Source organism: Pomacea canaliculata, linkage group LG6 (genome assembly GCF_003073045.1).
Source record: "Pomacea canaliculata isolate SZHN2017 linkage group LG6, ASM307304v1, whole genome shotgun sequence".
Classification (NCBI taxonomy): Eukaryota; Metazoa; Mollusca; class Gastropoda; order Architaenioglossa; family Ampullariidae; genus Pomacea; species Pomacea canaliculata.
Window position 1 is genome coordinate 8540103 of NC_037595.1, and position 60948 is coordinate 8601050.

General features: G+C 38.6%; 1 protein-coding gene, 1 long non-coding RNA gene and 1 pseudogene across 3 annotated transcripts; all 3 read right to left on the reverse strand.

Annotated features, from left to right (window-relative positions):
- Positions 1 to 11491: 11491 nt before the first annotated feature.
- On the reverse strand, positions 11492 to 13032 carry LOC112566029 (sialate O-acetylesterase-like). The gene is made up of 3 exons (XM_025241955.1): positions 12414 to 13032; positions 12062 to 12199; positions 11492 to 11554 (listed from the first exon to the last, which is right to left on the reverse strand). The coding sequence occupies exons 1-3, from the start codon at positions 12687 to 12689 to the stop codon at positions 11492 to 11494; spliced, it is 477 nt and encodes a 158-aa protein (XP_025097740.1). The 5' UTR covers positions 12690 to 13032.
- Positions 13033 to 25293: 12261 nt separating this feature from the next.
- On the reverse strand, positions 25294 to 29910 carry LOC112566337. Of its 2 annotated transcripts, none has more exons than XR_003099566.1 (3): positions 28338 to 29910; positions 25931 to 28112; positions 25294 to 25392 (listed from the first exon to the last, which is right to left on the reverse strand). It is a non-coding gene; the product is annotated as an uncharacterized LOC112566337 (long non-coding RNA). The 2 variants fall into 2 exon arrangements; XR_003099565.1 differs by lacking the exon at positions 25294 to 25392 and having other exon boundaries at positions 25619 to 26644; positions 26849 to 28112.
- Positions 29911 to 51900: 21990 nt separating this feature from the next.
- On the reverse strand, positions 51901 to 60552 carry LOC112565764 (annotated as a pseudogene).
- Between the last annotated feature and the right edge of the window lie 396 nt (positions 60553 to 60948).

Consider the following 60948-nt stretch of genomic DNA (forward strand, 5'->3'; position numbering starts at 1 on the left):
TAGATTCAAACAGAGTATACAAGTTAGCTGTTAACCATTGTCTTAATATATAAATTCGGTCAGAATTAAGTGGCCATGTCAAGATATTTGTTGCATGTTACATAGTGTAGGAAAAAAACTTGTTCTTGTTTTTCCCCTCCTACCCAGTTCCTCTTGTGGGAGCTCCGATGGCGCAGTGGTTAGCACCTGTCACCAATACAGTGTGGTTTGGCTGTCCTGAGTTCAGCTCTCGTCTTGGGCATGTTGTTCATTTCTCAGCATATGTCATCTGTTTACAGGGCTGGCTACAATATAGCCTTAGTTGCTGGTCAGCATAAAACATCAGTCCTCACCCTCAACCTCTGGGCTTCCAGGGTCCCTAGTTTCGTTTTATAATTTTACTTGTTTATAATGAACCAGAAGTACATTATAAATTTAGAGTGCAAAAACTTTAAATTTGAGAACAAAATGATATTTTAAATATAATCGAATAATAGCATAGAAGCAAGATGAGTAAAGATATCTGGGGAAGATTTTTGTTACTTTACTGTGCCTTTCACATTTTTCATCGTCTTAAGTTTTAAAAAATTAAAATGGTTACAGTAGCTGTAATTGTATGAATGCACAAGAAATGCATGTTGTCTTCACAGTGGGTGTACTGAAAAAAATTCAAAGTTTTTACATTTCCTACCCTCACTGGCATCTGCATTCATCTTCCTGTTATATGGAAATATGAAGAGAGGATTGCTAAGTACTTCAGTGCCAGGCTTCCATCATGTTTTGTCATTATATGTGTAACTCTTCTAATATATTTGTACTGACATTTACCAAGTGCATCATGGCTTGTGTACATAAAGTACTTTTGTTGGAGATAGTAAAACAAAGACTTCCAGCTACTCCCTATTTATATGGCTGGAAAATAAGTGACAAATTAAAGTAGTTTAACAATATTCATCTGCGAAAAGAAAAATGGATGTAAATGATAAAAGACTTTGCCGGTCAGCATAGTTTGTCAGTCATTGTGGTAACTAATTTCCAGGCTGCAGGTATGGATCCTGCTGTACTCATATTGTAAAATCCCAGGCTAGAAGGTTTTACAGACACCGTATGTGTTATAGGGCGCACAAGTTCTTGGGAACTTAATTGTTAATAGAGTTTTAATTGTAGGTCATTTTTAATGACGCTCAAGATCAAGGCTATGCTGACATCATTTCTCCACTTTTTACTTGTTTAGTAGATCTTGATATTGCAGAAGTTGCAGTTGATTGATGTTGTCAGGCATGCTTAAAGTTTGCAAAAAGCACCCTGATGGGACACCAGGAAGAAGTGCTATGACTTTGATATGTTCTGAAGAAGTGTGTTGAAACCACCCTCATCCTCATCTCCCATGCTAGATTGAATGAACAGCCAACAGTGCCTAAGCACAGCTGGCAAAGTTTGAGAAATTTGAAACCCCAGTCAGCTTGATCAGCTTTGTAAAAGCTTCAGAAGTTGTGCTACAATTTTGATTTTTGACTCAGCTGATTGGAAAGCAATGGCCATTTTGTTCTTTCAGAAAAAAGCTAGTCAGCCTTTGAAGTTCTCAGTACTTAATCTCTTACACTGATCAAGCTGCAGATCATATACTTTGATGTGTCATTGTTTTGGGGTTATTGCAAGTCTTTTTTTTTTCATTTTGCAATAAAATGCCCTTCGGAAATTTAAAAAGGTAGATTACACTTTAAGCATCAGACTTAGAATTTAGAAAAGAAATTTAGTTTCCACTTGACAATTCCTAATTGTCACAATATGTGTAATCTCTTTCTAGAAGTAGTAGAAAGAAATACGCAATTCTACAAACATGTTTATAGCACAGACCTAGAGAGACGGTTAGTTTTTATCGTTCTCTTGTATAGGGGGATTTTGTTAGTTCATCATGTTTTTTGTTGTGTTTTTGACCGCGGCAAGGGGAAATATGGATTAGCCAGGAGAGATGAGTTAGTTTGTTTCCAAGAAATCCGGCAAAGGGTACTTATAGACTTTAAAAAAGTGCGCAGTTTGGTTGCAAGATTGCTCCCATAGGAAAATGCAACCAGAGCAGTGGAGGACGAATTTCAGCTGTTGGAGATAGATCGTATAAAGTGGATCATGGTTGGAATGTACTGACAAGGCTTTCGTAAGGGAGGAGTATGGCTGTGGGGTGAAATTATGATTTTAACCAGGCCCTAACAACAGTTGGATGGAGGGACTATAGCAACAACATGTAGCGCAAAACGGGCGCTGTGTGTTGGTGAATTTGGAAGGCTATGTATATGCACTGTTTGTACCCTGTTCTATATACATCTATTATTCTGTAGGTCTTTGCGAGTAATTTAATATATTCTTCTTGATTATGTTGGGTTTGTGTTTAGAGTCATTATTAGATGGATTTTGTTGGGTTGTTTTTTTGTTTGTTTTTGACTTTAAAAAAAGCTTGCTGGCTTTCGATTCTAACACTGCTACTGTCTATGTTTGTGTTGAAGTATGGTGCTATATGTTTTGTAAACATTATTAGGATGGCTTCTTTCTATTCTATGTACTTTAGTCTCTCTCCCTTTCCATTTTATAACCACTGATGCTTTTCTTAATTCTGTGTACATGATTTTACTTTTAATCCTTAGCAAGACCTTGTACATGTTACACTTATAACTGTCAGATCTCACCTAAAAGTATAATTGAATTTGTAGAGAGCATTTCTCCATGTGAAGGTGAGATTATAACAGTTAACATAGCTCTTCAGTTTTCAGAAAGGTTTGCTTTTACGGCTGGTGCTAAATATGATTGTTAAACTAGACCCAAGCTTAGGGATTAGTTTGTATTCATGCATAGTTTCTGTGCATAAAATGATTATGAATTTTTATAAATAGGAATTAAAAAAAATAAAAATTAGATCATGTCAAAAATAGTGTATTATGTGCCAACTTGTTACGCTAAAAGTCATTGTGGTTCATGGTGTAGAATAATATTAGTAGTCCAATCATTTACTAGCATACGGTCAAACTTGTCCCAGAATTAGGCTGTGCTGTCATATCTTCTTTGTGTGATACCTCTGTTCTTATACTCATGTTTGTTATCTTTACTAATCTACATTAACTACACATCGTCAAGGATATATGCATTTCTCAATGTCACTTCTGTATGTTTAGGTCAGTAATTTTGTTTTTTTTTGTATACTTGAATATCTGTATGCATAAGCTATTCAGTCCTAAAGCATTAATATGTATTTACACCCCAAAATTGATCATCGCTGACAGAAATTATTGTGGGTATTCAATTTGGTTATGATTTCTTTTCGTCAGCATTTTGTTGTACCCATGTACCTTGCATTAAGTATTTATTCAGCCTGAATCGTATTAGGTCCTTCAAACGTTAATTGGCTTGACAGAACACATCTCTTGCCTTAAGGCGAAAAAAAAAGCTTGCCTTCTAGTCAACAACCAGAAGTTTGAATAAAAACATTTTTATATCCTAAAGCAGATTATACATTATAAACTAGCTAATAAATATTTTCTTCATCCATTTTCTGTCTTGCAGGTGTGCATATGCAACAAATAAGAAGCGAAGAAAATCATTTGCAGTAGTTGATGGTTTGTTTTTATCATAAATCTTAAAATGATTTTTTTAACATCATGCAATTTTTTGAAATTTAACCTTGTTGTTACTTGGGTGATAATTAGGTATAGCTTTACTCGCTCAGAAGGTGAGAGATGTGTTCATTTGTTGAGGCACGGAAAATTGTAGGCAAAAATGCAGATAATGCAAAGAAAAATAAACATCACTTATGTACATGCCAATTTGCAGGTCTGGAAGAGTACAGCCTTTCTCACTGTATCACAGATTATGCATGTAATCATAAAACATTACTAAAAGACCTTCTTCAAATGTTCATCATTTAGTGATGAAATGGCATGCAGAAATATCAAAGATGATTTAATAAATAAGTGGTAAATAAGAATAAGAATGTAGTAAGAGTAAATTTTGTAGGATATATATGCTGACTGCTGAAAAGTCTGAGCACTCGAGCAACCTGTATTACGGAGAAAGAACAACACAGGCATAATAATAGTCTGAAAACAAAGAGAGTTTATTGAGTTTTCTAAGGTGAATGCATCAGATTGCAGCTGTGATTTGTGGATGTAGATCAGTAGGAATATTAGTGGTAGCACAACCAACATGAAGTTGTTCATTGATGGCGCACAATATAACTATCACTGGAGGTTGGCATCAACTAACAGTGGCAGTGAAGAAAATAGATGTAGGAGGCAGGACTGTAGTATAGAGAGTCAGAAAATCAACTTGCACTTCTTGACGTCATGTAGATCCAGAATGTAAAATCTAGTGGGTGGGTGAGGTGGCGAAGAAACCAAAAGAGGACCATACCTAAGCAGCAAGAGTGATGAAACTGCATGGGTAGTGGTGATTCAAAATCAAGTCAAAGGAAAATTCAGGGGTCAAATACATAGTTAAGACATTTGAGACAGACGATGAAGAAAAAAAGGGCTCAGGTTCAGAGAGACGGCAGGACAATGCGGTGAAAACAACTACCCGAGTACAGCTCACCACACCATAAAACCAAAACAGTAGAAGAGATGAAATGCAACAGAACTGGTATCAGCAGTCTTTGTTCTGGAATGAGCATATGCTAGGTTCAGAAAACTTCGAGCTCTTATATCGGGAATAGCACACATTTTATCAGTAGTTAGACTTGACCATAAATACTCATGTGGTATGAAATGGTGGAGTTAACACTAGACAGCAGCCATGACGGCAAGAAAAGTGGTCAAGATGGTGCCAACAAAACAATAATCATTTTTTCGTCCCAGCAGAAGAACAGCAAACAAATGTTCACTAATGATAATGTGGCTTTTTGTTGGGGCAACAACGCAAGATTGATTTTAATAGACTTTGTAGACTGAATTCATATCCTTTCTTCACTCAATGTACTATAGACTTTTACATATAGATTCATTTCTGTACACAATTCAATGCACGCATTCACACAATTCAGTGTGTGGCACTATGCATACACTTTTTCACTTCTGCACTAGCACATATCAAACTTAATAGCTATGTGTGGCCTGTGGTCATTAGCCGATTCAATTAATTTCTGGGTCATGAGTAAAGAAAGGTTGTCCCAACAGGGAAAAAATAATAATTAAAGACCTTAATAGTTTTCTGAAAAACAGCAGTGGATATGCACCAGAATATGGTTATATGAATGTATTTATTCTGAAAGATAGACGTTTAAAAAGTGAAAAAGGTTCAGGGTGTGAAACCTTTCCAGTGTGAATTAATTGTAGTGCTAACTAACCACTGGTCTGGTCACTCATCCATGAGATGGTTAAGTTTCATTGTTTAAATGAATCCATTGGTCTCACTTTTCCTTTCTCTTTAAAGTAGTCATCTGTAAATATAATAAGACACATCATTATAGAAAAGAGTCTACTGATGTTATGCAGTAACAAGCTGACATCTAATTATTGGGACTCTTGGTTTAGCTATGACATAGAGAGCAAGATAAGTTTTGGAGTTTTAGAAACTGATCGCTGTACTAAGAGGTAATTCAAATGATACCACAAAGTCCTTTATAACTGCTTGCCTTTTGCTTGTTTTGGAGAGTAACATTGCCATTTTATTATCATGCATATTATTATGTCTATGCTCATATTTTTACCTTGCTAACAGTTGCATTTTTAGGGAGATGATAAGTTTTATTCAATAGTTATGGATGTTATGACTGGCTCTAAGTATAATAAGTGGCAGAGATCGTTCTGGAAGGAAATGACAGATCACATGGAGCGACTTGGGAATATAGGGTGAATAAATGGACTGGAATTTTTTTTCATTCTAAACTTCCTCCCACAGGCCAGTAATTCTGGTAATTAGTGTGGGTAGATGAATCCTTGCTCCAATTTGCTTGCATTGTTTTTGTGATGAAGCACTTAAGTAATTTTTAATAAAATAAATGTGAATCCCTACTGCAAATTGCTAGAAATCCAATCAAAGCGAACCTATTTATCTGTCTCATTGACTTGAACCATCACCCATGCAAGCCTACAAAACAATGGAATTCTTCATTCTTATTTCTTTATGGACAGACTTCTTTTTTTTTTCGTGATGGTTAGATAAATCTTGCTTAAAATCTGTAAGCAATAGTCATTTTTGTTTAATAGTTTTAACAAAAGCTTACGAGGCATATGGCAAAAACAGGCTACACTTTGAAAATGGCCTGGAGAGAGAACAGTCTCTGTGTTGATTAGTGCAGTCTAAGCTTTTAGACTCTAATAAAATCCCCATGCCCACACGATAATTGATTAGTATTTGTACTGTGTATTATGAAGGTGAAGGAGGAGAGGATTGGGGGGAAGTGTAGATACAGAGCTGAATCTCGCACCCTTCACATGACTAGTGTTCTTCACATTCAACTATAGAGTTTGTCACCGCTCTAAGCTAGCAGGCTATGGAACCCCCTACATGTACATTCCTTTTTTAAATTGCCCTCATATGGAGAGCACCGATTGTTAATATATTTATTCAGAATTCAATACTAAAATACTAGTTTTTTTCAAAGTTGAAGAATCTCACCCAGCTTCTCTCACAGCTTCTTACACATACACCTGTGGGAAATGTTTTCTGTATATGGTTGCCACCGCTGTGTAGAAGAAGAGACAAAGTTTTCACCAGAATCAGTCTTTTTTGCCCTGTATAACGGAATACTGCCACATTATCTACTAGGGACATCAATGACACATCAACTCAAGAGTATTGCTTACCACGTTAATAGAAGTGTTTCTGTCAAATTGTCTGAAATACACGTAACCATTTTCCTGATGGCAATGATTCTTCATGCAACATTCAGAAAGTTTATGAGGTATTTGCATCCATGATTAAATAATATTAATAGCAAAATACAATTCTTGCAAGAAAAAGTTTGATTTTCAGAAACAGAATACAGCCTCTCCAGTAAATGAATGCACAAAGCACTGGTGGGATGAACGCATGTTAATGTGAACTCTGTTATCAGTAACTTTTCTTTATTGTACTTATTTCCTCATTCTGTTATATATGTGTTTGTGAGTGTGTTATTTCATCACCCACTTAAGTGAACATGCGCGTGATGGTTTTATTTTTATTCACAGCTACTTCATCAAAACTTTCTCATTTATTGAGAATTTTCCTAAAGGGTAAATGATATAATATATTCTTAGATGTTTACAAAATATCACACTTACAACTTTGCATAAATAGAATTTTGTCAGCGCGACACATTTGTACTGTTTATCATCAAAGTACAGGCCTTCCTCCGTGTCTGTGGTGGATTTTTGAAAGCATCCTGAAGCATCTGTATCTGATCTTGATATGGCTGTAAGCATATAGGACACACACACACACACACACAAAACATTCCTAATTCAGTTATCATCGTTATTTTTAATTAAACAAGCACAGAGCAATTTTTTGGAAGGAGAATTGTCTTAAGCATGTATAAGCAGGTAGCAAAAATTGACCACCCAGAGGCCAATCAAATCTTGCACACATAATGCACTTACATTGAAACCGACCGATGAAGCTCGAACCATGTTGTCCTTGCGCCGGATAATAGCACACTGCTGGCATTCTCTGTGGCTATTAGGGCATCATGGAGTAGATTTTGAAGCTGAGACATTTTGATGGAATCCTGAAAGTATGAAATGTCCACTGAGATAATGCCATCCACACATAGCTGGACCAATACAGTTTAGACTCACAAAAAATAACTATGATACTGACATAGTTGATTGTAAACAGCAAAAGGGCAATAAAATATGTTCATTTTTTTAAGCATTTGCTCATCAGTTTTAGTTTTTTTTATGACTGTTGATTCCAGCAGAAGACACATCTATTTCTAGTTGAGAAAAAAACATTTTTTGTTGTTGTGGTGAATACACTTTTTATCATAATACCTTATGACCATTAGAAAAAGTGAAAATCATGAGAAATAACAAAGTGATGTGTCATTTCAAAGCCATTTCATGTCCATCAGCCACTATGAAAATGGGATTGTCACAGTGCAAACACATACTTTTTTGCTAGCATTATCTTATATAATGAAAAAACTGTCAGTGGCATGGCAATAAAATCTTACCGGTATTCCAGGCTGAAGTTTTAAGACATCACACTTTATCAAGATGCCAGTTCCATGTCTAAATACTTTGTATGTCACACCAATAACAAAATATCACTCACAAAACGAGTGTAAATAAAGATAAAAGAAATGATGAGCAACAAATGTGATTCACACCACCTCTGAAAGAAAGGGATGCATATAGTGTGTTACACACTAACACATTCCACAAGGGCATAAATAAATTTTCAAGAAAGAAATGCTAAGAGAAAGTTTCTCAGACACTATGCTGCTCCAGTTTTGTGGCTGTTATGCACCTGGGCTTGAGCATTTGGAACTGCCACACTCTCTAGGATAACATTCCTTTCACCTCTCCAGCCAAATCTCCCATTGCCTTGACCGAAATGAGACTATTTGATCCTGAGACAAGCAATGTGATAAGTGACAATAATTGACTCTAAGCTTCTGAATGGCACCTTGGGTAACTGGTCCAGGCCTCTTTCTTGATGGACATTTATCAAAAGTTAAGTGGGTGCTGCCAAGATCTTCAAGAGTTGCCAGGCAAAAGAAATTTTTTTTTCCCATTGCATGGCTCCTGCCCATTTTCAAGAAGTGAGTTACAGAAGAGGAAAGTATGATTTCTATTAAAAAAAAATTATGACTTCTTTTCTCACAAATATATTTCAATTATATTACACCATGGAAAAACCCCCAACCGTAAGATCCTGTTTTCATCTGTAGATGGTAAAGAAATACTTAATCACTGACAGTCTCATTGCCATTCTATTTTCCCTTGCTTCTGGAAATGGCTTATAAAAATTAACATTTATCACAATCTATTATACTGCATCTTAATACTGAATAATTAATGCTGTTGTATGAAAAAAAGATTTCTACCTTTGAACATTGAGGAGACAACTCTGTTTCCATTCAATATATCAAAATCTATTAGCTATTACTGAATTCATCTCTCGACAAATGTTGTTGCCAGCCCTGAATTGACAGGTGCTTTACATATTATAGTTCTCTCTCTTACTGTGACTGCAATCTAAACAGTTATTTGAGTAGTGTAATATATTGGATACTCAGACTTAAAAAGAATACAAAGTGATAGTACATATCCAATATAAAACTTCATAAAGATGTCAAATTTTCACACACTTGAGTTTAAAATTGACTGGGAAATAAACTAAATAAAAATTAATGCTCACTGCTCTTACTGACAACTCCAAAGATTTGCCATCTGTGTTTCTGTGCACCTAAAATCTGCCAGTGTTATTTTACTTATCAAGGTGTATTATTATTGCAGCTAGCTGACTAAAACCCTTGTATAGAGCTTAGAAACTGGTTCTTGCATTGAATTGTCATTTATGTACAGTGCTTGGTCATGTGAGGTCTGTTTCTTTAGATTGAGTATTCAGCATTTAGGGTATAAAACCATTTATTTTATCTCTCACATTAGTTAACTTTCCTGTTTCCTGCAAGGATCAATGCAGATGCATTTTCTTTTCAGAATAAGTGCACACACTGTTAAATGAACAGGAACTTTACCCTCTTAAAATGGTTTTTATGGTATTTTTTTTTTGTCTTGTGTTACTACAGATCTTTTTCCTTAACAGAGGTAAATAATTTTCCAAATGCATTTTGAATCAAGCCCACAATGCTAATTAAGTGAGCTTATGGTGTCTTGAACCATCACACTCATTTTATTTCTGTTGCAAAACATGTTATGTCTTCCGCCTTGATTGTTTCTATGTGCATGCATACATGGATATGTGTGTGGGTGAGAGAGAGACAGAAGAGAAAAGAAGGGAGAGAGAAATTTGCATATAATTAAAGGATGAGTGAGGGGTGAAGGATATATATATCTTTTAGTGTGTTGTGTGTGGCATGCATAATATAAATCTTTTGGCACATATATACATACACACATGTTAAAATGCTTTCGAAACAAATAAAGTCAGTAGCAATTTGTAGTGTGCAAGTTAAAGAAGCAGTATGAAGTTATTCTACTTTAAATAAAAGAATATATATATTAGCTAATAAAACACCACCACAGTTTAATATTTTTATCATTTATACTGTTATTTACTCGGCTGTATGCACTAAGCAAACTTCAATATAATGTTTTTATGTTACAATAAATAATAGTTATCATCATTCTTTTTCTATACTTGATTGCGAGTGCCTGAACTCGCACGTGTTAAACTCTATATATAAGTACAGTTTTATTTTAGGATGGCCAACGATGCCGACACTTTTTAATAAACTTGAAAAAGAAGCTGAAATTAGGATTATAGTTTGGGTTAGGGTTTGTGATGAGTTTATGGTTTAGGTTAGGTTTAGGGCTATGTGTTTTGTGTTTTGTTTTGTTTTTGTTTTTCTCGTTTCGTAGTAGATGCCTATAGACATCATGGCGTCCATAACAACCAAGATCACTGCATCGCGGACCATCCTAAAGTAAAGTAGTTAAATAAAGTAAAAGTTTTAAATTAACTTGAACATACTTTTTTCCCGTAATTTTTTTTATGTCTGACACTGTAACAGAACAACAGTTATCTCCAAAGGAAACACAAACTGGCACAATTAATGTTCCTCAGTTAGAACATTAGTAGCTGAACAAGAATTAGTTCCCTTGTCGCAATACTAGCGGGTGTAGCAAGATAGGACCTCTCCTCAAGAATCGAACTCCCAGCGAGGTATGCAGACGCTGGGATTTCTAGTGTTGCTGAATGGATTAGCAGACAATTTCGTGGTATTTTTTTTTTTATCAAAACCAAAAATAAAGCATGAGTTGTATGTGTTTAGCTTTTTTCATGTTATTTTTATTTAAATTTGACTTGTAGTTACTCTTTAGCAGACGATCAAACACCCACTCGCGTAGTGATATCAAAGAAAAATAGTCCCACTATACACATCTCTTTGCAAGCTGTAATTATTTGAAACTAAAAGTTTTACGTGGTTTCTCTACTGTTAAATTTAATTTTGTAGTATGCACAGATCATTGGTTCTCGCTGAGAGCTCGGTTCTGTCCTTACAACACCTTGCTGGGAGTTCGTTTCGTAGTAAAGCAGCTAGGACGGTTAGCACAAAATGGAGTTTAAAAAGTTACGTCCAGGACACTCAGGACAAGATCAAGAGAAAAGCATGGGAGTGGTGTGACATTACTGGTGTCATTTTACATATATAATAATAAAGTATAAATTATTATGGATATAATACAAAACTTAAATGCTATGTTCGTACTACCGATAAATTTAAACATCGTTTGTAAACTGAGAGTGAGAAGAAGGTACAAAAAAAGGGACCAAACTCTTACTGTTCCGGTTGTGAATGGTGTACAGCGGGACAGGCGTGAACAGCTTCAGGGGAGACCAGCCCCAAGTTGCTTCAACGAGGCCGATTAGATACTTCAGGTGAGGCTGCAGGTACTCCGCGAACAGCCAGCACTGTCTATCCCCAAAAAGTTATCAGTTACTTGCACTATTATACACTTTGCATCAACTTCTGTGAATCATTACCACATATATCCTCCTCGTAGTCAATTGATGAAAACTTTAAAGATGTAATAAATCATTACATGAAGTTCACGTGACATAGTAACCTTTGCACAAATATCTATCTACATATCATTCTTTCTTATTCGACGTGACAACAGAGAAAATATGTGGCATACAGAAAAAATGAAATTAAATTAATTAATATTTAGTTCTTTAAAACAAGTCTGAGAGGACCATGGGGGTATGAACGAGAGGTGGATCAGTAGCGTTCGAGTTACCTCCTTTTAATACAGAAATCCCGCTAGACCAGTCGATATCCTAGGGTTAGGCCTGCTCCCACAACAGTTCCCTCCATCCAACTCTTGTGGTCTATTAGCTAATAAAGAATTGTCATTGTCATTATAGTTAACCCTATCTTTGCTCTGCTTGTGACTATTGCACCAAGTGGCGTGTTACATACGGGGGGTTGGGAGACTCCATGGCAGGGCGACCTGCAGGGTGTCCAGAGGTGTGTTCGATTTCTGGTACAGAGCTTTGAAGAAGCGAATCGACGTGAACTGAGTGGCTTTCTGAATTTCAGCGTTGGAGTTTTCATCACCTGATATACATTGTAACAGCGCCGGGAGAATTAAAAATGACTTACACTACAGGATGTTCTCATCTGTAGCATTCTGCAAGTTATCTGCAGCTTTAAAGTAAGAAATGTCTTGGATACATCAACAAAAATCTGTGTGTTTCTTGATGTATTCTACTCCTCATGGACTCTTCATTACAGAGAAACTTTAACAATCAAGTGATGTTTAGAAACTAACCTGCATCATTTGAGACTCCATGTTGCTCTGCCCAGAGCACAGCCACACGTCACCGAAGAGCACGTCGTTGAGAGTGACCTGTCCCTCGCTGGAGCTGACCCTGATGACGAAAGGTCCGGCTTCTGTCACAGCGGGCAGCTTCACCTTCCACTTGCCGCCGTGAACATGACCTGTGACCGGTGACCCATGACCCATGATCTGGGCAGTGACGGTGTCGCCCTCTCTAGTCGCTGTTCCAGTGAGGACAGCTCGCTGGGGACCCGGCTGCAGGACCATGTGGTCGCCATAGTAATTGGACACATGCAAGGCGGCCTCACCTGATGCAAAGAAAAACGGCGGCTGTGTGATTGTCTCTGTCCTTTCTCATCATCGCAACACACGCATTGGGATCTGCATGCTAGAAAAAAGCTGATGCATTCGAGAAAAGTTACAAGTTACCAGTAAGTTGTTACCAGTAATTGTGACTTTCAAGTCAGTCGTCACGATCGCACTACGTCATTGCCAAGCTGACGCATGTCGATTCGTCCTCTAGGCTCGAAAACAACCGCTTCCCTGGCGCGCTTCTAGAGTTCGAGCAGAGTAACGCCAGAGAGAGTGTTCCGACCGTTACTTATATTTGCTGTTGACCAATTTCGTTTTTTTTTCTTCACTGATCGACACTAACATAACTAGGTACGGCTGTATGAAGTTTTTTTTGCATGTTTTTTCAGTCTTTCGCCTTTCTTTATTATAGCGTGTGTATGTATGTACGCGCGATATTGCATCGCTTACAACGCTGAGTTTATAGTGTGTGAGGAGTTCATTGTATTTCGTAGATGTGGTAATCGAAGGAAAAACTATTGTGTTAGTGAACGTATATTTTTTTTCATAGTTAGGATTTATTATTTGTGTGTGTGTGTGTGTGTGTGTGTGTGTGTGTGTGTGTGTGTGTGTGTGTGTGTGTGTGTGTGTGTGTGTGTGTGTGTGTGTGTGTTTGTTCAGTGAACACGGGCAGACTCCTACAGGCGAATCATTCTTTATTGGAGCGAAAGAACGCGCAATTCTCCGACCCGCTGGTGTGCTGGAAAGAGTATAAAACAAGAGGCACTAGCGGCGTTGTGATATAGGTGTACCTGGAGTCTGCATGACGTTTGCATTTTGGGTTCAAAGGGGTAATTTTATACTGCTTGTTCATTGTTTTATATATATCTATTCAGAGATTGGATGTTGCATCAGCCTGGTTAATATTGTTTTGCTCAGTCTATTGATACAGTTTAAAAGTATTGTTCTTTTTTTTTTTTTTTTTTTAAAGCTTTGGGATATTGTCAGTGTCTTTCACATAGACCTTGCTTTGGGTTTATTGTGGTTACAGACTGGAACATACAGCCATATGACAACACCCAACATCTAAATGCTCTGTGGTCTCAGTGAACAGACTGATTTTTTCATGTAAAATTTGAACAGTATTGCGTGGTAAAACAGTGCATGTCATTATTCATGATGTATTTTATAACTTGGAAAAGAAATTGCCTTTTCAGATGAATATTTGGTTATCAAACAAGCAGTTCTTAACAGCTATCTTGAAATCCAAATCTTGAAACAACAGATGTTTCTTGTTTGAATTATAGAATAATAGAGATCAAGGAATTCATAGGTTTGGAAAAGTGATAAACAACCTTTTATACCCACAGGTGAATGCTCTAACCACCAGAATATTGGCATCATCACGTGAGCACCATAATGGCCAACATATTGATGCTCTGCAAAGAGTACAAAAGAAGACAGACCTCAAACTGCAGCAGTAGAAGGCGGTATCCAAGGAGTGTCTAACGAAGGTAATGCAGACAATTTTATATTATGGCTTTATTTTCTTTTGTTTTTGGTTTGCCTATTCCATTTTGTTGTGAATTCCCTTTCACAATCTGATGTCGCAGATAGTGTTGCCTATGACGTGGAATATTTTTGACAGATGTTGTCGTGAAAGCGTGGGGTAGGGCTGTAGTGTGGGTTTGCACATCTGTTTTACCATGGACGTAGATAGGTGGACGGATGGCAGACGATTTTTTTCTTCTTCAAAGTGCCTTGAACAAATCTTGGCTGTCAATGGATTGAAACTTTTGTCTGAACGGTTTATAGCATGAATGAGAGCCGTTCGCCACTTGTCTTGATCTGTCGATATTCCGATAAAAGCTTAAACCGAAAGATTTGATACTCGCACAGTGGCACTCTACCATGCAGCAGCATGAACCACCGCGTGCGCGTTTCTTTATTGTTGTTTCTCTTGCAGACTTTGCTGACATAGTCATTGAAGTTATTCGCTAAACCGTGGTAAGCTTAACTGGAAGATTTTAGCACCCGAGCGTCGTTCTAGCATCTTATTGTTTACCTCTTACTCTTCTTTGTCCTGTACATGTTTTAGATCGTGACTATAAGGCTTAGACAATTTTCACATAGCGGAAGATATCCCCATTAAAGCAAAAATTTAGTTATTAATAATCGCGTCATTCATGAAATGTTCAGTAGATCACTTCAGAAGTGATTAAATATGATTGATTAAATTAAATTGATTAAGTTGATTAAATATTCTTCTTATTGATTTAAAAAACTCGTTGCATATGAATAGGCCTAGATCAACATCAGTGCTTTCAGTTCACACACCCCTACGCCAACACAGATGATTTACAATGTGTCGTATGCTGTAAACCAGTATTATAGATTTAAATTCAAGAATAGAAAATAGCTAAATTGATGTTCCAATTTCTCTTTGATTTGTTATTGTTGTGTTGTAGTGTATCAGCTCATACAATTTTATATTTTAGGTTTCACTATTACCAGTCATATGATATTGAAGCTCACACACCCCTCAATCATCATCCTGAAAGCACCACAAAATACCGGATTTTATATAAAAGCGAGAGACCGAGGTGAAGCATATAAGCGAACACGTCATGATTCTAGATCTAGAAGTTTAAATGCGATTCATATTTTTTATTATTTCATACAAAAGATTTCAGACTAGCGAAGCAAATACTTTTGTGTTCTAAAATACGTTTGTGTTCAAGATTGGTTAATTAATAGTGCACACAAGCAATGCACTTCGGTAATTATATTGTTGATATCAAACGTCTGTTAAATTTCATTTTCGCGCTGCTCTTCCGTAAGTACATAACCTCTGGATGGGAGCTTAGGCTCGTGGTGGCTGTAAGGCGTGATTGGTTGTGGTATGTCAGGTGGCATGACTGGCCAATGGAACGGGGTTTTGGACAGAAAGATCTAGATGCAAGCTCAGCGTTTTGGGGTAGAAACTTCTGGGGAGTGACGTCAGCGTCTGAGTCTTTGGTTGTGATTGGTTGTGGTATGTCAGGTGGCATGACTGGCCAATGGAAGGGGATTTTCGACAGAAAGATCTAGATGCAAGCTCAGCGTTTTGGGGTAGAAACTTCTGGGGAGTGACGTCAGTGTCTGGGTCTTTGGTTGTGATTGGTTGTGGTATGTCAGGTGGCATGACTGGCCAATGGAAGGGGATTTTGGACAGAAAGATCTAGATGCAAGCTCAGCGTTTTGGGGTAGAAACTTCTGGGGAGTGACATTAGCGTCTGGGTCTTTCGCACGCAAGTTTTCTGGAGTAAAGTTGACTCAAAGGTGAGCTCAAAGCGATAACGAGATAAGTGGTGAGCGTGTTTTGCGCGAAGTAGTGTATTGTGTGTGTGTGATTATATTTAAGGTTAATTGAACAGTGACTCATTAGTTATCTGTTATTAGTTATTTAGCCGTCGGATCGTTTGATACTGTGTGCAACTTCACTGTGTGAACTTTCCTTTTGGTTTTCTGTGGCTGCTAATGTGGATTTTATTTGTGTACTTTTATGTACAATTTTTCGGCGCATTGAGCGTTTCTCAAGGATTCGGATTTTGCGCGTTACAAAACTCCTTCTTCTTCTTCTTCTTTTTATCTGGACACATTAGACGTAAGGGGAAACAATTGGGAACGTGACGACCTAGGGAACCGGCCAAGTAAGGGGGAACAACTTATTACAAAGTTACTTGTCTTGTCAGAGATCTAGCCAGAGTGCTAGGACTTTTCCTAAATGACGTAAGGGGAGATGACGTCAATGTGTGGTGACGAAAAAAAAGCGAGTTGTTGAGAAACGGCGAAGGAGAAGAAAAGGAATGCTTAATTGTGGGGAGAGGGATTGTGTTTTGAGTTGTGGAAGTGAGAAGTGACTGCCGAGACAGTGCACTTGAAAAGGGAGAGAAGAAGAAAAAACGGAGAGTGGAGAGAAAGGAGAAGACAGAGTGAGTTAGTAGAGAGCCTTTGCCAAGACAATGTGCCTCGCGAGTGAGTAAAAGATTGACTGTGTTAGTCAGAGGAAAAGCCGTTGTTAGTGACTGTATTTTTCTTTATAGTTAGGATTTGTTCTTCTGAGTTTTTGTTTAGTAAACACGGGCAGACTCGTACAGGCGAATCATTTTTTTTTCTGAGAGAAAGAACGCGCAATTGTCCGACCCGCTGGTGTGTTTGAGAGTGAAAAATTATAGACTCTAGCGGCGTCGTGACACTTGTGTATTCTCCCTTTTGTCATTTGGTAATAATTAATAACCTTCTTTTAATGCACTAAGTTGTCTTGAGTTTTCTTCCATTGGGGTTATGCGTGCTTGAGGGCTCGAGCTAACTAAAAGTTGATAATTAATAAGAAATTTAGTGTGGTAGCACGCGGTAAATGTCGACGAGATTTGGTGGGGGTATCGACGGTGTTTTGAACAGGTGACAGAAATCGTACCCCCTACCAAATCTACGGACCCCGCCCCAGGTTTGCGACAGATGTGTTTACTGTTTTCTAATGCATTTGCAGATCAAAAGCCTCTCGTGTGAATTGCCTGAAAAGAATCATGCGGCGAATCTTGACCGACAAAGTTTTATAACTGTTAAGGCAAAAGAAGAGAAAAGTTTGCTTTCAACGGGCTTTCAAAGCAGCAGATCATGATATGCAGTAAGTGATAATACATAAATATTAGTATATATTATTATTATTAAGTTACAGAAATATGATTTGTTTTATACACTTATTTGAACCAAAAAGGAGAGGTGCTGATATAAGTGCTTATTTTTGTATAATATAAATTGACACTTTTCATGGCTAACTCCACAGTTCAAAATTTGTTTGAACTCTTGTCAGAATCAATTGTGCTTCCATGTGTAAAACTTGCTTAAAGACACCTGAAAACAGAAAGACATGGGGAAGAAGCAGAAGCACCATAGAACTGAAACAAGATGTGTGGTATGAGACTTCTTTTAATCTGTAAACCCATTAACCTTCTTTAATTTACAAATCCCAATTTTCCCATATTTTATTTTCTTCAGAAGCTGTACAGAAGAACAATGGGTGCATCAAGGCTTCAGATAGCATCATCGAAAAAAGCAGCAACAGAAAGAGTCAACCTCTGTATACCAAACAACTGTATACCTCACCCCACCCCTGCAACCAGTTCATCACCTATTTTCTGATGGAAAAAAGAGACATCGTTATTATCCTCATCTTCAATTAAGGCCAGGCACCTGAGGTAAAAAATTTTTTTTTATGTTTTATGGAATAGCACAGATTTTTGTAGTCACCTTAATTAAAAAACCATTTGGTCTTCACATCTGTACTACACTAGTTGCCCCTCCGTATTCGCAAAAAACGCACTCTTCTTTCACAAGGTCTTTTGATACTTATCTCTTTCTTGAACCAGAGCCTTGATCTTCTAGTATTGTGCATAGCTCTATTTCTCTCTCTCTCTCCTCTTTTGAGTGTGAGAGAGAGACATGAACTGACTTTTGTATTACACCAAAGAATGGCTTTCAGGTCTTGCAATTATAATTACTTAGATTTCTAGAAAACTTGCAACATTAACATTAACAGTGCATGCTATCAGCAAGACCTAGGGAACCGGCCAAGTAAGGGGAAGCAACCTATTACAAAGTTACTTGTGTATTCTCCCTTTTGTCATTGGGTAATAATTAATAACATTCTTTTAATGCACTAAGTTGTCTTGAGTTTTCTTCCATTGGGGTTATGCTTGCTTGGGGGCTCGAACTAACTAAAAGTCGATAATTAATAAGCAATTTAGTGTGGTAGCACGCGGTAAATGTCGACGGGATTTGGTGGGGGTATCCTAAACAAGATGTATGGTATGAGACTTCTTTTAATCTGTTTGAATCTGTAAACCTATTAACCTTCTTTAATTTACAAATCCCAATTTTCCCATATTTTATTTTCTTCAGAAGCTGTACAGAAGAACAATGGGTGCATCAAGGCTTCAGATAACATCATCGAAAAAAGCAGCAACAGAAAGAGTCAACCTCTGTATACCAAACAACTGTATACCTCACCCCCACCCCTGCAACCAGTTCATCACCTATTTTCTGATGGAAAAAAGAGACTTACAACAAACTGAAATTAAAAACTGTGACTTCATTATTATCCATATCTTCAATTAAGGCCAGGCACCTGAGGTAAAAATTTTTTTTTATGTTTTATGGAATAGCACAGATTTTTGTAGTCACCTTAATTAAAAAACCATTTGGTCTGCACATCTGTACTACACTAGTTGCCCCCCCCCTATTCGCAAAAAACACACTCTTCTTTCAAAAGGTCTTTTGATACTTATCTCTTTCTTGAACCAGAGCCTTGATCTTCTAGTATTGTGCAAAGCTCTATTTCTCTCTCTCTCCTCTTTTGAGTGTGAGAGAGAGACATGAACTGACTTTTGTATTACACCAAAGAATGGCTTTCAGGTCTTGCAATTATTATTACTTAGATTTCTAGAAATTTTGGAACATTAACATTAACAGTGCATGTTATCAGCACCTTAAAGAGATTTTTTAAGTTATCTAAATACGCCAGATAGGCATCAAAATTCACTTTTTGATTATTTATTACTTGCATAGTAAAACGTGTATCTCAGAAAATAGACAAGACCAAAGATTCATAAATAATACCTCTTTCCTACCGTACATGAAAAAACTAACGCATTGATCATTTAGGTCCTTAAAAATGCATGAAAGGTCCTCCTTATCAGGTCCTTACCTGGCACCATCCCTGATCCCTGGGAACCCTGGAAAACTTTCGAAGAGCTTTCGTTCATGTAGCCCAGTGATGCCCAACCTTTTTCTGCCTGCGGGCCATATCCATTTCGGACAGCCGTGTCGCGGGCCACTTCACCGCAAAAATACAAAAAAATAGAGCAGATACCATTTTTTATTAGAAACAAGTTGTACTTACCATTAATTATGTACTAATTAGTAGGATATTTGAAGTTGTTTTCCCGAAACCAACTTCTGAATGTCCGGCTGCATCGTAGAGACACCAAGTCGGAGCACTGAATCGAAATGTTCGTCCATCGAAAAAAAGATTGAGAGACGTGGGGATAAATACTTCTTCTTCCTTTGTTTTCGTTTTTTTAAGGTCTTCTTTTATTACTAACATGCCGATTTCCTGCACTGTGGGCAGAAGTTTCGCGGGCCGGATGGCACCGCGTCGTGGGCCGGAGATGGCCCGCGGGCCGTAGGTTGTGCATCCCTGATGTAGCCTATAACCCCGTCATGGTTGGCATGAATTCTGATTAGGTATCTGCAAAGTATGTTAATACATGCGTCCATGTAAGGACATTTCCGATCCTTTGTCTTGTCTAGAAAAGAGCTCAAATCATAGCGTGAGAACCTTCTATCAGCCTTGACCTAGCCTTTGTTTGAAAGGCGATGGAGAGCTCTATCCTCGAACAGCCTCACCCTAAAGCGATCACGTCGGGGTCACCAATATGTCACGGTCCACCCGCAGACATGCGCATTCTTTCCACAAAAGATATAAGGTGGGCGTCCCTCCTTGAAGGCACCAATAATTATTGGGTACAAACATTGGTTATCTGGACACATTAGATGCAAGGGGAAACAATTTGAACGGGACGTCCTAGGGAACCGGCCAAGTAAGGGGGAACAACTTGCTACAAAATTACTTGTTTATTCTCCCTTTTGTCATTTGTCCAATAATTATTGGGTACAAACAAATAACTAAAACAATGTATCAATAATCAGTGTACCACTCCTATACAAGATATATTTCCAGTATAGTACATCAATAATCCACTAATAGAGACAACAATAAAGCTGGTTCACACAAATAAAGTAATGTCAAGAATCCAAGTCAACAATAAAGACAACGATAAAGCTGGTTTACACAAATAATGTCATCTGTAAGGTATTCAGCAGTCTCCGGTGCTGTAAGTCCTTGACGAAATTCCAACGTTATTATCCACAATATTATAATACTAAATGTAAGTCCTTGACGAAACCCATACGTTATTATATCATAGTCACTGCAAACTCCTCTGTTTATAGGATAAATACCAACATTCCTGCCTTTAATTCGATTTATCATAAATAGAGTGTTTTACAATACCGAAAGGTCGCTGGCAGAAAGTCTCTGTCCTGCTCATGCGTTTGTCTTCCAAGTGGTTGGCCGGATGAGAGTAGGTGAGTTGGAAGGTGAGAGAAAGCCTCCCCTCCACCGGCGGTTTAAACTCGGGCTGCTCTGGTACTTTCCCTTCCGGATGACGGATGGTAGTTGGTGCGCAAGCCTAAGAAAGGCAGAGTAGCCTCCCCCCTTGCTCACACCAAGTTTTCTGCTCCTGGTCCGTCAGTTGCTCGCCTACGCAGGTGCACGGCGTGTCGCTCAAACCCACAGAGCTCGCACGGCGAGGACGCGGACTCCAGAAAACACGACCAGTGATGTACATCCACACTAGTGCATCTCCCTTAATACATCCACAGTATTACGTCCCCATTCCCCCCCCCCCCTCTATTGCGCGCTTGTCCGTTACAATCATGAATAAAGATAAATGGGTGTCCTGCTTTTAGATTTTATCTCAGGCATGCTGTTTTCATTTTCTGCATGTTTCAACTATTTACAAAATTGGTTCCTCTATGACGTTAGATTCTTAGTTGCTGGCTTTATGATAGTTTACCTTTTCTGCTGGCTCTACTGGGAACCAGCTGTACCTGTGTCATGGGGAGGGGTTGGCTCTCTCGGATGAGAAGCATCGAATTTCTTTAGAAACTCATAACATACATTATGTAGCTCCATGTGGAGATCCTATACAATCTCAGGTAAAACGTCAGTGATAGATCTAAGAAGTCTGAAGAAATGTTTTATTTCTTTATCTTTATCCATCTCCTCCCCCCCCCCCACCAAGATGATGAAACAACCAGATGAAGTTTATTATATAGAAGCAAAGGATACACATGGTTTTAATATTTATTTACAGCAAAGAATTTGTCACAAATGTTGACAAAAAAATCTTTAAAATTTATCATATACATATACAATCCAAAAAAAATCGTTACACTGTCAATTCGTAAAAACGGACAAAAAGGCGTCCCTTCATTGTCCCCTTTGCTGACCACTGCCCACCTCTATTTATCTAACTTGCCTCGGGCCTGTTGTTCTGGCCTTAACGTCACAATTGTGAAGCTGTCCTGCCAGTCTCCACCCCCAAGTCCCTGGCGCGCTTCTAGAGATGGTGAAATTTCTTGCGAGGACGCTAACATGTTTAGTTTGCTACTGTCATCTTGCACCAGTTGTATGTGATCACACCACGAGCTCTACACACTTTCAGATTTTAGCGGTAAATCTTGGACAAGAATTACGAATGCTGAAAACATAGAAACAAACAGAAGAGTCAGATCTCTCAAGAAAAGCACTTGCTAAGTAAAAGATGATGAAACATTTATTGACAACTCACACTTATAGTCTTTAGGTCAAGAAACAATACAAATAAAACAGAAAAAATGGAAAAATAAGTAAGGGAATACGTTTACACAAAAGATGGTGATTGATGCACAAAACTCACTCACTCCAGAGCCTGTTAAAGTACTCACGTGGTTCCTTCTTTTGATTCTTTTTCCCCTCTTGGGGAGGGGAGGATCACTACCCCCGGGAGATGGCTCATCTATGTTTATCTGCAAATAATTTAAAAAAGACTTAATTAATGTGTCTAGGAGGCGGGCGTGAATTCTCCTGCTCTGGTGACTGTAATGACTGCTCTTGGTAATTGTCTGCTGTTGTGAACGGAAGTGTTTCTCAACAGTATTACACACAGGGTGTGTATTTTCGATCAGTCTAATTGCATGAAGTCACTTTGGGAATTATTGTTGTCCTCTGTTGACTGGAAGTGTTTTTGAACACTTCTTACGCATACAGCGTGTATTTCAAGCTCCAATTTCATGAGCTCCCTTTGTGGAAGCTTTTTAATTATGCTGGTTATCACCTGAAAAAACATTCATATAAAATGGCGATTCTTTTCGTCTTTTGAATACAAATTTAGGTACGTTCAAAATATATATATATATATATATATACTGAATAAGAAAGCGATCCTGTTTCGCGGGCCTACCTCTAAATCTTACTGTAAGGATTTTTCTGGCGGCGCAGGTAGCTCTTCTCCTCCGGCCGAAGGTAGCCCTTCTCCTCCGGCCGAAGGAAGCTCTTCTCCTCCGGCCGAAGGAAGCTCTTCTCCTCCGGCCGAAGGTAGCTCTTCTCCTCCGCTATCACTTTGCCCGGCGGTTGCAGAACCACGTCGTTGTCGTTGTCGATATATGATTAACACATATATTCCCAATTCCACAATCCTAAGGAATCAGCACCCTTCCATTTCAGATCTAGTTACATACAAATATCATCATACACAGAAGGAGGTCAACAACACTGAAGTCAGGGCTGTGATCCTGTTTCGCGGCCATACCTGAGATTGTCATTTTGATTTTTGAAATTCATAGAATACAGAGTGATTTTTAGGCCCTGGTGGTCCGCCATATTTTGTACTTAAGTAAAGTGGTCCGCGGTCGGAAATACTTTAGAACCACTGGAGTAGGCTTTGGAACGGTTTACTTTGCCTACCCGGATCGTGGTTGGTGGCAGCCCGGTCCTTCGCTCTAGATCTTCTCGGGCAGCCATATCGGGATATCGGTGTTTTTAAAATTCCGCTTCCAGGGTGCGTAACTGGTCAGCCCGGAATTGCGCCCATGGCCTACGCACCGTCTATGGCTGTACACGAGCGCTGCCGGTGGGTCCTGCGACACACGGGCAGGCAAGGCGTCAGGATATGTGTAGATGAATAAGATGTAATAAGACGCCACTTAAAGAGGCTTGTTTATCAATTTGCTGCAAATAATTAAAAGAAGACTTAATTAATGTGTCTATGCATGAACTATTTCCAAAGTCTACCACTGTTCTGTGGCAGTAGTTATGTATAAATAAAAAAATTCTTGCGGCAGCACATCTGCCAGGCTTGCCATAAGTAAGAAAAACCTTTCATTGCTCTCTTGGATGAGAATCAAAATCAATATAAATCAGAGTTTTCTCAGATAAACAATAACATTGTCCGACTTTCAGAGTACAGAATAAGACTAACAAAGTAAAACTGTCACTAAAGTCAGCCCTTTCAAGGGTGAGTAACTGGTCAGCCCGGAATTTCGCCCGTGGCCTGTGATCGGTGACCCATGACCGACGATCTGGACAGTCATGGTGTCGCCCTTTTTAGTCGCTTTTCCAGTGAGGATGGCTCGCTGTGGACCCCGCTGCAGGACCATGTTGTCGCCATAGTAATTGGACACATGCAAGGCGGCCTCACCTGATTCAAAGAAAGAAGATTGTCTTTGTGATTTGTCATCATCATAACACACGCACGCGCACTCACCAGCAATTACCTTTGTGCAATACAGGGTAAGTCGAGGTTGTAAAGATTGAACGTTTAGCGTGTGAAGAAGTCAACTTCACTCGTTATCAGAAAAAGTTACTTTTTTTTTTTTTTTTTTGTTAAACTGCGCAGTGACAGAACCGTATCCCTAAATAAATATATTTTTACAGAACCGGGACATTAGCAAGTCCTGTTAACAAACTTCGAGTAGAAAGAAGACAGCAGAAAACTACTGCGATGATCAGGTCCTGCAAGAACATTCTTACAACAGGAGATTGTCAAAGACCGTGTACTAGCTCTTTGCGAATGTTTTTATAACTAAGAGATAAGGAATCTCAAACTATCATTTGCCGTCCCATTTACCTTGCCGCACCTTGTAAATCATGATAGGACAGTTTAACACTGACAAAGGAAGGAGCCAAAACTAATCAGACATTTCCTCTGACATCATCGTTTTCGACGTCATTTATTGTTGTCGGCGCCGCATCTGATGTCTTCTATTGGCGAACTACCGCTGTAAGGAAGAACCACAATGTTAATACGTGTCTCTGAAGTCAAGGCTATTTAGTTAACAACTAGTGGACTAGGCGTTGGACCTGTTTACTGTGCTTACCTGAATTCTTTGTTTCGACAACCCAGTTCTTTTGGCCAGCAAAAGTTGGGTTTGAGCGGTCGGGTATTCTGAACGCAGGAAGTACTCTTGCAGCATCTCCTGTTGCCACCTTTTTAGTCTCCTTCTTGCAGCCCTCGCTCTGGCGGGTGGTTCTGAATTGTTCATCTGTCAGGCTTGCCATAAGTACGAAAAACCTTTCATTGCTCATTATTTTCATTTTCTCCCTCCTCATCTTGGACGGTGAATTACTCTCATCTGAGGCTGGCGATCATTAAAAAAAAAAAAAAGCCTCGGTTCATGATCTCTTCATTCAACCTCCTCCTCTTCATTGAAGAATCACTCCCACCCCCACCCCCTGGGTTTTCCTGCAAATAATTAAAAAAAGAGTTAGGTGGGATTTGGCTGGATGGAAACCAAAGAATATTAGCTGCATAATTATAACATTCATATAAAATGGCGATTCTTTTCGTCTTTTGAATACAAATTTACTTACGTTAAATATATATATATACTGAATAAGAAAGCAATCCTGTTTCGCGTCCCTACCTCGCAGATTTATGTCTACGAGGGGGCGTCTTCTCTTTCGCTTCGGACGGGAGGCCACAGCTGGCCTTACCCCCTGCCGCAGCTTTCTCCGGCGGTTTGAGAACCACGACTGCAAGGAAGAACCACAATATTAATACGCGTCTCTTTGAGTCGTTCGCTTTTGTAAAATTCTTTGAGCTCGCTATCCTGTGAGAGAATACATTTGTAGTGCTATAATAATAAAGTCGCCGCCGTTGTCGATATAGGATTAACACTTATATTCCCAATTCCACAATCCTAAGGAATCACCACCCTTCCATTTCAGATATATTTACATACAAATATCATCATACACAGAAGGAGGTCAACAACACTGAAAGCATACGAAAACTTTTTTCAACTCTAGGAAAAAAAAACTATGTGTACCAAGCTACCTTCTAAATGGCATACAAAAGTAATGTCATACAGAGTTAAGCTTTCCTATTGTAGAATCAAACTGCAATTTTTTTCAGCTGTTGTGCATTTTTAAATATCGTTACATTTTCTTTTTATACCTTACAAGATTAATATTTTGTGATCCACTCAGTACTTGTACATATTTCTTGCTTTGCTTCATTTAATAACATATATATAATACCGACAACTCTCGGAATTACATTTCCTCCTACCTCCTCGGCTTCTTTTCCTGTCTGCGCCTCCATGCTCTGCGGCGGTTTGCAAACCATCTCTGGAAGGAAGAACCACAATGTTAATACGTGTCTCTGAAATCAGGGCTGTTTAGTTAACAACTAGTGGACTAGGCGTTGGACCGATTTACTGTGCCCACCCGGACAGTGGTTTCTGGCAGTCCAGTCCTTCTTTCCAGCGCTTCGCGGTCAGCCACCGCAGGGTAGCGATTTCTTCGGAATTCCCTTTCCAGGGTGCGCAGCTGGTCAGGCCGGAATTGTATCCGTGGCCTTCGCACCCTCTGTGGCTGTACACGAGCGCTGTCGGTGGGTCCTGCGACACACGGGCAGACAAGGCGTCAGGATATGTGTAGATGAATAAGATGTAATAAGACGCCACTTAAAGAGGCTTGTTTATCCAATTTTTCTTTCTTGGGTCTCCAGGAAGGGGAGATGAAGCTTTTTCGGCAGCTTGATATTGAACCACGGTTTGGTGGCATATTTGTTGTTCTGGCCTTAACGTCACAATTGTGAAGCTGTCCTGCCAGTCTCCACCCCCAAGTCCCTGGCGCGCTTCTAGAGTTGGAGAAATTTCTTGCGAGGACGCTAACATGTTTAGTTTGCTACTGTCATCTTGCACCAGTTGCATGTGATCACACCACGAACTCTACACACTTTCAGATTTTAGCGGTAAATCTTGGACAAGAATTACGAATGCTGAAAACATAGAAACAAACAGAAGAGTCAGATCTCTCAAGAAAAGCACTTGCTAAGTAAAAGATGATGAAACATTTATTGACAACTCACACTTATAGTCTTTAGGTCAAGAAACAATACAAATAAAACAGAAAAAATGCCAAATAAGTCAGGGAAGACGTTTACACAAAAGATGGTTATTGATGCACATGTTTAAGTACTCACGTAGTTCTGGTTCCGCCTGCTCTCGCCGGAAAAGCTAGGACATTTGAGCACGCGTACGCGATCGAACCAGAGCTGTTGCTCCGGTCCAAATCGAACGGATTCTGAAATGATACAAGTAGTGTAACTCCATAACTTCATTTTTCTGTTGTCTCCTCATATTACGTTAGCTTTTCTAGTTTAAACAACTAAAAACACAAACAAACAAAATTATTACTTATGCTTAGAATATCATTTTAGGGACAATTAAATGTTAATTCTGTGACAAGTCCTTTTGAAAGGGAATAAATCGTATCTCCACACTGAAGTGAAGCATTCCGGTCCTCCCACCTATGTTCCGAATTCTAGTTAAAAACGATAATTATTAATTCAAACTCTGAAGACTGAGGTTTTTTAAATCTATCGTCATAAGAGATATTAGCATATGAAAATGTAGTAAGGGTTCCACCGCAGTGAAATGTACTTTTACTCACATATTCAGAAATGGCATTTTTATCCTGGCTTCAATCTTTCCACTCTTCCAGCTACAAGGCTGTCTGGGCAATGGACAGTAATCGTTATACTTCATTTTTACGTCATTCATACAGGCAGTGCAGTTTATTCGTAATTTGATTGCATTGACATATATCATATCAAGCGGCAGATGCATTTGACAATATTCTTGAACATTTTTTCCATACAACTAGTCCATATCTCTCTGACCTCAGACATACAGGTTTTCGAGAAACCTTAGCCAGATTAAGACGAATCTTGTGTCATAAATTTAGGTACTTTAAACAGCAGTTCTCTATGCAATTTGTTATATTACTGTGATGAGATCTACTGGGAACCAGCTGTACCTGTCTTCTGGGGAGGGGCCGTTGGCTCTCTCGGATGAGAAGCATTGAATTTCTTTAAAAACTCGTAGCATACATTATGTAGCTTCATGTGGATATCCAATACAATCTCCTCAGGTAAAACTTCAGTGATAGATCTAAGAAGTCTGAAGAAATGCCTGTTTTCTTTCTTTTTCTTTATCCAATTCCTCCCCCCTCCCTTGGGTAGTGAAAGACCACTCCCCCCTATCACAGGGGGTAATGTACATATTAGTGCACTCCCATCCATCCCTGTGTACAATATCTCCCACACACACGTGTTATCAATTTAATTAATTCACTGTCCTTAATAGTATCTTTACAAATCGAGCTAATCTGCTTTTCATAGCTTACAAGAGTGATGCAGCTCAATGTCTTTTTCGTTCCCAATAGCGTCTGGTTGGGAACCAGCGCTGGAAAAGAAGAACCACAATGTTAAAATACGTGTCTCTGAAGTCAAGACTGTTTAGTTAACTAGTGGACTAGACACCGGACCTGTTTACCAGGGTTGTCCATGGGACATATTTTTCTATCCCATCCCATGGCAATTTATGCCTGTCCGATCCCATCCCATCCCATGGGACGTTTCCCATGGGATTCCCATTTCTATGGACAACACTGCTGTTTACTGTGCCTACCTTTATCCATTGTTGAGATAGCTTTGTTTTTCTCGACAGTGATTTTAGTTCACTGGAAGTGATGTATTCTTGTTTCTCAAAACTTTCTTCTAGAAGATCTGCTTTCCACTCTTTTAGAATTAGTCTTCTGCGACGCTCAGGTATAGGCTGCTGCTGTTGCTGTTCAGGTTGCTGTTGCTGTTCAGGCTGTTGAGGCTGAGGCTCAGGCTGAGGTGGCTGAAACAACCACCCTAAGCCTGCTCTCAGCACCTCATTGGCCCCATTGAACACATATTCGATCTGAAATGATACAAGTAGTGTTCCATTCTTTAAAGCAGAATGAGTGAGTCAGAGAGCTGGTGTAGGGGAAATTTTACTGTTTTTATACTTTTATTTTGTGGGGTGTGTGTGTGGGGTGTGTGTGTGTAACATTGTTAGGCAAGGTGCCTGAAAAACTTTTTAAAAACTTCATCGGGAGAAGGCCTTGACGTTACCCGCGAACCAAAAAAAAAAAAACCCAACCTGAAAAATGTCGTCTGCTGCAGCTACCTTTCTAATATAGGAGCGTCCCCAAACGCTGATCAGGCAGGCCTAGAACAAAAGTATGACATGCCACATATCACCCTCCCAAAGACGAAGCAATGCGGAAAATATACTTGACAATATATATGAAATAATAATGATATTGAAGAATTCATATAGTGCAATTCTCTACTTAACAGAAGGTAACTTAAAAATGCAAGCACAAAATGACAAACACAAAATTGTTATATCACACATACTGACACTGACTAAAACATAGCAGCAAACAAACAGAGACATCAACAGGCAAAAGTACAAGACAGATGTAGCACTCTAGTAGTGTACGAAGTATAATTTCTTTGGCGCGGGGGTTGTAGATTTGCATCTATATTCTAGAACAGTGGTTCTCAAAGTTTTTCGGACCGTGGACCACTTTACTTAAGTAAAAACTATGTAGCTTCATGTGGATATCCAATACAATCTCCTCAGGTAAAACTTCAGTGATAGATCTAAGAAGTCTGAAGAAATGCCTGTTTTCTTTCTTTTTCTTTATCTAATTCCTCCCCCCTCCCTTGGTGAGGGAAAGACCACTCCCCACTGCCTGTGGCTCATTGGTATCGGTCTGCAAATAATTAAAAAAAAGACTTAATTAATGTGTCTAGGCATGCATATGTGTGTGGGGGTACATTAAATTAACTGAACCTGATCCTAAAGAAAAAATTTTGCACTTGGCTTGTATTTCAAACTGACCAGAAGCCAAGCTTTTTTTTATATAAAAAAAAACATTATACATGTGCATATTTCAACCTACTATTATAAGAACACCCATATAACACACCAATGATTTATGGAAGACAAGCAGAGTAGAAAATAAGACTACCAAATTAAAACTGTCACAAAGAAAGCAAAAAACAGAGATCCCTATCTCCACAGGCAGACAGTTGATGAGAGATTTCTTCAACTTAAAAAAGTATTTGATTTCATCCTTCTTTTGATTCTTTTTCCCCTCTTGGGGAGGGGAGGATCCCTACCCCCGGGAGATGGCTCATCTATGTTTATCTGCAAATAATTTAAAAAAAGACTTAATGTGTCTAGGAGGCGGCGTGAATTCTCCTGCTCTGGTGACTGTAATGACTGCTCTTGGTAATTGTCTGCTGTTGTGAACGGAAGTGTTTCTCAACAGTATTTACACACAGGGTGTGTATTTTCGATCAGTTCTAATTGCATGAAGTCCCTTTTGGGAATTATTGTTGTCCTCTGTTGACTGGAAGTGTTTTTGAACACTTCTTACGCATACAGCGTGTATTTCAAGCTCCAATTTCATGAGCTCCCTTTGTGGAAGCTTTTTAATTATGCTGGTTATCACCTGAAAAAACATTCATATAAAATGGCGATTCTTTTCGTCTTTTGAATACAAATTTAGGTACGTTCAAAATATATATATATATACTGAATAAGAAAGCGATCCTGTTTCGCGGGCCTACCTCTAAATCTTACTGTAAGGATTTTTCTGGCGGCGCAGGTAGCCCTTCTCCTCCGGCCGAAGGAAGCTCTTCTCGTCCGGCCGAAGGTAGCCCTTCTCCTCCGCTATCACTTTGCCCGGCGGTTGCAGAACCACGTCGTTGTCGATATATGATTAACACTTATATTCCCAATTCCACAATCCTAAGGAATCAGCACCCTTCCATTTCAGATCTAGTTACATACAAATATCATCATACACAGAAGGAGGTCAACAACACTGAAGTCAGGGCTGTGATCCTGTTTCGCGGCCATACCTGAGATTGTCATTTTGATTTTTGAAATTCATAGAATACAGAGTGATTTTTAGGCCCTGGTGGTCCGCCATATTTTGTACTTAAGTACACGAGCGCTGCCGGTGGGTCCTACGACACACGGGCAGGCAAGGCGTCAGGATATGTGTAGATGAATAAGATGTAATAAGAGGCAACTTAAAGAGGCTTGTTTATCAATTTGCTGCAAATAATTAAAAAAAGACTTAATTAATGTGTCTATGCATGAACTATTTCCAAAGTCTACCACTGTTCTGTGGCAGTAGTTATGTATAAATAAAAAAATTCTTGCTGCAGCACATCTGCCAGGCTTGTCATAAGTAAGAAAAGCCTTTCATTGCTCTCTTGGATGAGAATCAAAATCAATATAAATCAGAGTTTTCTCAGATAAACAATAACATTGTCCGACTTTCAGAGTACAGAATAAGACTAACAAAGTAAAACTGTCACTGAAGTCAGGGCTGTTTAGTTATCAACTAGTGGACTAGGCATTGGACCGGTTTACTGTGCCTATCCGGACAGTGGTTGCTGGCAGCCCGGTCCTTTGCTCTAGATCTTCTCGTGCAGATGTAGTGGGCTCGATGTTTGAGAGAATTGGTCACAAATTCGTCAAAATCATCTTCTTTGGATGGAAAGAATATTTTTTTCTTGCTCGTCTACTCTCCCGGTCTTCTTCTAACGTCGTCCGTTTTCTGTCACTTTTTTGTCGTCACTTTTTTTTGTCGTCACCCTAATTTTGACATCACAATCTATGACGTCACACCTCCCGCCCACAACACACCCAAACCAGAACTCAAAATAACTATGTAAATACACATGACATTCTCCGACCGCCCAAATGTCATGGGTGTTACACAGACATATCGGGATATCGATGTATCTTAAAGGCCCTTTCAAGGGTGAGTAACTGGTCAGCCCGGAATTTCGCCCGTGGCCTGTGATCGGTGACCCATGACCGACGATCTGGACAGTCATGGTGTCGCCCTTTTTAGTCGCTTTTCCAGTGAGGATGGCTCGCTGTGGACCCCGCTGCAGGACCATGTTGTCGCCATAGTAACTGGACACATGCAAGGCGGCCTCACCTGATTCAAAGAAAGACGATTGTCTTTGTGATTTGTCATCATCACAACACACGCACGCGCACTCACCAGCAATTACCTTTGTGCAATACAGGGTAAGTCGAGGTTGTAAAGATTGAACGTTTAACGTGTGAAGAAGTCAACTTCACTCGTTATCAGAAAAAGTTACTCTTTTTTTTGTGTGTGTTAAACTGCGCAGTGACAGAACCGTATCCCTAAATAAATATATTTTTACAGAACCGGGACATTAGCAAGTCCTGTTAACAAACTTCGAGTAGAAAGAAGACAGCAGAAAACTACTGCGATGATCAGGTCCTGCAAGAACATTCTTACAACAGGAGATTGTCAAAGACCATGTACTAGCTCTTTGTGAATGTTTTTATAACTAAGAGATAAGGAATCTCAAACTATCATTTGCCGTCCCTTTACCTTGCCGCACCTTGTAAATCATGATAGGACAGTTTAACACTGACAAAGGAAGGAGCCAAAACTAATCAGACATTGCGAAACACAGACTCTGGTTTATGTTGCAAGTAAACCTTATTAATAATTTTGTTTTCTTTGCTGAGGGGGATCAATTATCAATTTCAACAGATAATAAGAAAATACTTTATGTTTTGAAGTATACCTCCCTCCCACATTCACACATCTAAAAGAACAATGGTAAAAGGACTATTGAACAACAATTACCAAATAAATAAACTCTCAGACAAAAGTGGTGGCAGCACTTGCAGAAAGAATGTGGCAGATGGCGCTGCTCTTATGTAACTCACAACAGAGAAACTGACGGACTGACAGACTGATGTAACTTGTTTATCAAGGACCATGTCTGATGAAGCCGTTATTTCGGACAGATGATGTGAATGTCATGTTGGAGTCATTAGCCTTGACTTACTTGGGCGAACTAATGAGCGATGATCGATTTCCTCTCCTCAAGCATCATGTCTTGTTATCTGTTGATACATGATTAACACTTATATTCCCAATTCCACAATCCTAAGGAATCAGCAACCTTCCATTTCAGATATATTTACATACAAATATCATCATACACAGAAGGAGGTCAACAACACTGAAGTCAGGGCTGTGATCCTGTTTCGCGGCCATACCTGAGATTGTCATTTTGATTTTTGAAATTCATATACTACGGAGTGATTTTTAGGCCTTGGTGGTCCGCCATATTTTGTACTTAAGTAAAGTGGTCCGTGGTCCGAAATACTTTAGAACCATTGGACTAGGCGTTGGACCGGTTTACTGTGCCTACCCGGACACGCAAACACGCAAAACACAAAACACGCAAAAAGACTTCTTACACTCCGTACCTGGTTGTGTTGGTATCGATCAGTGAAGAAAGAATAGGTGAACAGCAACTAATTTATGTTATCCATACACGCATTCTGAAAACTTTCCTCACTCACTCTCTTTCGTTATTCACGCTCTTTCATCTGTTTTTTTTTTAAATATCATTTTCTCGCTCTAGCTATAAACTTCATTTTTTTTAAATTATAAAATGCGAATGAAAAAAAATCCCCCCCCCCCAGGGTCCCATATATAATGCCTTATCCAACTTGGTTAAGTGGCGCGAACATCAAACAACTGCCACACACAAACTCATTACTAATTTCATTACTAATAAAATGAAATATTAAGAAGGCTGCAAGAAATCTGCGTAACAGCATGTGAAGAAAGCCTAATGTCTGCACTGAGAGGACATTTTGTCCAAAACAACAGCAACCTTCTCATAACTCCAAGACACACTAACTGCATATACAGTAATCTAATGGCAACTGAAACCAATCCTACAGAAATAGTTCTGAGAGGAGATTCTCAGATCTAGATTTTGAGAAGCCTTTCATGTATTTGTTAACTTGTGCTCTAATCCTTCTCTGATGAGCGTGGTATTCTGCATTGCATTTGGACATGGAATTAATAAATAAATATTATATTTACTTTAGAGTATATATATATATAAGTTAAATAAACGTTCTGTATTGTACGTACATATCGGTTCCCTGTGCGGGGATGTATCGTCGCTATCCGTCTGCAAATAATTTTAAAAAAGTCTTAATTAACGTGTCTAGGCATCCATATGAGTGTGGGTACATTAAATGAACTGAACCTGATCCTAAAGAAAAAATTTTGCACTTGGCTTGTACTTCAAACTGACCAGAAGCCAAGCTTTTTTTTATAAAAAATAAAGACATTATACATGTGCATATTTTAACCTACTATTATAAGAACACCCATATAACACACCAATGATTTATGGAAGACAAGCAGAGTAGAAAATAAGACTACCAAATTAAAACTGTCACAAAGAAAGCAAAAAACAGAGATCCCTATCTCCACAGGCAGACAGTTGATGAGAGATTTCTTCAAATTAAAAAAGTATTAGATTTCATCCTTCTTTTGATTCTTTTTCCCCTCTTGGGGAGGGGAGGATCCCTACCCCCGGGAGATGGCTCATCTATGTTTATCTGCAAATAATTTAAAAAAGACTTAATTAATGTGTCTAGGAGGCGGGCGTGAATTCTCCTGCTCTGGTGACTGTAATGACTGCTCTTGGTAATTGTCTGCTGTTGTGAACGGAAGTGTTTCTCAACAGTATTTACACACAGGGTGTGTATTTTCGATCAGTTCTAATTGCATGAAGTCCCTTTTGGGAATTATTGTTGTCCTCTGTTGACTGGAAGTGTTTTTGAACACTTCTTACGCATACAGCGTGTATTTCAAGCTCCAATTTCATGAGCTCCCTTTGTGGAAGCTTTTTAATTATGCTGGTTATCACCTGAAAAAACATTCATATAAAATGGCGATTCTTTTCGTCTTTTGAATACAAATTTAGGTACGTTCAAAATATATATATATACTGAATAAGAAAGCGATCCTGTTTCGCGGGCCTACCTCTAAATCTTACTGTAAGGATTTTTCTGGCGGCGCAGGTAGCTCTTCTCCTCCGGCCGAAGGAAGCTCTTCTCGTCCGGCCGAAGGTAGCCCTTCTCCTCCGCTATCACTTTGCCCGGCGGTTGCAGAACCACGTCGTTGTCGTTGTCGATATATGATTAACACTTATATTCCCAATTCCACAATCCTAAGGAATCAGCACCCTTCCATTTCAGATCTAGTTACATACAAATATCATCATACACAGAAGGAGGTCAACAACACTGAAAGCATACGAAAACTTTTTTCAACTCTAGGAAAAAAAACAAACTATGTGTACCAAGCTACCTTCTAAATGGCATACAAAAGTAATGTCATACAGAGTTAACCTTTCCTATTGTAGAATCAAACTGCAATTTTTTTCAGCTGTTGTGCATTTTTAAATATCGTTGCATTTTCTTTTTATACCTTACAAGATTAATATTTTGTGATCCACTGTGTACATATTTCTTGCTTTGCTTCATTTAATAACATATCTATAATACCGACAACTCTCGGAATTACATTTCCTCCTACCTCCTCGGCTTCTTTTCCTGTCTGCGCCTCCATGCTTTGCGGCGGTTTGCAAACCATCTCTGGAAGGAAGAACCACAATGTTAATACGTGTCTCTGAAATCAGGGCTGTTTAGTTAACAACTAGTGGACTAGGCGTTGGACTGATTTACTGCGCCTTCCCGGACAGTGGTTTCTGGCAGTCCAGTCCTTCTTTCCAGCGCTTCGCGGTCAGCCACCCCGGGTAGCGATTTCTTCGGAATTCCCTTTCCAGGGTGCGCAGCTGGTCAGGCCGGAATTGTATCCGTGGCCTTCGCACCCTCTGTGGCTGTACACGAGCGCTGTCGGTGGGTCCTGCGACACACGGGCAGACAAGGCGTCAGGATATGTGTAGATGAATAAGATGTAATAAGACGCCACTTAAAGAGGCTTGTTTATCCAATTTTTCTTTCTTGGGTCTCAGGAAGGGGAGATGAAGCTTTTTCGGCAGCTTGATATTGAAGCACGGTTTGGTGGCATATTTGTTGTTCTGGCCTTAACGTCACAATTGTGAAGCTGTCCTGCCAGTCTCCACCCCCAAGTCCCTGACGCGCTTCTAGAGTTGGATAAATTTCTTGCGAGGACGCTAACATGTTTAGTTTGCTACTGTCATCTTGCACCAGTTGCATGTGATCACACCACGAACTCTACACACTTTCAGATTTTAGCGGTAAATCTTGGACAAGAATTACGAATGCTGAAAACATAGAAACAAATAGAAGAGTCAGATCTCTCAAGAAAAGCACTTACTAAACAAAAGATGATGAAACATTTATTGACAACTCACACTTATAGTCTTTAGGTAAAGAAACAATACAAATAAAACAGAAAAAATGCAAAATAAGTCAGGGAAGACGTTTACACAAAAGATGGTTATTGATGCACATGTTTAAGTACTCACGTGGTTCTGGTTCCGCCTGCTCTCGCCGGAAAAGCTAGGACATTTGAGCATGCGTACGCGATCGAACCAGAGCTGTTGCTCCGGTCCAAATCGAACGGATTCTGAAATGATACAAGTAGTGTAACTCCATAACTTCATTTTTCTGTTGTCTCCTCATATTACGTTAGCTTTTCTAGTTTAAACAACTAAAAACACAAACAAACAAAATTATTACTTATGCTTAGAATATCATTTTAGGGACAATTAAATGTTAATTCTGTGACAAGTCCTTTTGAAAGGGAATAAATCGTATCTCCACACTGAAGTGAAGCATTCCGGTCCTCCCACTTATGTTCCGAATTCGAGTTAAAAACGATAATTATTAATTCAAACTCTAAAGACTGAGGTTTTTTAAATCTATCGTCATAAGAGATATTAGCATATGAAAATGTAGTAAGGGTTCCACCGCAGTGAAATGTACTTTTACTCACATATTCAGAAATGGCATTTTTATCCTGGCTTCAATCTTTCCACTCTTCCAGCTACAAGGCTCTCTGGGCAATGTACAGTAATCGTTATACTTCATTTTTACGTCATTCATACAGGCAGTGCAGTTTATTCGTAATTTGATTGCATTGACATATATCATATCAAGCGGCAGATGCATTTGACAATATTCTGGAACATTTTTTCCATACAACTAGTCCATATCTCTCTGACCTCAGACATACAGGTTTTCGAGAAACCTTAGCCAGATTTAGACGAATCTTGTGTCATAAATTTAGGTACTTTAAACAGCAGTTCTCTATGCAATTTGTTATATTACTGTGATGAGATCTACTGGGAACCAGCTGTACCTGTCTTCTGGGGAGGGGCCGTTGGCTCTCTCGGATGAGAAGCATTGAATTTCTTTAAAAACTCGTAGCATACATTATGTAGCTTCATGTGGATATCCAATAAAATCTCCTCAGGTAAAACTTCAGTGATAGATCTAAGAAGTCTGAAGAAATGCCTGTTTTCTTTCTTTTTCTTTATCCAATTCCTCCCCCCTCCCTTGGGTAGGGAAAGACCACTCCCCCCTATCACAGGGGGTAATGTACATATTAGTGCACTCCCATCCATCCCTGTGTACAATATCTCCCACACACACGTGTTATCAATTTAATTAATTCACTGTCCTTAATAGTATCTTTACAAATCGAGCTAATCTGCTTTTCATAGCTTACAAGAGTGATGCAGCTCAATGTCTTTTTAGATTCCAATAACGCTTCGTTGCGAACCAGCGCTGGAAAGGAAGAACCACAATGTTAATACGGTCTCCTTGTAGTGCTGTAATAATAACGTCGCAGCCGTTTTCGATATATGATTAACACATATATTCCCAATTCCACAATCCTAAGGAATCACCACCCTTCCATTTCAGATATATTTACATACAAATATCATCATGCACAGAAGGAGGTCAACAACGCTGAAAGCATACGAAAACTTTTTTTGAACACTAGGAAAAAAAATTATGTGTACCAAGGTACCTTCTAAATGTTATACAAAAGTATGGAAGTCTGGAAGGTAGAACCAGAATATTAATACGTGTCTCTGAAGTCAGGGCTGTTTAATTAACAACTAGTGGTCTAGGCATTATAACTGTTTACTGTGCCTACCTCGACTTGTTTTTGAGATAGTCGGGTTCTTCCTGCGAGGGTTTGTCTGCTTGATACTGGAGGAAATTTGCATTTTTTGAAGTAATCCTCCAATATCTTTTTTTGCCACCTCTTGATATTTCTTCGCCGGGGCCTCCGTCTGGCCGGTGGTTCTGTGATATGAAGGTGCAGCCAAGGCTTCAGGATGTTTGTAACGTTTTAGGAAGAGTGTGTTAAATGTGTATGCGAGCGTGTGTGAACATCTACATGTCAACCACGCTCACCGCACTCTTTCACCTTTCACCTCTCGCGGACACATACACGCACACAGTTTTCTTATTATTATGTCATTCATATAAAATGGCGATTCTTTTCGTCTTTTGAATACAAATTTACGTACATTCAAAAGAAAAAAAATATAGTGAATACGAAAGCGATCCTGTTTCGCGTCCCTACCTGACAGAGTTATTTGGATCTTTTTGGCTTTTCCTCTTTTTTGAGGACGGGCGTCAGCAGCTGGCCTCTTCACTAACCGCATTTTTCTGCGGCGGTTTGAGAACAACGTCTGGAAGGTATAACCACAAAGTTAATACGTGTCTCTTTGAGTCATTCGCTTTTGTAAAATTCTTTGAGCTCGCTATCGTGTGAGAAAATACATTTGTAGTGCTATAATAATAATGATAAAAATAGTCGTCGTCGTCGCCGCCGCCGTTGTCGATATATGGCCTACCTCTCAATCTTACTGTAAGGATTTTTCTGGCGGCGTAGGTAACCCTTCTCCGGCCGAAGGTAGCTCTTCTCCTCCGCCATCACTTTGCCCGGCGGTTGCAGAACCACGTCGTTGTCGTTGTCGATATATGATTAACACATATATTCCCAATTCCACAATCCTAAGGAATCACCACCCTTCCATTTCAGATATATTTACATACAAATATCATCATGCACAGAAGGAGGTCAACAACGCTGAAAGCATACGAAAACTTTTTTTGAACTCTAGGAAAAAAAATTATGTGTACCAAGGTAACTTCTAAATGGCATACAAAAGTAATGTCATACAGAGTTAAGCTTTCCTATTGTAGAATCAAACTGCAATGTTTTTAAGCTGTTGTGCATTTTTAAATATTGTTACATTTTCTTTTTATACCTTACAAGATTAATATTTTGTGATCCACTCAGTACTTGTACATATTTCTTGCTTTGCTTAATTTAATAACATATCTATAATACCGACAACTCTCGGAATTACATTTCCTCTGACCTCATCGTCCTCGAGGTCATTCATTGTTGTCTGCACCGCCTTTGGGCCCTGCTGTTTCAAACCATCTTTCAATGTGACGCCTGGACAGGCCTGTACGTCGTGCAAGTGTTGCTCTGGTTGAACGTCGGGGAAATTTCGTCTGCTAGAATTGGTCTTCCAAAATTCTCCTTTGCCATGGTTGTATTCTTCTTATTATTATTATTGATCTTCTTCCGGCTGGTGGTTCTGCGAAATGAAGGGCAGACAAGGCTTCAGGATGTGTGTGTCGATGAATAAGATGTAATAAGACGCCACTTAAAGAGGCTTGTTTATCCAATTTTTCTTTCTTGGGTCTCCAGGAAGGGGAGATGAAGCTTTTTCGGCAGCTTGATATTGAAGGACGGTTTGCTGGCATATTTTATGTACTTGCAGATGGAGATCTTGAAGAATCTCCACTGGAAGTGTTGAAGTCAGACTTTAGCGGTAAATCTTGGACAAGAATTACGAATGCTGAAAACATAGAAACAAACAAAAGAGTCAGATCTCTCAAGAAAAGCACTTACAAAACAAAAGATGATGAAACATTTATTGACAACTCACACTTATAGTCTTTAGGTCAAGAAACAATACAAATAAAACAGAAAAAATGGAAAAATAAGTAAGGGAATACGTTTACACAAAAGATGGTGATTGATGCACACAACTCGATCACTCACTCCAGAGCCTGTTAAAGTACTCACGTGTTTCTGGATGGGCCAATGGCTGAAGTAGTAGTATTTTTAAGCAGAGTAACGCTTCACTGTCTCATAGACGCTAAAAATTAGCTAAAATATTAGCTGAGACAGAATTGCACACTAAATTGTGACGAAACGAGGCGGTGTAATTCAAACTCTGAAGACTGATGTTTTTTAAATCTATCGTCATAAGAGATATTAGCATATGAACATGTAGTAGGAGTTCGCTCTCACTTTCCACTTACGCCGCAGTGAAATGTACTTTTACTCACGAATTATTATTTGGTATTGCTGTGGGAGCTTTTTCGGCCTGCCTGCCTGCCTCCAGATATCGTCCTCACGGTACCTCGCTCTTTGTTACGTCATTCATACACGCATTCTGAAAACGTTGGTCACTTACACTCTTCCGTCATTCACGCTCTTTCATCCTTGCACGCGCGCTCATTCCTTCCACGATATAAAAATGTTAGAGGGCATTTTATTCGTAATTTGATTGCATTGACATATATCATATCAAGCGGCAGATGTATTTGACAATATTCTGGAACATTTTTTCCATACAACTAGTCCATATCTCTCTGACCTCAGACATACAGGTTTTCGAGAAACCTTAGCCAGATTTAGACGAATCTTGTGTCATAAATTTAGGTACTTTAAACAGCAGTTCTCTATGCAATTTGTTATATTACTGTGATGAGATCTACTGGGAACCAGCTGTACCTGTCTTCTTGGGAGGGGCCGTTGGCTCTCTCGGATGAGAAGCATTGAATTTCTTTAAAAACTCGTAGCATACATTATGTAGCTTCATGTGGATATCCAATAAAATCTCCTCAGGTAAAAACTTCAGTGATAGATCTAAGAAGTCTGAAGAAATGCCTGTTTTCTTTCTTTTTCTTATCCAATTCCTCCCCCTCCCTTGGGTAGGGAAGACCACTCCCCCTATCACAGGGGGTAATGTACATATTAGTGCACTCCCATCCATCCCTGTGTACAATATCTCCCACACACACGTGTTATCAATTTAATTAATTCACTGTCCTTAGTAGTATCTTTATAAATCGAGCTAATCTGCTTTTCATAGCTTACAAGAGTGATGCAGCTCAATGTCCTTTTCGTTCCCAATAGCGCCTGGTTGAGAACCAGCGCTGGAAAAGAAGAACCACAATGTTAAAATACGTGTCTCTGAAGTCAAGACTGTTTAGTTAACTAGTGGACTAGACACCGGACCTGTTTACCAGGGTTGTCCCTGGGACATATTTTTCTATCCCATCCCATCCCATGGCAATTTATGCCTGTCCCATCCCATCCCATCCCATGGGACGTTTCCCATAGTAATAACATTCATATGGACAACACTGCGCATTGCACACATGTTAACAAAGTCATGGCATAATGAAACTGGAATAAAAAAAGTATTTTTCCTGTGCTTAAAAAGTCTGACAATGCAAATTTCAGCGTAAATTTATTTTACAATATCAAGTATCGACTACCATGGGAAATACAAATGTGTGCTGTCCCATCTCATCCCATCCCATGGGACGTTTCCCATGGGATTCCCATGGGATTCCCATTCCTATGGACAACACTGCTGTTTACTGTGCCTACCTTTATCCATGGTTGGGTTAGCTTCGTTCTTGTAGACAATAATCTCAGGTCACTGGAAGTGACGTAGTTACGCTTCTCAAAACTTTTTTCTAGCATCAACTTTTTCCAATCTTTCGGGTTTTTTCTCCTGTGTCGCTGAGGTGTAGGCTGCTGCTGAGGCTGCTGCTGCTGAGGCTGAGGCTGCTGAGGCTGATTCTCAGGCTGATTCTGAGAAAAAATCAAAATATAACAACTAATCATCAATAAAGCATAGTCACCACAAACCAATTCACCTCAAAAAAAAAAAAAAAAAAAAAAAAAAATTGCGTGTTGCTAAGACTACTCTACATAATCGGGCATTGTCTGTTCACACGTACAACCATCTCCTCGAGATAAAAATGTGCGTTTTACACAGCCTGTCCAACAATCTGTTTCATGCAGCAGTAAAGGCCCTTTTTTTTTCACACCTGCCTAGTCACAGAGGCTCTGACACTTTAGCCGTGCCGGTTTATATTCTTCTCTTTTAGCTGTTGGTCACGGTGCCTTGCTTCGTATGCTACTTTGGGAATTCTGATCCGTATAGGAGGGTGCTGATGACAGTTGACTGGAAGATTCTCAGCTTGATCTTCTTACTGATGTTTGTTGCCTTCCATGTGCTCCTGAGTGAGGCACGTCTGTTGGCGAACCACCTCTGGAAAGGAAGAACCAAAATGTTAAAACGTGTCTCTGAAGTCAAGACTGTTTAGTTAACAACTAGGACTAGACACTGAACCTGTTTACTGTACCTACCCTAATAAAATCTTTTTCAAATGAGTGTTTCGTGATAGGTCTGCGAGGACTTTTGGTGTTACATACTGATTTTTCTTAAATTCTTTCTTCAGCCATCGTCGAAGAGTTCGTCTTGGTTGTCGTCTTTGCGGTCTGTTCTGTTGTGGTCTAATTAATTGTCGCTGCTGTCTCTCTATTTCTGGCTGTTGATGCTGGTGTCCAACAAGCCACCTCACGCCTGCTCTTAATGCGTCGTACAATGCCCGAAGGCAAAATTTCATCCTGAAATGATAAAGCAGAATGAGTGAGTCAGTGAGCTGGTGTACGGAAAATTTTAGTTTTTACACGTTTATTTTGTGTAATTCTTCAATGGGTTAGACTCGTACAAATTAAAAAAAAATGTTCAAAATCAAAAAAATCAAATCAAAACCAACTTTATTGTCTGTCGAGGATACCCAGGACAGAAATTTATCTTCGCTCACAAGGGCAGGCATACATATACAGACATTTAAGACACAGCAGTAAAAACTAGAAGTGCATCTACTTACCTCTAGTTAACTAAGTAACTAAACACAGTAAACACACTACACCTTAAAAAAGATAAAATGTAGAAATACATTTTCTACATCACCCTTCCTCCGGGGGAAAAATTGTGCCTGCTAAGGCACAATAAATACAAATCCATCCGATAGCCAAAACGATTAGTACACATGCCCAAATGTATAGCACAGCCAAAAATCAAAATATAACAACTAATCATCAATAAAGCATAGTCACCACAAACCAATTCACCTCAAAAAAAAAAAATAAATAATAATGTGTTGCTAAGACTACTCTACATAATCGGGCATTGTCTGTTCACACGTACAACCATCTCCTCGAGATAAAAATGTGCGTTTTACACAGCCTGTCCAACAATCTGTTTCATGCAGCAGTAAAGGCCCTTTTTTTTCACACCTGCCTAGTCACAGAGGCTCTGACACTTTAGCCGTGCCGGTTTATAATCTTCTCTTTTTGCTGTTGGTCACGTGCCGGTTTATATTCTTCTCTTTTTGCTGTTGGTCACGGTGCCTTGCTTCGTATGCTACTTTGGGAATTCTGATCCGTAAAGGAGGGTGCTGATGACAGTTGACTGGAAGATTCTCAGCTTGATCTTCTTACTGATGTTTGTTGCCTTCCATGTGCTCCTGAGTGAGGCACGTCTGTTGGCGAACCACCTCTGGAAAGGAAGAACCAAAATGTTAAAACGTGTCTCTGAAGTCAAGACTGTTTAGTTAACAACTAGGACTAGACACTGAACCTGTTTACTGTACCTACCCTAATAAAATCTTTTTCAAATGAGTGTTTCGTGATAGGTCTGCGAGGACTTTTGGTGTTACATAGTGATTTTTCTTAAATTCTTTCTTCAGCCATCGTCGAAGAGTTCGTCTTGGTTGTCGTCTTTGCGGTCTGTTCTGTTGTGGTCTAATTAATTGTCGCTGCTGTCTCTCTATTTCTGGCTGTTGATGCTGGTGTCCAACAAGCCACCTCACGCCTGCTTTTAATGTGTCGTACACTGCCCGAAGGCAAAATTCCATCCTGAAATGATAAAGCAGAATGAGTGAGTCAGTGAGCTGGTGTACGGAAAATTTTAGTTTTTACACGTTTATTTTGTGTAATTCTTCAATGGGTTAGACTCGTACAAATTAAAAAAAAATGTTCAAAATCAAAAAAATCAAATCAAAACCAACTTTATTGTCTGTCGAGGATACCCAGGACAGAAATTTGTCTTCGCTCACAAGGGCAGGCATACATATACAGACATTTAAGACACAGCAGTAAAAACTAGAAGTGCATCTACTTACCTCTAGTTAACTAAGTAACTAAACACAGTAAACACACTACACCTTAAAAAAGATAAAATGTAGAAAATACATTTTCTACATCACCCCTTCCTCCGGGGAAAAAATTGTGCCTTAGCAGGCACAATTTTTTCGAAATACAAATCCATCCGATAGCCAAAACGACAACAGAATAACAACAGAACAAGAACAGTAAATCCACACACACCACCCTGTGAAATATCCATGCATATACATTCACTCCTCTGCCTTACAACAGTGATGGCCAACCTTGCTAGTGTTGGCGCCTACGAATTGCGGCACGCCTGTTGGTAAACCATGTCTGGAAAGGAAGAACCAAAATGTTAACACGTGTCTCTCAAGTCAAGACTGTTTAGTTAACAACTAGGACTAGACACCGAGCCTGTTTACTGTGCTTACCCTTATCCATATATAACTCAGATGGGTATGTCTTGAAATAGTGGCGACGACTTCTGCAGTCGCATATTGATTTATATTAAATTGATCTTTGAGGATGGTTGACTGCCATGGTTTAAGTATTTGTCTTCTAGGCTGTTGTCTTCTTCTTTGATTACGTATTCTGGGTTGTTGATTTCTTCGTCGTCTTTGTCTTAGATTTAAGATGTTCTAAGTCTTCTTTGTCTTTGTTCCTGTCTCCTTTCTCGTCTAATTATTTGTTGATTGGCTGGCTGTTGTTGGCGATGCCAATGACGTATTGAATTCCGGCTTTGACAGCTTGGAAAGCAGCTCTGAGGATGTATTCCATACTGAAATGATAAAGCAGAATGAGTGGAGTCAGTGAGCTGGTGTACGGAAAATTTAGTTTTTACACGTTTATTTTGTGTAATTCTTCAATGGGTTAACTCGTACAAATTAAAAAAAATGTTCAAAATCAAAAAAATCAAATCAAAACAAACTTTATGTCTGTCGAGGATACCCAGGACAGAAATTTGTCTTCGCTCACAAGGGCAGCATACATATACAGACATTTAAGACACAGCAGTAAAACTAGAAGTGCATCTACTTACCTCTAGTTAACTAAGTAACTAAACACAGTAAACACACTACACCTTAAAAAAGATAAAATGTAGAAAATACATTTTCTACATCACCCCTTCCTCCGGGGGAAAAATTGTGCCTGCTAAGGCACAATTTTTTCGAAAATACAAATCCATCGATAGCCAAAACGATTAGTACACATGCCCAAATGTATAGCACAGCCAAAAATCAAAATATAACAACTAATCATCATAAAGCATAGTCACCACAAACAATTCACCTCAAAAAAAAAATAAATAATAATGTGTTGCTAAGACTACTCTACATAATCGGGCATTGTCTGTTCACACGTACAACCATCTCCTCGAGATAAAAATGTGCGTTTTACACAGCCTGTCCAACAATCTGTTTCATGCAGCAGTAAAGGCCCTTTTTTTTCACACCTGCCTAGTCACAGAGGCTCTGACACTTTAGCCGTGCCGGTTTATAATCTTCTCTTTTTGCTGTTGGTCACGTGCCGGTTTATATTCTTCTCTTTTTGCTGTTGGTCACGGTGCCTTGCTTCGTATGCTACTTTGGGAATTCTGATCCGTATAGGAGGGTGCTGATGACAGTTGACTGGAAGATTCTCAGCTTGATCTTCTTACTGATGTTTGTTGCCTTCCATGTGCTCCTGAGTGAGGCACGTCTGTTGGCGAACCACCTCTGGAAAGGAAGAACCAAAATGTTAAAACGTGTCTCTGAAGTCAAGACTGTTTAGTTAACAACTAGGACTAGACACTGAACCTGTTTACTGTGCTTACCTTAATAAAATCTTTCTTGAGGTGAGTTTCTTGAGATAGGTCTGCGAGGACTTCTGATGTTACGTACTCGGACTTCTTAAACTCTCTCTTCAGCATTTTCTTTTGCCATCGTCCAAGAGTTCGTCTTGGTTGTCGTCTTTGTTGTCTTTGCGGTCTGTTCTGTTGTGGTCTAATTAATTGTCGCTGCTGTCTCTCTATTTCTGGCTGTTGATGCTGGTGTCCAACAAGCCATCTGACGCCTGCTCTTAATGCGTCGTAAACCGCCCGAAGGGAAAATTCCATCCTGAAATGATAAAGCAGAATGAGTGAGTCAGTGAGCTGGTGTACGGAAAATTTTAGTTTTTACACGTTTATTTTGTGTAATTCTTCAATGGGTTAGACTCGTACAAATTAAAAAAAAAATGTTCAAAATCAAAAAAATCAAATCAAAACCAACTTTATTGTCCGTCGAGGATACCCAGGACAGAAATTTGTCTTCGCTCACAAGGGCAGGCATACATATACAGACATTTAAGACACAGCAGTAAAAACTAGAAGTGCATCTACTTACCTCTAGTTAACTAAGTAACTAAACACAGTAAACACACTACACCTTAAAAAAGATAAAATGTAGAAAATACATTTTCTACATCACCCCTTCCTCCGGGGGAAAAATTGTGCCTGCTAAAACGACAACAGAATAACAACAGAACAAGAACAGTAAATCCACACACACCACCCTGTGAAATATCCATGCATATACATTCACTCCTCTGCCTTACAACAGTGATGGCCAACCTTGCTAGTGTTGGCGCCTACGAATTGCGGCACGCCTGTTGGTAAACCATGTCTGGAAAGGAAGAACCAAAATGTTAACACGTGTCTCTCAAGTCAAGACTGTTTAGTTAACAACTAGGACTAGACACCGAGCCTGTTTACTGTGCTTACCCTTATCCATATATAACTCAGATGGGTATGTCTTGAAATAGTGGCGACGACTTCTGCAGTCGCATATTGATTTATATTAAATTGATCTTTGAGGATGGTTGACTGCCATGGTTTAAGTATTTGTCTTCTAGGCTGTTGTCTTCTTCTTCTTTGATTACGTATTCTGGGTTGTTGATTTCTTCGTCGTCTTTGTCTTAGATTTAAGATGTTCCTAAGTCTTCTTTGTCTTTGTTCCTGTCTCCTTTCTCGTCTAATTATTTGTTGATTGGCTGGCTGTTGTTGGCGATGCCCAATGACGTATTGAATTCCGGCTTTGACAGCTTGGAAAGCAGCTCTGAGGATGTATTCCATACTGAAATGATAAAGCAGAATGAGTGAGTCAGTGAGCTGGTGTACGGAAAATTTTAGTTTTTACACGTTTATTTTGTGTAATTCTTCAATGGGTTAGACTCGTACAAATTAAAAAAAAATGTTCAAAATCAAAAAAATCAAATCAAAACAAACTTTATTGTCTGTCGAGGATACCCAGGACAGAAATTTGTCTTCGCTCACAAGGGCAGGCATACATATACAGACATTTAAGACACAGCAGTAAAAACTAGAAGTGCATCTACTTACCTCTAGTTAACTAAGTAACTAAACACAGTAAAACACACTACACCTTAAAAAAAGATAAAATGTAGAAAATACATTTTCTACATCACCCCTTCCTCCGGGGGAAAAATTGTGCCTGCTAAGGCACAATTTTTTCGAAATACAAATCCATCCGATAGCCAAAACGATTAGTACACATGCCCAAATGTATAGCACAGCCAAAAATCAAAATATAACAACTAATCATCAATAAAGCATAGTCACCACAAACCAATTCACCTCAAAAAAAAAAAAAAATAATAATAATGTGTTGCTAAGACTACTCTACATAATCGGGCATTGTCTGTTCACACGTACAACCATCTCCTCGAGATAAAAATGTGCGTTTTACACAGCCTGTCCAACAATCTGTTTCATGCAGCAGTAAAGGCCCTTTTTTTTCACACCTGCCTAGTCACTGAGGCTCTGACACTTCAGCCGTGCCGGTTTATATTCTTCTCTTTTTGCTGTTGGTCACGGTGCCTTGCTTCGTATGCTACTTTGGGAATTCTGATCCGTAAAGGAGGGTGCTGATGACAGTTGACTGGAAGATTCTCAGCTTGATCTTCTTACTGATGTTTGTTGCCTTCCATGTGCTCCTGAGTGAGGCACGTCTGTTGGCGAACCACCTCTGGAAAGGAAGAACCAAAATGTTAAAACGTGTCTCTGAAGTCAAGACTGTTTAGTTAACAACTAGGACTAGACACTGAACCTGTTTACTGTGCCTACCTTCATAAAAACTTTCTTCAAACGAGTGTTTCGTGATAGGTCTGCGAGGACTTCTGATGTTACGTACTGGGACTTCTTAAACTCTCTCTTCAACATTTTCTTTTGCCATCGTCGAAGAGTTCGTCTTGGTTGTCGTCTTTGCGGTCTGTTCTGTTGTGGTCTAATTAATTGTCGCTGCTGTCTCTCTATTTCTGACTGTTGATAACGGTGTCCTAGAAGCCACCTGACGCCTGCTCTTAATGCGTCGTACACTGCCCGAAGGCAAAATTCCATCCTGAAATGATAAAGCAGAATGAGTGAGTCAGTGAGCTGGTGTACGGAAAATTTTAGTTTTTACACGTTTATTTTGTGTAATTCTTCAATGGGTTAGACTCGTACAAATTAAAAAAATGTTCAAAATTAAAAAAAAAATCAAATCAAAACAAACTTTATTGTCTGTCGAGGATACCCAGGACAGAAATTTGTCTTTGCTCACAAGGGCAGGCATTTAAATCAACATTTAACACACACAGTTAGGAGTAGAGATACAAGTTACTCACTTTTCAAAAGCTTCACATGGAAGGGCAAGCTTCAAAATGCACTCATACCGACCTTGCGTGACGTAGTAAGAGCATGACGTCCGGCGCTGCTATCGCTGCTATCGTCATCGGGAGAAGGCCTTGACGTTACCCGCGAACCAAAAAAAAAAAAAAAAACCCAACCTGAAAAATGTCGTCTGCTGCAGCTACCTTTCTAATATAGGAGCGTCCCCAAGCGCTGATCAGGCAGGCCTAGAACAAAAGTATGACATGCCACATATCACCCTCCCAAAGACGAAGCAACGCGGAAAATATACTTGACAATATATATGAAATAATAATGATATTGAAGAATTCATATAGTGCAATTCTCTACTTAACAGAAGGTAACTTAAAAATGCAAGCACAAAATGACAGACACAAAATTGTTATATCACACGTACTGACACTGACTAAAACATAGCAGCAAACAAACAGAGACATCAACAGGCAAAAGTACAAGACAGATGTAGCACTCTAGTAGTAGTATAGTAATTAGTTGACAAAACTACGTACCTCGTTCTTTGTTGAGTGGTTCAGTGGTTCAGTCACTGCTTGTGCAAAAGTTTGTAGTTTTCCTGCAGTAAGTTAGTACCGTAGCAGCTCAACCAGAAGGCTGACAGGAAGATAGGACCTCTCGTCAAGAATCGAACTCCCAGCGAGGTATGCAGACGCTGTGTTTTCTAGTGTTGCTGAATTAGGAGGAAGAAGGCCTCATTGTTTCTAGCTCTAGACTCATCTCTCCTCCTCCTCCTCCTGCTCCATCTCCTCTTCCTCCTCCTAGGTGGAGAGTCATTATCATGGGGCTTTTCCTGCAAATAATTAAAAAAAAAGACTTAATCTGTCTAGGCATGGTTTACCTTTTCTGCTGGCTCTATTCTGAACCAGCTGAACATGGGTCCTAGGAAGGCGCCGTTTGCTCTCTTGGATGAGAATCAAAATCAATATAAATCCGTTTTCTCAGGTAAACAATAACATTGTCACACTTTCAGAGTACAAAATAAGACTAACAAAGTAAAACTGTCACAAAGAAAGCAAAAGCAACATTAAATGCTTTTCCTGAGCAGACAGTACTCCCAAGCATGCAAAGTAAAGACAGCCGTCAGGTTTTATAGCTTTTTTTTCCCCCAGGCTGTACATAAAATTAGAAGCAACATGAAGGAAGTACCTTTCCAAATTTAGCATGCCATCTCCATTTCCTCCCACGTTTTGCCATCCTGACACCATATCAAGAAAAATGTCACTTCAAAATTATAAAATATTATATCGGAAACATTTAAGAATTTAAAGGCAGCCAAAGGACCACATATGCCTTAAACCAAACGCAATGACTACATTTCTATGCAAGCCAATACCTTTGAAGATAACATTCTGCTTTTAACACCAAACCCTTCATCTCTGTAAAATGTGTAACTATACTCTCTCCAGTATAACTTCCCTTTGTAAACTATTGTGAAGGAAAAAGGTTGGCGCAAGCTTTTTCAGCAATGCAAAAAAAAAAAAAATTAGTTTGTCGATGCTCTTCCTTAAATATTTTTTGGCAGCTGAACAGGATTCATGAACAGATCATTGTGTGATTATTGATGTACATTCATATTTTTCTCCTCCATCCTACACCACTAACACTTAAATTTTTTTATATTATTATTTGATTGTTCAGTTTGTATTGGTGGATATATGCACACCCACATATTTTGTCAGGTAAGGTGACCTGTGCAGGACCCAAAAAATGCGAGTTACCCACTTCTGTACAAAGGAGTGAAATTTTCACCACTTGTGAATAAGTTGTGTGTTTCAAGTAGAGGAAACTTAAATGTATGAATGCTTTTACTTTTAATGTAACAAAATTGCTCTTCCTGTGTCTTTTTAAAAATTGCATTTTTCTTCAAATTTTTTTTGAGGATGTTTCCATTTGCCCCAAACATTTTTTTTCGGCAAGATTTATTTTTCTTCATGAAGTAAAGTATCACTGTATTGTAAACTTTGGGATTTATTATAAAAGTTAATAAATAAATTAAAAAATGTTTATATCAGTGATTTTGTGTGCGTGTATGTGTCCGCGAGAGGGAGAATCAAAATCAATATAAATCAGAGTTTTCGACATGCAAACAATAACATTGTCCCACTTTCAGCACTCTTTGCTTTTCTTTAATAAAAAAAGGAGGGGGAGAATTGGCTACAAACAGTATGGCTGGGGCATGCTGATTACTCTGCTATTGTGTAAAGCAAGAAATGTTTGGGTTTTTCCTTTGCTCATACGTAGTTGTCCTAGCACCGTATACTAACATCTTTTCATTTGTTAACAATGATGGCTGACCTATGTATATCATGTGACTAATTTCTATTTTTTAAAATTTTATTTACTTTAATGCAAATACAATGAGCAATTATACTAAACAGTAACTTTGCTAACCCTGAGCCATCCTGACACCATATCAAGAAAAACGTCGCTTCAAAATTATAAAATATTAGATCGGAAACATTTAAGAATTTAAAGGCAGCCAAAGGACCATATATGCCTTATACCAAACGCAATGACTACATTTCTATGCAAGCCATTACCTTTGAAGATAACATTCTGCTTTTAACACCAAACCCTTCATCTCTGTAAAATGTGTAACTATACTCTCTCCAGTATAACTTCCCTTTGTAAACTATTGTGAAGGAAAAAGGTTGGCGCAAGCTTTTTACAGCAATGAAGAGGTTAAGATATAAAGTTGGCTGGACAGACTTTGTTATTATTATTAGGTCAGACTATAAACTTCAGGGGTGGGGAGCTTTTTTTTTCCTCCAAGTTCGGGGTAAACAATCTTTCCATCCCAAAATCCTTTTTGTACACACATTTCACAGCCATAATAGCCGGAATGACCTTTCACTTGCTTTACAAACGCACGAGCAGGTGTATCACAGATAAAACAAGACAAATTAATCTCTACACTCTGAGGGATACCGGCTTATAGTTCCACTGGCCCCTGCTGTAATTCTGTCATATCCCTTACAAAGTCTTGTAAAAACATATTAATATCTTCGGGTTTTCTATCCCCACAGTACAAGCCAATTACAAAAGGGTCAGTTTCTACAGGACTATATATTCTCCCCAGAATAGGCCAAAACTGATTACATGAGGAATGAAAGAGTGGCAGACCATCGATATTTACTTGTATATATAATAGGTTTCAGAATTTGTGGCCATTATATTTTTCAGAAATAATACTCCACAAAAAACTGGATGGGAAGAAGAGAAAGTATCCATCAGATACAAAGATGCAAATGCATACACACACATTGGATGATAACACTCCATATACTTGGTGTTTTATTTTTTTATTTGCTGTTCAATCTTCAACAAAAAATGAATTTTTTATCATATTGTGCCCCTGCAAACTGGTGACCAGACTACAGTGAAGAAATAAGAAAAATTAAATACTTTAGGTAACGAAGATTGTCAAAAATAAACTTAAAGAATTGTGCTCTTGAATAATTAAGAGAGGAAGACCATAAAATTAACAACAGTATGAAGGAAAGGAGAGAAGCATAATTAATTGAGAAAAGTTGTTTGATGACTGATGACTAAAAATGATGTGGGACAACTGATGCATGTTGAGGACTGCTGACAATGTTGATCTACAGTATGTTGGTGTGAACAAAGTGGATAAACGACATCAGATTCTGCCAAAATCCATTACTTTTCAGCATGAAAGTCTTTACATGTAATTTGTAACACCTTGTCTTCGCTTCATCACAATTAAAAATAGTGGAGTATAAAAATAAAAATTAAGATCAAGTATATATGCCAATTCTTGTATCATAGGCATCAGTGAGGTAGTATAATTATTGCAATCTTTTCATAAAAACAAAATTCTACTTAGCTCTTAACAGTCATTTTTGTCATAGTCTGTTGCAGACAGGGCTAGCTTTGTTATTCATTAGTCCTCATATGCAGGAAGCCCCAATTGGACTATCGTCACGATAGTGCATGTAAATTTTGATGCAAGGGCCCTTTTTTGCAGCACCATGTTGTACAATAGCTGGCTTTTGGGGGTCCCTGTATCCTAATTTTCATCTGCTATCGTGATAATAGTCCAGTTGGGGTTTCCTGCATACAAAAGTTCTGGTGTATAGGAAATGCACACTATATTCATGTACTTCAAGGTAGTGAAATACATATGCATGAATGAAAAATTGTTTGCACACTGATTTAACCTCAGTTTGTATGTGTGCGAGTCTGCATGCCAAGGTGTAGTTACACTCTATTATTCAAGAGACTGGTGAAAAATATTGTATGATGCAGAGGGTGTAAGGAATACATTATATATTCAACTAAAAATAAAATGGTGAGACATAGGGTGCCTGCCACTACAGGCTGGCAAGGAGTGGGATTTGTATAAACATAGCACATACATCAATATATCCAATTATTGCTTATGTTAAGGAGAGCAATATAAATAAGCAGCAGAAATAAAACCATAAATCTCTGATAGAAACTGAAAAGGACAAGAATTGGAAAAGAAGACTGTGAAAGGAGAAAAGATGTTAAGCTGCAGACTTCATTTTCTTAAAGTTTGCAAATTGTGCAATTCAGAAAAAAATAAGTAAAAAATCCAGAACACTGAATAAAAATATGACTTGTGGAAAGACAGTAAATCATTCCATAAAAAAAATACTTTCCAGTTGTCAATATTTCCTGATGGTGCAGATGCTAACTTCTCCCCACCATGATGTCAATGCTGCTTTGACTAGAATTTTAAAAGATGCCATATCTCTACTTAACATTTCAAGGATTCTTTAAAAGAAATTTTGTTTAGCATAAAAATTATCATAAACACTGCTCCTAAATCAAAACTTTTCCTTTTGAAACAGTTTATCTCAAATTGTAAGTAATGATCTGGAAAATACAAAGAACTTCTTGTAACATCGTCTGAGGTGGATGAATATCCAAAAGCATGACCAGGTAGTGAAACGTTCTACTGGAACTACTCTTTTTGAATGAAGCACATGACTATGCTACAGCAGCATCCAACTGTGTGTTGCCTCACTGCAGATCACACAGGTGCATGTAAAGATTATAAACACGGGACTTTTTCCAGGGTACCAGGAAAAATGAATTTTCATTAAAACATGTCATTCCTTGTGACTTGGCACTTTTTAGTCGCCTAATCACCTAGCAGGTTATCCACAATCTGCAGAAAGATACTTTGTGATAATTTGCACCTTATATCAGAAGTACACTATCTTTATGTTGCAACACTTGCTAGATCTCACTTTTGTAGCACCTCTAAGATTCCTGAAGTGGTGTCAAACCACCTACTGATGTCCAGAGCTTGCACACTGGATGTACACAAGACGCTATGTCAGTCTGTCAATCACAGTGGAAGTGGTCTTTGTCTTCTTCTGCTGTTAAGGAAATTTGAAATTTTAAAATTGGGACCTTTAACTCGTTGTAGTAAACTTTTCTTTGCAGATGTCAATTCTTAACAGCAGCCACCATGCAGTTCTGTAACACTTCTCTTTTCCTTTCCAATCAGAAGGTTCTTAAGCATTTGCAGGAGCTGGAATAGACATTAAAAGTCTTACGAGGTCTTTGACTAGTCATGCTAATTGTCCATCTCAACATCCATGCCTCATAAATAATGTCAAAATTAACGTGAAATAAATTACACACAGCCCTTAGAAGTTTTTGCCAAGAAGCTCTTGAAATGAAGTAGCCTCAGTGCTAATTCTTCCAATATGATTCACAGCAGGTGAATTCTGCCACAGGTACAAAATCCAAAATGAACATTGTTGTCTTGTCAGGATGTGCACCCAGGACCTATCCTTGAAAGCAATTCAGTAGTGACTTCACCAGTTATGTTCCAATACATTTCACTTCCTGTCACCTCAGGCACACATCACAGAATCCACATGCACAAACCATTTTTGGCAGCTTGGGAGAATAAGATACACCATGAGGTCAAGAGGATGATGGTCAGATGATGCCAGATCTGAATGTCTCGCTGGTTCCCACGTTCTCGATGTGACCCCCTCTTGCTCTCAATACTTTCTGTTCCAGAAGACTATTCCATGCTGCTTTATCTTCTAGTGTTGGAGCTCGAAAGATTATTTTCTGTGAAGCTGGAATGGTGCTGCTTGGACTTGTGTAAAGTTGTAACAGAATCTCTGTAGCTGTTAAATAATCCAAATCAGTTTTATTATTTTTTAATCACTTTAACATCAGCACATAGTAGGTCTCAAATCTTAGTGTATCTACATATATATTTGTAAACATTTAGTTACTGATTGTTAATGCTTATTTCTTCCATGGGAAGATGAAAACATAGCAAAATATAAAAAAATATAATGTAATTCTTGTGAAGAAATTCATCTCTTCTCCAAAAATAAAAATGGAAAATGTCTATCTTTATGTAAACTGTATTAATCATGATAAAAATTTTACAAAATACTCACAATGTTTTCTGCTTGTTTCTATGCTACATATATTTCGAGGCAGAATGGGTTCAGATATAACATGCAGCTGTCCGCCCTTTTCTGGCTTCAGCAACATAAGAATGTCTGAAAACAGCACCATCATCACCTGCAAGCAAAGACGATATGCACCTGAAGCAGATATCCAGCCAGACATGTGTCCCACAATAAAGACTACACACAAAAGATAAACACACAAAACACACAAAAGATACACACCTAACTGATAAGCACAATTTTTTCATTTGTGTACACCATAATTTAAATATTGGGTACTAGTAAAAAAAAGACAATGTGAAGAAATGTGTTAACTAGTGTGGATCTAATATAAGCTGTAGCCTGATTGGCTATCCTAGAAAATACACTGATGAAACGCACCTTAGCCCACTGGCCACTGCTCCAGTGAAAAACATCTCCCTGGAAGATGATGTGTCGATCTTCTTGGCTTAGCTGAAACACCTGCAACAAAAATGTCATTATGAAATTGAAAATCAACTTAATTATTTGTATCAAGAGCACATTGTAAACAGTTTATTCCTACTAAATAATTTTTAGTTAAAAAAACGATTCCGAATAAACAGAAATAAAATTTCTTACGAGACTCTTTTGAGGAAATACAAGTCTATCTTCAAGTTGTTTCACTTCATAATCAAAGGATCATAATCTCTGCAGAGATGATGATGGCACCAATGGCAGATTTTCTTGACTGTGTCTGCTGCCACAATTAATGCTGCCTGCAAGAAAGCAATGAACAGATCCTGGTTAACAATGCTTTTGTAAAGCATCTTTAACAGCTACAACAAAGTAGAACATAACTACAGTTATCAAGAGTGCTTATTTTCAAAAGAAAAGATTTGCAGGTCTATTGTATACATTTACTACCTGTATTTTCAAAAAGAAATTTTTTAATTTTCAATAAAAGATATTCTTTGAGAAAAAAAAAAAACTGTAGACAAAGGGAGACAACAACCCATCCACACTTTACATGTCGTGATAACTCGAACAATATGCATTATATGACTTAAAAATTGCCTTTATACCTTTAGATGAGCTGTCAGAAGAAGATGATGCCAAGCTGCCTCTTCCAGGACACCCACTTCTGCTGGAACTCTTGGTGTGGGAGGACAGTGATGTCAGGCTCTGGACCCTAGCATTGCTCATGCTAGTGATGTTGGTGACACAGCTGTTCAAAACTGAACGCAAACAGGAAAGAAACTTTAGATAAAAATAATGAGTGAAATCTAGCAATCCTTCCAAGTGGTTCAACACAAATGGATAAAGTGGGTGGAGGGCATAAAGTTAAACACCTGATTGATCAAGTTTATAAAAATTTACATGTATGCAGTCTTAGTGACTGAAAGACACTCGGTTTTGACATCTCAGAAAACATTATGTTTGACAGAACCCCTTGCACTTGTTTAGAATGTGAGGTGTTGCCTGGTAAGATGCATCATTTGTTCTCACCTTGAATCACCTGCTTCAGAGTAGCGTAGACTCTGTGGCGGGGTGTGAAGGAAGATGTCCTGCAGGACCACAAACAGCTCCCTGATGTGCTGCAACATAAAAACGCAAATTCAAGACAGGGTAAACTGATAACTGTTCCAAGCATGTGTTTAGTTTTCTACTGCCTACCTCTACACTATAGCCAACAATTAAAAAAAAATCTGAATTGACAGAAACAGCAATGAAAATCCATGTTTCTGCAATGGTGCTTCCCAGCTTTAAGAATATAATTCTACATTGTAGACAAAAGCTAATATACCTGTAAAGGCCTGAAGATAAATGCACTGATGCTAGGTTGCCCAGGCTCCAGTGCTGGTTCCTTCACAAATCGCACAAAGTCATGGTTGTGCTGTAATTCTGACAGGACTCGATTGGCTTTACGTAAACCCAAAGCATACGTTTCATGTGCTTGACAAAGCATCTGCACCTATAATTTACAAAAAAAAAAGCATGAAAATATTATATGATTACAATTACAGGAAGCAATCCACATACGATCTTGCTGCACTCACAGATCTTTAAAAGCCATTAGATATACATGTGATGATTTTTAGCTTTAATGGCTATATCAATCATTGTGTAATGGTGCACCAAGTCCGAGGTCGGATGCATTTAATTTTATAAAAGCAAAAGTAAAAATCTAATTTATAAATGCACGAAATAAGTCTCCCTTCTTAACTGAATCTGCTCCAACTGTTAAAAAGTAGTCAGCTACCACCAAATTATAATGGCAGCATACACTACACTCTTTGGAACCGATGGTAAAGTGTAAAATGTTTTATGTAGGGAACAGATATAACTGACATGCTACTCACTTTAGATTGATATATCAGAGCAATTGATGTTGCGAAATGGCTACTTCCAATCGACTAAGAATCATCGTCGGACAACGACCACAGATGGAGAGTTTTCCTGCATCTGCTTGACGTGGTACTACGAGATCGTCACAAGCTAAAATAGGACAGAACACAAAACATTTCTGACTTCAGGTCTGACTTTTAATTTTCTAATTTTCCTTATCACAGTTTAAAACTTAATGGAACTGACTCAATTTCCTTTTTCATACATAATTTACACTATGCTTTGTAAATTTGTGTTCTAAATCAGTATAGTCAATTTATAGTAACACTCACTTTTTCAACATTTTGAAAGACTGCATAGTGCTGTGTTCCTGAAAGGACACAATGTCGGAGGGGTCGGGAATACCGCTGGAGACCAGCATGCATGAAGTCGATAAAATCCAGCTCTAAGCTAAGGAGACGATGGATAGCCTCATGTTTCTTCTGCTCATCAGCTGTTTTACAGTCCATCTGGAAAGAACAAACCCCAAATATTTAGTTTGCTAAATGATAGATTTAGGTTATTTTTCAATCTGTTTCAACTCTTGTCTTTGAAAATCGTTTTTGTTTAACAATAAAAAAATAATATAATGTCTTAATAAGGGTTACATTGCTTAACCCTAGAAAATGCTTAGCAGAAATAAAAATAAGATTTTTTTACATCTTCGCTGACGAACAACAGTATGTGGTGTTTCTCAATAGTTAAAAACTTTTTCTTAACAAAAATGATTAACAATAGTTGTTTTAACTATAGAAGTAGACATAATCTTGTAAGCCTCCAAGACATGCAAAAACTAAACTTGTAGAATAAACTTGTAAATATCAACTTCATTAGTCAACACAAGATAAAAGCTATATTTTACTAACATATTTGCTCTTGAAAAAGAAAAATCCATAAATAGATCCACTAGCACTAATATTACCTTCATCAAATTTGGCAAAGGGGTGCTTGTTGGAATTTGCCCGACAGGGAAAGGAGCATAGGGTGCAGTCATGTCATAATCTGCAGACAGTTCCTCCTCCTCACAGTAATCACAGATGCCTTCAGGACAGACATGAGGGTCTTGCTGGCCAACAGCTTCCTCTGCAATGCTTTCATAGATAGAGTCCATTTTTTTCCATGGAGTCTGCTCTAAGGCATCAGTCTGAACTTGTCGAGGTCGTTGGAGCTGAAGCAGCAGGCTAGCCCCACTCTTCCTGAAGACAAGACATGGTAAATTCATTCAGCTACTTTACTTTATTATTCATCATAATGAGATAGGATTAAATTTCATGAGATTTACCTCCAACTATTTTTTTACAATTTATACTAAACACAACAGGATCATCTGTATGAGGAAATCATGAACATAATTACTGTTATAATTTAAACAAAGATAAACCAAATCTTAACAATAGTAAAAATAATTATGAGCAACATTTGCTCAATCAGATGATTTTGCTACATTAGTCTCAGGATATGGATAGAGAGACAAAACAATCTAAGAAATCAAAGAACAGGCAATAAAATATTCCAATTTTTGGATGGAAGTGACAATACAGAGTCTACAGAAAAGGGTCATCTGTTATCTGGGTTGCTAACCTTTAGGTTAGGAAATCTGCATGAAACTACTGTTTTGTTAAGAAAAAAGTTGTATTAGTATAAAATAGTCTGAAAAAACTAATTTGCTAATAGAAAATGCAAATTCAAACCAGGAAATAAAATGAACACTCACTTGACTAGTTTTGCGACACTGGCAACAGTTGACCTGGACGCATTCTGATTGTTGACCTTTACAATGAAGTCTCCAACTTTTAGGCCTGCCTTCTCGGCTGGTGAGGCTGAAAAAAAAGTGATGGTGAAATAAAGGACAAATCATTATGTATTACAAAAAAAAAAAAATAAATAAAAATTAAAAAATAAAAGAATGCTTAGCCTGAAGAAAAAAAGTGCTATCAAAACTTTACAGTATCTTTATTGGTCAATAACATAAATCATCCTCAACCTGGCTCTCGTTTTTCTTGATGTAATGTTTCATAAATTTAGTAGTAATAAATTAAACAAGTAATAAATTGAGCATATCTTTCATCACACCATAGGACATTTCATTTTCATATTGTGTATCAGTGTATATTTGTGCATCATCTCAAAGGGCCAAGATGTGGTGCTATATAAGTTTAGTTTATAATTAATAATTTATTAATATGTGCAGGATATGATTTACTTCATACTATCTCAAAGTAAACAGTAAAATCCTTATTTGTATAGTAGTGTAATGCATAAACCTATAAACAATAAAAAATATGACTTTAAAATTCTTTCTGGTAAGACTACTGTAAAGCTGGGATGAACCAATTCCTTTTTACTTAAGACTTCAGTTACATACCCAAGTCTACTCTGCCAACACGGACTGGAAACTCCTCCACAACAGAAAAGCCAAACCCATGCTTGCCTCTCGCCATTTGTATCTGAATGGTAAGAAATCATACAGAATTAACACTGATTAAGTGTGTGTGAGGGAGAGTGTGTATGTTTGTGCATATAAATTTTAAAAAGCCTGTAGAAACTTCAAATAAGGTTACGGACTTTGTATACTTCATAGCCCCAATTTCATTTTTTTAAGGATATAGGCGCCTCGGGAAAATAGCGGTTTTGGGGTGTCGTGGTCAAATTTGAGATAACACCGTATTTGCATACTTTGACAAATGTATGTTTTGATGCTGAATAAAATAATTTTTCACACGCGCCCTAACTAATTTTATCTCCAAGCCTCGTGCTGATACCGAAAATGGCTCTTTTTTGAGCCTTGGTTACGCATGCGACGATCCCGCGAAAGCCGACATGTTGTATACCGTTTGAAAAACTCGCACGTGTTAAACTCTATAAGTACAGTACGTTTTACTTTAGGCTGGCCAACGACGCCGACACTTTTAATAAACTTGAAAAAGAAGCTGAAATTAGGATTAGAGTTTGGGTTAGGGTTTGTGATAAGTTTATGGTTTAGGTTAGGTTTAGGGCGTTTTGTGTTTTGTTTTTTTGCTCTTTTCGTAGTAGATGCCTAAAGGCCTATTCCCACGCTGCAATGTTTCTTGTACAAGAACTTGCGCATAGACAGCTTTGCGCAATGCGTCCTATTCCCACGTAGCAAGGCCACACAAGTGTCTTGCGAACTGACGTCATCCGCACACTGCATTGTGGGAAGTTAACAATATGGCAGGCTACATCGAAGACGAGATACTTTTCGAAGCAACTGTGGCGACTCTAGTATTTTACATGAAGAGGAGAGAGAGAAGAAGAAAGAAAAAAAGATGTGGGTGAGGGAGTGGGTAGCTCGAAGGAAGCCGATTCGGAGCTTATTCGTGTCTGCTTAAAGAAATATCGTCAGAAGATTCACGGGAGTGCAGACGCTTTTTGCGCATGTCGTCTGCCACATTTTATGATCTGCTTCATTTAATCGAGCCTGCAATTCGCAGACAAGACACTGTCATGAGACAGTGCATACAAGCAGAAGAAAGACTGGCAGTGGACCCTGCGTTACCTTGGTTCAGGTATGCATTTTTTTTTTTTTTTTTTTTTTACTGCTTGGGTTGGTGACGAGAATGTTTAGTTAAAGTTATGTACAGAAGGGTAGAAAGTGTGGAAAAC

Bases quoted from the DNA above. Each gene is read 5' to 3' on its own strand.
- LOC112566029 (XM_025241955.1), bottom strand. From the start codon at position 12,689: ATGGTCCTGCAGCCGGGTCCCCAGCGAGCTGTCCTCACTGGAACAGCG. The intron at 12,200-12,413 runs GTTAGTTTCTAA...AATGTATATCAG, and splicing joins TGGAGTCTCAAATGATGCAG to GTGATGAAAACTCCAACGCT. The intron at 11,555-12,061 runs GTATGTAACACG...TTTTGGGGATAG, and splicing joins ATGGAGTCTCCCAACCCCCC to ACAGTGCTGGCTGTTCGCGG.